The sequence below is a fragment of the Pleurodeles waltl genome, chromosome 4_1 (genome assembly GCF_031143425.1).
Source record: "Pleurodeles waltl isolate 20211129_DDA chromosome 4_1, aPleWal1.hap1.20221129, whole genome shotgun sequence".
In the NCBI taxonomy this organism is placed as follows: Eukaryota; Metazoa; Chordata; class Amphibia; order Caudata; family Salamandridae; genus Pleurodeles; species Pleurodeles waltl.
Window position 1 is genome coordinate 878,610,518 of NC_090442.1, and position 72,089 is coordinate 878,682,606.

A 72,089-nucleotide genomic window follows, 5' to 3' on the forward strand; every position below is an offset into this window, starting at 1 on the left:
CCTCTGCATTTACTTATTTTAAAGTGGCAGGTCTTAAGTCCAGTGCAGAGGCGAAGGAAAAAGCGGTCGAGCAGGTGGCAGCACCAATGACCATTCAGATAATGTTCCAGGAGTATCTGGATGACCCGAAAGAGGTGTATGTGGATCAAAACCCATTGGTGTGTTGGGATGGGAAGATGCGCCAATGGACAGAGCTTAGCAAGCTGGCAATAACGTTTCTAGCTTGTCCTGTAGCCAGCGTGTCTGCTGGTGCAGTTGTTACAGTGAGAAGATCCAGTCTCTTGCCGCAAAGCATGGAGAGATTGCCATGATCAAAATGAACCATCATTTTATACCACCTGGCTACACCATTCCCAAAACACCATAGGAGGAAGAAGAGGATTATTGGTCAGGATCAAGCGTGTTAGCTGACCAACATCTGGGAGAACCATCAGAGGTTGAGGATGAACTCTACCTCCTAGATTGAGTATGCCAGTGCCACTATAGAACTTTTTAATTGTTTCTCATTAAGCGTCTTTTTCTCTTTCTTTCTGTGCAAAATAATAATTAAAAAAATGCTTCTAAAAAATTATATTTGTGTTGGATTTGTACTGCCCCACCATTGATTTTAGAGTCACGTATAAGACAAGATTAGAGTTGAACCCATGCGCAGTGAATAAGCCCCCACATACCTTTCAGGATGTTGGAAATGATGCCTCCCTCCCTCACATGCCATTCCCTATCCTATTTTTACATCACATAGTAGGGCTGCAATATATGATCATTGATTAAAAGACTGCCAGTGCCAATGCCTGATTCCAAAGTGTGGATGCCATCAAAGCGAAGGTAGTTTGTTCAACCGCCGTGCTTGGATTGGAAGAGGTAACTAAGTAACTATTGTACCAATGAGTGATGGTATATTGATCGATTGTGATTGTGAGTTTGTGAGTGATGACTGATGTAAGTGTTGACTGACAGTGATAGAGGGAGTTCAACAAATTTGTAAACTTGTTTCTGATGAATTGCAATGTTTGGTGGCTGATGGGTGATCATTTTTTTCCTAAAAGTGATTGGTCTTTCAAAAGTAGTGACATTTACCTGCAGGGTGCACTTCCTCATAGGAAACCAGCCACTTTAGTTACCAAACACAAACCTGCACACAGAAATACTCCAGTTCTCTTTCTCTCTTTGTTCTTCAACAGCAGTGCACTTCCCAGGTCTAACTTGCTCGGTTTGGGACCGGAACAGAGTTAGTATTAATCTGGAGGAAGAAGATGGCGAACACACTGAGGCCTGCTACTCAGCTCTGTTAACTGGAGAGAGGTGCAATGATTTAGAAATGCTGCGAAGTATGTATTTGCTGCATTGCGAGCTCCAATGTGAAACTCCTCTTATGTTCTTCTCCTGCCTCTGAGTCTTCTTGGTACACTTTTGACTCCTCATAAAGCTTACCTGGCTTTTTCGTCCTTTTCCTTTACTCTATTATACAGCTCCTGTTTGTTCAATACACAGGCCTTCCACTAGTCCTCTGCTGCACAGACAAAACTTGGAAAGCTCACAACTCCAGCTTACATTCCGAACAGGTTCAGACAGGCACCAGAGTGATGGACATTCCAAGAAGAATGGAGATGCATCACCCAATTTGGCAATACAGTATAATTTTCCTTTTAACAATTAACATTTTTAGAACTAGATGGGTTACATTCAATATTCCATATTTCAAAGCTAGAAGACATAACTATCCGGGGTCTATCTGGGGCAGAAGGACTGTTTCAAATGAATTTACTGAACTATGTCTTACTTATCCCTTTGTTTCCTTTCACAGCTAATTGATGATGGTGTGCTGCTTAGAGCCCCAACAAATATTGCCATGTTTTCTTTTGTGTAGTGTTTGTCTTTGTCATATCTCTCCCAAAATCCCCTTTCCCATCCATTCATTGAGCCCCTAACCCACTTTCCCTGGGATGTGTGATTTATTGAGGTGTGACCTAATTTTACACAATAATGATTTACACACTCGCTGGGGCGGATGTGGTGAAAGCAAAATAAACTCACCGTATGAGCTTCTAACTTCTATTACCTGAGCAATATTCCACACCGGCCCCATCAATATCTTCATTCATGCCTTGTGTGTGTTCCATAAACACTTCAACTGGTCCAAACACTCTTGAGACTGAGCCCATGATTTATTATCCTAAGTTTAGTTTTAAATTAAAACCATTGCTCAAAAGAAATTGATATTGCAAAATTGTATTAAAATATCAGGTCTTCTTTGCTGTGTGTCAAATACTGTCATTGTGGTAGTCTGCTCTCAGTCTTCCTAAACTTATGATAATATGATGATGACCCACTACCTCTCTGTTTTCTTTCAATCAAGTTGACAGTGATGGATAACCCTTTGATTTATCCTATAGTTGTAGTTTGCATAGATGGAAGTGGCACTTTCTGCGATTTTCTGTCTTCCCTTAGCATGCTAGCCTGCTACTACTACTACCTACCTACCACCCCTGTAAGATTCCATCTTGGAAAAATCCCTGCAGTAAAAGGACTCCCTCACTTCATCCATTCAGGCAAGAGAAGAACTATGGATTGAGGTGAACTTGTTTAGTTAGTAATTAACTCCTACGCAAGAAGAAATTGTCTGTGTGCACTGGGTTTTTGTGAGAAAAATAGGCAAGGGCAATCATCCCCTTGTGGTCAATAAAAGTTACAGAGGGCAATAGAGCAAGAGTCTAAGTAAATGACATGCACTTTTTTTTAGCATATTAAAAAGTAAAAAAGGCAGCAGTGCAAACTAAAAGTCTAAAACACCAAAGTAAAATTTGAGACGCAAATGAAGTAAAAAAGTATCCCCTTTATTATTTACAAATAGAAAACACTCCCTCTCCACCCACAACAGTCCCACCCATCTCCCCAATCAAATAACCCATCCCCAAAAAGTCCAACAAAAAGTCCCTCTCACCAATTTTTTTTTAAAAAGGGCACTGTCAATATGGGTCCAAAGCTGGTCAAGACTCTGCTCAATGCTGGTGAGCTGGCTCTCCATCCGGTCCATTCGCTGCAGGATGCATTGTAGCAATGCCCTGGTGGACTGGGAGGGTGCAGCAGCAGGTGCAGTCAGGTACCCTGACTGCTGCTGGTGGCGGTGTCAGTGATATACTGGCCGGGAAGCTAGGGGCTGTTGTACTGCTCTGCTGTGTTGTGGGCCCAAGGCAGCTGTTTTAGCCTCTTCCTCCTCCAGGATCACCAGGAACTGATACTCAGCCTGAGTATTCCCCAGCCTCTGCTGCTGCAGAAGAGCCACTTTCTCCTGCCTGGTTGATGGCGGTCATCGGGCAGTAGTAGCTATCTCAAGAAAAAGAAAAAGAAAAAAAAAATTGTAAACCATGCTCTGAACAGACACTTCTTCAAATGATAGACAGTAAGTGACACATTAGCACTACTTTGCTGGTCACCTAGGGATGTTAGAAGTAGATGTTATTAGTTATCATTAGGAGAGTCACAGGACCAATATTGTATTTGTTTACCTACACATGCTTCACATAAGAATCACTAACTGTTTGTTAGAAAAGAATTAAGGCTGAATAAGACCAGATTAAAAAAAAAACTGTGATTTCCTTTTTTTCTTTTAAAGGCTTTTCTATTAACTAAACAGACACATTTAGTGGTAAGATAAAAATGAATTACCTCTCATTATGATGAGTAAGGCATTATGCACTATGGAGTACAAGTTGTTGTGGCAAATAATTGTAGGCATGGCAGATAGTGCTTCAAGTATGTTGCTATTGTCTACAGCTCGGGCAGCTGTAGCTGACAAACATCTATCTTGAATTCCAATGACCCTGCTCTTCTCCACGTGTCTTTCACTTAGTTTAGTTTCTACCCTGACTTCAAAGAGGCAGATGAATAAACAAGATATGCCAAACATGTCATGTATAACATGAAGATATATTTATCCTGTCTGCCGTAAGTTGACAGACCGGGAAAACGATGCACTACTGAGAAAGGGATGGGCTATATAAATTTTATTTGACACGTTCATCACAGAGTATCCCCTACGCCAAACTTGAAATTAAATTGGGCAACTACTAGTCCCACTTTATTTACTGGTTTCCCCCATCGTCACAAATTATTTCCAACAAATTGATTCACTAGGCAGTATGGAAAGTAAAAAAACAACTTAATCTACTGCAAAGTAAGACAGATGGCTAAGGCAGGTAGGTAGAGCTTTTGCTATAGAAAACAGAGGGGCATCACTGATCTCACTACAGAAGAAGAGCTCCTGTCTTTATTCATCCAAGCAATTATTCAATTGTCCTTTCATTCTCCCCCTATATATACAGCGAACCACCATGATTTAAGCTTTACTTTCTCTCATCTAGTCTTTCACACAAATTCACAATCCTTTGTCCATCCATTCAGTACCCACACTACCCACCCTTTCTTACAAGCATCCTTTCACCCATTCATCTACTCACCCAAAACCAATATTCAAGCACGCATCTTTTTCTTTCACTCTTTTTGCCCATCCTTTCTTTTAACCTTCTGTTCTTCCACGTTTCCATTGAGCCATCATTTTTAGCGTACATTATGTGTGCTTTTGCTGAGTTGCAGATAGAAGAGGCTATAAATAACCCAGTCACTGTGTAGCTGTAATGCTCGGGGTTCATGAATCTCTTTACAACAATGCTCTTGTAGCTAGTGAGTAAGAGTATTTGGCAATAAGCAGTCAATTTGACATATCAGCATCCGTCCCTGCCATCTTTTCTCCCCCTGCCCCATCTGTTCCTGGAGCAGTCATACTTGAGCAGGCTCCACTGATTGGTGTGGCTATAAAAAAACAGTATACAGAGTTTAGATGACAGGTACACCTCCCATTCTTAATCTTTTAAATCAAAAAATTACATTGCAAGCGTTAAAGTTTGGTTAGCACTTAAGTATATTCTGTCAAAAATATCACTCTGGGAATTTTGCTGGAAATTTAGAAAAAGCTAGGTAGTCAAGACAACCAAAAGCTTTGCGTAATAGAAGGACAGAGCTTTAGCCTATGACTGACGATGATTCCAAAATATTGAAGAGCAGTGAAGGGGTAGAATACAAATGGTCAAGAAAGACAGAAAAAAAGATAATGCAGGGTTAACAGGAATTAAACAAAACTTGGATAGGGGAGTTCGAAAAAAAGTTGGAGGTCAGCACCTCATCAGCGCTGCATACACGCATCACTGTGAAATTGCTTGGGACTGTACGAGTCATAGCGAGTGCCAGCTCACTGATATCACTAATTCACCTTGGAGACAGGAGAACAGAGGAGTCTGCTTTGCAATGGCTTCTTAAATATTCAGCTTATGGGCACAATGATGTAGCACCGAGCCCCTGGCTAGCTCTAACTGAATCAAGTAATGAATAATATTCTTAACATAAAATAAACATATCTTACCTCTGAGTGGAAGGTGCATGCTATTTGGAAATTTTTTTAGCAGTGTAGAACACAATACAATACTCACCAAGCCCCGGGATCTCAACACCTAGCAAAACGAGCAGGTCATGCTCGCGGTTGATAATATATGCCTAGTTGTGTATCAACTGCTGGGTGGTGTGCTGGACCTGGGTGACATCTCTGACCAACCGGCGCACGCTAGCCCAGCGTTGCCAAAGCTCCTGCAAGCGGTAACTGCTTCCAAGCCTGCAGCCAACATGGAGGGAAGGTGGGGTTGCACATAAAAAGCCAGCGCTTCCACCTCCTCTTCACTGAAGATCAGCTGAGGCTGCATCCCTTGATGGCAGTTTTGCCCACAAGGCAGGCGGCCGCTGCTGCCCTGCTATGTCATGGTGCTCTGTGGGGTAGGGAGAAGAAGAAAAGAAAAGAAACAAGAGGAAAAGGATGGAAGGAATAAGGAAAAATACAAAAAGTCACAAAAAAAACAAAAAAATAAGCAAAACAATGTAAATATAGTGAGACACAAAAAGGCACACTTATACAATAAATACAAAACAGGGGTAGATCAAGTGTAGGGTGGAGGGTTACAAAGATTGGGGTTGGATTGAAATTGAAGGGCCAGCACCATAAACAGAATGAAAAACAAGAAGGATGCGCCCATGCGAACCATGTGGATTGGCAAGTGTAGCTCTTGGTAAGAAGATTGTCCCATTTAGCAGAATGGACAGTGTAGAGAATACCCTAGTGTCCCTGGGTAATCAGGTGATGGTGCAGATAACTTACACGTCTAGTAGTACAGGAATACAGGAAAGGGGCCACCATCAATGGTCAAAGGGTGAAGGTTCTGAGATACACTGGAGCCAGCATGACAACTGTCAGGTATCATCTGGGGACCTCAGAGCAGGTAGTCCTTAATGCATTCTACCATGTTGTTGAAGCTGACAACCAAGGGGGTTAGTGTTCAGTGGCTCTGATTCCCTTTGAGTGGGGAGGGTCATCTCAGGTACCTTGAGGGTAGCTCTGAGTCCACCCATCCCTATGGGTTGTCTGCTTAGCAATGACCTGGAGCACACTATCTGAAAGGAGGTTGTTAGGGTTGCCTGAATGGGTTTGCCTGACCATACAGTCTGCGGCCACCCGAGAGGATAGTTATGAAGACCTGGTGCCTGTGAGAATCAGGCACTGGAAACCCTCCCCTGAAACTCCCATTGTCTGGGAGGAGGCTGCACCTGAGAGGGACATCCCAGAGCCTACAGGAGAGGATGTTGCCTCCTTCAGGAAGGCGCAGATGGAGTGACCTACTTTTAGGGGACTACGGCATCAAGCTGAGGCCCGAACAGCTGGCAGCACCGCTGGTAATAACCTACTTTTATTGAAAAATTGTCTCCTGTATAGGGAGCTTAAGGTTCCTGAGCCTGGTGCAGCCCTTGTGTTTGTAGTTCCCCATTGCAACAGGTCCCTCCTACTGGAGCTAGCTCACGATGTACCCCTAGCAGGTCATTTAGGGCGGAGAGAGAACTTTGACAGGCTTGTCACCCACTTTTATTGGCCTCAAAGGAGAGTGCTTAAAATGCCATTTACAGGTCCTGTTCTACCTGCCAGGCCAGTGGCAAGTCAGGAGGGAAGTACAAGGCTCTCCTGCAACCTCCTGCAACCTTTTCCTGCCATTGGCACCCCCTTTTAAATGATGGGAATCAACATTGCTGGTCCTTTGAACTCCAAGTCAGCCATGGGCCACATGTTCAACCTGGTCTTGGTGGACAATGCCACCCAGTATCCGGAGGCTATCATTCTGATAACAGTGATTGCAAATGCAGTAGCCGGGACACTGATGGAGATCTTGACGCATGTGGGGTTCCCTAAGGCGCTGGTGTCAGAATGTGGTGCTAGCTTCATGTTGGGGTACATGAAGGCCATGTGGAAGGAGTGTGGAGTAGCCTACGAGTTCTCCACTCTTTACCACCCTCAAAATAATGGGATTGTTGAGAAATTCAGCAGAACCCTGAAAGGCATGGTAATGGGCCTGTCAGAGCCCATGAGGAGGAAGTGGGACGTCCTCCTACCATGTCTTTTATTTGTCTACAAGAAGGTACCGAAGAAGGGGGTTGGCTTTAGCCCCTTTGAACTTCTGTACAGGCACCCTGTGAAAGAACCTCTCAGTTTCCCAAACTCAAATCCACCGCTTTGCAGTGGTGCAAGATGGCAGAATAGGTTTTCAAAACAATGAGGGACTTATGTTTCCAGGAGCTAAAAACAGGATGTCTAAGAATTAAGTCATTCTTAATTTCTCATATTTTAGTAAAAATTAATTTGGTGTAGTCAGATAAACCTATATACAGAGTACGTACAAATGTGGAAATATGCAAACATAATAACCCGGTATTAATCAAACAATGTGGATTATTCATATCAGAATATCCATGTTAGGTAATTTGTATCACAGTCAACTCATATCCAGCATGCACCTTCCTTCAAATCTCTGTAATCTGGCATCCATATCACCTGCTCCTTTGTGAGGTTGAGTCTTAGCAATGAAAGTCCAGGATTGTTTTTGTTCAGGAAAGAGCCCCTTCCTGCACAAAAACAATCCTGCCTACAATGAAGACACCCTTGCACCATGGTGCAAGTGTGCCAGCGCTGGTGCTAGGCTGCCGAAACCTTAGCCAGTGCAGGGGGAAAGGAGAGGAATGCACCATATGCCATAGATACAGTCCATTCCTGTCCCGTGCCAAACCCCCATAAATATGGGCCTTCGATTCCTCTGTTTCATCTATGACTTCTTCAATAAATAGCTTGACCAATTAATTTAGCAATTTCTCCTTTATTGATGGTGGGACACGGTTTACATTGTGCACTATAGATCATGAACTCTTCTTCAGGATTATTTTGTTTAATACAACTCTAACAGACCCAATTTGTTATAAGTACTTGGGAAATAATACCTCTCAATTAGCTTTACCACCAACTCTAGATGTTGGCATAATTACATCTTCACATCTAAAAACTTGTTTGTGATGATTGAAATCAGACTTCATCATAAGAACTCTCTGTTGTGTCCAGCCCAAAAGACACAAGCCTCCATGCCAGAATATATGCTGGCCCTAATGCTTTTGTTCCTGAGCCCCATATTTGTTTCAAAATAGCCCAAAACATCTATAGGTGTATTGCATACAAGTTTAAATTGAATGTCAGCCCCAAATATATCCTACTTATTATATCCTCTTAACATTTACCCTACTCCTGAATACCTGTATATCAGTGTTTTAAAAGAAAGGAACATCTGGCAACTACCAATCTACTTCCTTCACACTCCATCTACTAGCAGTCCACATTCTAACTGCTGGATGCTACACAGGAATAAACAAGCAATATCATGGATGAAAGTGCCATTAGTCCCCACAATGAAAATGGAATGGAAGGTTGGCCTTTCACACCTCCTTTAAACTTTGAATAGGTGAGGATGATCAGTCAATACTTACTTCAGCGAAAGTGATGAAAGAATCGTCCAGGTACAGTACAACCAAGTTATCACAATTGCAATAAATAAGTGAGAGCCCAGCAAGGATGAGCATTTTTGTAAACATGCAGCACTTTAGTAATTTCTTAACATATTTACATTTATTCACAGACACAAATGGGACTCAAATAGTAGAAATGAGGATTAAATAGTAAAAAGCAAACAAAACACAATAAAAATAATTATGCAAAATAATGTGGTGATAAACTTGAGCCCCAAGTAAAAACACTTCTTACAGTTCATGATCAATGGATGAAGACAATAGATGGAGCACTCCCGAAAACATTACAAAACCAAAATAACACAGTACCAATGCAGTTAGTGTAGCAATGAAAAGATTCAACAAACATACCATTGGTGATCTTGTTCAGAACACCAACACAGCAGAGTGCAGGACCATCCCACCATTGGTTTGTAAACCTTTGCACTTCATGAGACTAAAGATGGATAACACTTGAAAGCATGTGAAATAGAGAGAAAGACTTTGATATTTGATATAAATTGTAACTGTGGGCTTCACATTTTTTAAGGGGGCCTTATTTTAGTGTTCAGGTAAGTGTTACCATATGACAGATGCACCACTAGAGATTGTAAACTATTCTCCAAGTGCCCGCTTTCCAATATATGTGAACATTATTGCAATACTGTTGAACTTGATCCCACCTGTAGGGTCACCCCCAGACCTTTTGCCTTTACCCTGCTATTTTTGCTCAACTTGTTTTCATTGGCCTTAGGACTCTGTGCATTTCACGACTGCTAATCAATGATAAAGTGATTTTGCTCAAACCCTAAAACATGGTAAAATTGGATTACACCTGATTGACATATTTAACTTACTTACAAATCCCTAGTAAAGTGTTATATCATATACCCAGGGCCTGTAAATTAAATGCTACTAGTATGCCTGCAGCACTTATTGTGACACTTACTTAAGTAGCACTTTAATCATGTCTTAGGCCTGCCTTTGCAGTGTGTGCAGTTTTTTAACTGATATTTTAACCGGGCAAAAAAAACATTTTGACAGGTCCAAACCTTTTTTTTAATAGCTACAAGGGTAGCCCCTTGACAGCCCAGAGGGCAGGGTGCAATGTATTTAAAAAGTAGGACATGCACTTTTAAGGTTCACATGTCCTGGTATTGAAAAACTCTTAAATTCATTTTTCACTACTGCAAGGCCTATCTCCCCCATAGGGTAACAGAACAGCAGGGTTACCTAGTTACATCGTATAAGTGTATTATCCAAATGGGAATAGATAACCAGCTCATGTTTTGTGTCTCTGGATTTGGAATTTAAAACCCTAATTTATGATGAATTTGGATTATAAATTACAATTTAGAGGCCCTGGGCACAGGTAGTGGCACTTTACTAGGGACTTAAACTAAATATGCCAATTGGATGTAAGCTAAACTAATATTTTTTAAGTGGAGAGCACAAACATTTTAGCAGCAGTACAATGTACAGAGTCCTAAGGCCTACAAAAACAAATTCAGCAAAAAGTTCAGGGCAAAGGCAAAAGGTTTGAGGATGACTCAGCAGAATTGGTCAAGTCCAACAACGTCCCTGCCCTGCCATTGCAGCTTGAATGCAGTTTCAAACTGCCAATTTACTTGGCAATATAACCCCTTTGCCAAGCATTAAACATGTTTTTTACTTTATATATCTCACCCCTAAGGTAGCCTATAGGTAAACCATAGGGCAGGGTGCATTGTAATTAAAAGGTTGGGGATGTACTTGGAGGTTTTACATGTCCCACCAGAGTGACTCCAAGAGCTATTTGGTTGGCATCCTGATCGGAGCCTCAGGGGCAGAAAAGACTCCAACCATCTTGGACCCTCACCTGGACCCAGCCTTAGTGAGTCATGAACCCCCAAGTTGTGTCCCTCCAGCCGTGGACCCTTAGTTGTGGTGCTAAAGGTGCCCAGATAGCCAAAATCCAAACTTGGTTCTTGAAAATGTTTTGGCTAAAACTGCTCTGAGAACTGAGAGAAGATTGTGACAAACCTTCTTGCCTTCTGCCCAAGGTGCATGACCAGACAGCCTGACTTTGTGGCAGCTCCAGCTACGTTCTTCTCCTAGCAGAAAATCCAGTCCAGTGGTCGAGTCTGAGCATAGAAACCTTTACTGCAACGTCATTCAGCTGCTCCCTGACAATGATGCCTCCTCCTCCTCAGACACTGCCTGTTGAGTTTCCTCAATAAACTTTACCTTCTCAGAACATTTTTCTTCAAAATGTCTTTTAACCTCCGAAGGTAAGCCTGGGCTAGGCCCAATCTATATTTTGTATCTGACTCATACTCCACACTTTTTTACTTTAACCAGGTCTCACTCGCCTGGCTAGACTTGGTTGGTGCTTTTATCTTGTAGGCACTATTGTTTTTACCTTAAACTTGAAAAAAAAAAAAAAAACAGTTCTACTGATTGGATTGTTGTTGTTTTTGTGTCAATTAATTTATAAAATATTTTCTCCATTGTTCCAAATTATATAGGACTTTTTATTGTGTTTTCACATTATTATTACTTGTGCGCTGCATAAAAACTTTACACATTGCCTCTAAGTTAAGCCTAACTGCTTCCAGAAGGTTAGGCATTAGTTAACTTATTGACTGTTTGTTGTTCACCTTGACAGTGGTTGTTGGTTGAACAAGGGTCACCATCCCTTCAACCTACACCTCCATTTCCCACACATACCTATACACATAATATTCACACACATTTCACACAAAAGTTATAAACACAACTGAATCTCCATCTCCCCCATTGTACTGAATTTAATTTACATGGAGGGCCCTGTAGACATTACCTCTGGCTGAAGCTGCTGCAGCCCAAAAGCTGGAGATGCTGCCACTTGCCAGGACTTGAACAGAAGACATCATGGGGGAGCTTCCCCCTTGAGAATAAAGAGTATCCTTATCGCGGGGAACGTGAAAGAGTGTTCTAAAGGAGAATCAGATTAGCAGGTTGATGGGTCCCTTGTGATTATGGCCCCACGAAGTATTAAAAAAATGGGGCACAAAAAAATATCAGCAACTGCAAAAGAAAGAATATAGCCGAATAGCCAGCTACAAGTATAGGTTTCTGCAGCAGCTTTATAGAATGGAAAGGAAAAAACACAGGCCCAGATTTAAGAGGGCTACTGCCTCCGTGTGCCACATTAGTGTCATTTTTTATATGTTAATGTGGTCCAATGAGGCCAAACCCACCTCACCAGCTTTACAAAGTCGCACAATGCATACATTGGGCCACTTTGTAACCCCTGGCACCATATTATGCCTGAGCCAGGCATAATGTTTGCAAGGGGACAGTCCCCCATTAGGGATTTCTATGTGCCATTTGTTTCAGCATTTTTAACATCTGCTCAGAGCAGGCATTAAAAAGGGGCATGCCATTGGTTACAATGGACCGTTCTGTGCTGTTAAGAGTTAGTGCCAAACTTTTGGCGCTAACCTTGAACAGTACATCAATAGCATAAAATATAATGACTCCTATGCCCTCTACCCTGTGCCATGGTGAGGTGTATTTTAAATACGGTGCACACATGGTGGCGGTAGGGGGCGCTAAGGGGTGCAAGGAAAGTGGTGCTGCACTGGACGCAGCACCACTTTTCTTAAATATGACCCACAGTTCGCTCTTTGTCCTTCCCACCTCTGTAAATGATGCCAGGGCTTCATTATGACAAAAGGAGCTCTAACTATCTTAAAGACGGAACTAGACGTATTTTTCTAACACCCAGTTCCCTGGAGGAATGAATTATATAGGAGTGGACTTTATGTGGAGACATCAAGAAGTTCAGATTTCCACAGGATAATATGTTGTTCTGTAATCACACGTAAATATGAACACATTTAAATAATACTCATGAGAGAGGGAGAGTGAGAGGTGTAGAGAGACAAAAAGAGTGAAAGGAAGGAAGCGGGTGAGACAAGAAGTGGCAAGGATGAAGGAGACTTTAATATCTAAGCAGATTATTATTTAATTTTACTTTAACAGGACAAATGGGCAATCTGGCTCTTTTTAAAATATCACAAATATGTTCTACTCATATTATCTTTCATTTTTAAAGTGAATTTGAAAGCATTTGGAAAACACGCCAACATCATAAACTGCCAATGTGCCAATGTTCCTGTTCTGTATCTACTAAATCTAATGCGAGTTTTCACGAGTCACAACATAACGGGGATCTACCAAAGCAACAGAATTGCTATAACTTTGGCAACATCGAGCCCAGCTCTCTAAGAGCAGCTTTGACCTTTTGCAGCATACCTCTGCAGGGAATAAAACAGCTCTAAACATACAAGTCAGCAGCGTTAACAAAAATGTAAACTGTCGGCATAAATTCAAGTTGTTGAGTCAGAAAAGCTGGAGAAAGTCATTAACATTGGAGAGCCAAATGGTATTAGGCCGAGATCTGGAAATGTGTAAGAAGCACACAACTCAGCCTTCTCCAGCCAGCCACTAACATCTAAGTCAGTAAGTTGTACAGAAAACAAGCCAGAGGAATCAAATGTTCATGTTTAACAAATAGTAGATGTGTATGAAGGAGGATCACCTTATAACTGTCAATGGTCTATAGTATTTAGTAATATATGTGAGGGTCCCAATAAGGATCTAATTTACAATCAAACATACTGAATCAAGAGTACAGTAATTGGATCTGGGGGTACAGTAAATGATTAAATAATGACCCGTAAATCCATGAAACCCTGTTTTGCAAATATAGGGCCTGATTTAGAACTCGGCCGACTAGTTACTCCATCACAACACTGATGGATATCCCGTCCTCCAAAATCTAAATCCCATCACGTTCGGAGTAATCGGTCTGCTAGTTCTGCATTAGCCCGTTGAGATTAGATACTACTGTATACGCTCAGAGTAACAATGTATTCATTATTTTAAGCATACAACAAAGCTGCAGATGGTGGACCCAAACGTGCAATGATGAAAGACAACAGGCAACCAGAAGAGAATGTGCACATCCAATACAACATTCATGAAAATACATCTATTAAATCAACTATGATACCTTGGTAAGGACTAGAAAGAGACCCGAGTATATGAGACTAGCACGGATCTGCAATATTAAATTTTCAAAATGTTGCTATTGTTAGACAATTAATAAATGATTGCAATAAAACCCCATTAGATGTTATCTTATTGGGGGTTTGTTACGATAACTGATGTTTATTAATTATGCAATGTTTTCACCAGAGACAGCTCCTAAAAATGCTGTGTAAATGAAAGAACATCTGTCATAAAAATCAAAATCTAAGCCTCTAGGTATGTAGTGTCACTTAATGTCAAGGCTTCACAGCACATAAATATACACAAAACACTAATCACTGATATTTATTTGTATTTATTTATGCTATTTACAATGGTATACAGCTTTCCAACACCGGAAAATCTATTACAACATTTGACACTAGAAAAACCAAATGCAGTATCACACTCATACATAATAACATCATACACATTGTTACACAGTACTGAGTACTAAGACTCATGAGGAAAATGTTAGGATGTAAAAAATAGGGATTGTGTTATAGGATAACAGAGAGCTTGGGTTTAGGAATAAGGGAGTTAGAAAGGGTTCACAGATGCACATACAGCGCTCTTAGCACCGTATTTATAGGCCCCTAGCGCCACAGGAGCGTCACATTTTTGATGCTCCTCTGTCGCTATGCACTGCGCCGTATTTACAAGGTGGCGTTAAGCCACTTTTTGTGGCTTAACGCCACCTAGTAAATACAGCCCCTTCCCACGCAGCACTGTGCGTGGAAGGGGCGTGCGATGGGTGTTGCTGTGGGCATGCCACAGCAACATCCATTGCATTTTGACACTGCCTCAGATTTATGAAATTTCGAATATGATATTTTGTAAGCTTGTGCTGCTTTTGGGTCCAAAAATGACGTTAAGGTGGCGATAACTTTTCATAAATCAGGCCCTTTGTCCTTAAATGAACAGAAAGTGAGTTCCAGGCCGTGGTTGTGGCTCTTCTGAAAGACATATTACGAGCTTGCGCTGGTCTCAAACCGGGACTTTTCAGGTACAGGGAATTCCTTCTCTGAGTCCTCTTAGTTCTCTGTTTATACTGTTTAGATGAGAGCTATATATTTATTTAGGTACATGGTTTAAATGTTAGGCTGCCAATTTTAATTGTGATTACTTGTTCTGATGGGGAGCAAAATGTACAGTATGCAGGCGTGATCAACTGTCTTGATCAAAATAAGAGGTTGGCCCAGGAGTGTAACATAGGGCGCCACAGCCCGTGTGGTGCCAGGGGGCCCCCAGGCTTTGTCATCCAAAGTGGGGGAGCTCAACAGCTGTCATTTTTCCAAAGAGCTGAAATAAAGAAAACATGAGCCATTTTAGCTTAATATTGCTATCGTGCGGTCTCCCATGGGCATGACAAACCCTCAGGAAAGGGGTCCAAAGGATTCACTGGTCATCTGTATCAGGTTTGTAACACAGACCCCTACAGCCCTAGTGCCACGGAGAGGGTAATCCCTTTCCTGGGATCCCCATTCACCTCAAGGTCAATGACCATTCTTGAGATATTGGAAACAAATAGGTTCCTCATCATATACTACAATGGGCCCCATCATTTTGCGTTACGCCACTGAGTTGGCCATGGAATGTAGAATAGTCTTGAGTGTGATGAGAGAGGGTTGGGGCATTCGGGCTATGATGGTTATACTAAAATGTAATTGAGAGTTCTTTAATCATAGGCTACACTTCTCAAATAAGCAGGCATAAGAGAAAATGTAATGCCTTTGATAGAGGAATATAGATATTTGTTTTTTATAATTCAAAAATAAGTGTCTGGTGTAAATTATAAGGATTTTACTCCTGGATATGGAGTTGTATTTTACTTTCATTTCATTTAAAAAACCTTGGGTTGTATTTGGTCTTACGTTTAGGTGTCAACAAAAGGAACTCAGTTTTATGGAGATTGGGAAATAAAAATTTAGCTGTTGTCCATGTTTGAATTTTAGAAAGAGCTATACATAAGGTGAAAATATCCTTAATTTGTTTTTAAGTAACGTTAAGGGTCTTTGGCATCTTGAGTTATAATGATTCCTGATCCCTTGAATCCTGACTCTTGACCCCTGACCTGAGAAATACCAAATAAAAGTTGAAACAGGGTTAACCTGGAACATGGTTCATATAATTGTAACTATACCTGAAGTATGGTTTCCAGTCTTCAGTTGAAAAGACTGGTTAAACAAGAAGGAAAAAAAGCAGTTCAGGACTTAATGACAATTGTAGAAATCAGCCAGTGGTTACCTGCTGCATCAAAAGCCACCAAGTTGTTAAAATTAGAAGACAAGCATACCTATCATCCAATATATCTCCTACGTTTTTTAGAGTGGCCGTTTTTTAACTGAAGCTAGTCTGGAAATCTGATTAGAGGTAGGTTATGATTTGATTATATATATATATATATATATATATATATATATATATATATATATATATATAGTTAACAAGCCAATGGAGTGTGGAAATACATCTAAAATCGGAGAGGAGATTATTGTTGAGAGTGGATTTTTTTCCAGGATTAGGGCAATTTGGCAAACTTTTAATAGGTTGGGGAAGTGTCTTTAGGTAACAGAAACTTGGCTAATGACATTCTATGTTGATGCAAACAGAAGGCAAGTGGCTTTATCAATGCTTGTGTGGAGCAGGTCAAGATAATAGTATGTATGTTTAACGTGGCTGATGATGGCATTAAGCACCTCATTGTTGATCCACATTTTTGTTATAGCAGGAGGTTTTCCATTACAGATTAAGTTGGCTTTGTATCCGGCAGAAATTAATTTGTACTGGAAAGAGAAAGATATTTTATAGTCTCCAGTTGAAGCTCAATACACGGGTCTGGAGAGGGTATAATTGATACAGTGAATGTAATGAAAAAATATTTAGCAGTTTTAGAGTCCAGTACATTTGGGAAAAGATGGATGTGACATATTCAGATTGCTTACTTAAAATAACTATAAAAAATATTAACTTCATATATATATTGACATTATGCGCACTTGAATCCTCATGGTTCTGGGCAGATTCTGAAGCAGGAAGAACATGAGGTGCAGGGAGGTGTTAAAGCATGGTTAAGGGTAAGTATGATGTAGTGGACAGTTTATGAGTGTATCCTGAAGAGTAAAGTAATGTTTAACTGCAGCTCCCATGTGGCATAATTCACATGCATGCTCCCGGGCTGGGGAAGATGCTGCAGCTGGTAACGAGTAGGGAACACGTTCCCAAAAAGACAAGACTGCTCTCCCTGAGAGTTTGCAACAATGTGGAACACTTATTGTGCATGCCACGTGTGCCCAGAATCAAAATAGAGTGGTGTGCTACTAGCCCATGTGGAGTCAAAGTTCTCTCTAGCCCATACACAGCCAAAGAAAAGATCGAAGGGCCTGCAGAAGAGCACATTCAAAACGTCTGTCAACACCGTCAATGAAGTGGTTGACAAAGATGCTGTGCCATGCACCAAATATAGAATGATTATTCAGATGAAGCAAGAAATAATGATCAAGTCAGCAAGGTATGAAAAACAGAAAACTTACTTTCTATTAAGGGCAATTAAAGCACACGGCTGCACATGCTCCGGCAGTGACCTCTGTTTGCAGGAGTGGTCGGTGTCTCCCTATAAGGAGAAATCTGTCTGAACAGCATATGCTCTCAGTGGAGGCAGAAAGAAGTGTGAAATACAATGTAACTGTGTTCTTGAAGCCAGAACTGCCTATCAACACTTCTAAAAAGCAAAACATTTGGTGTCAGGTGGGCTGCATGGATCGAAACATTTGATGACTTTGTAGTTGCACTAGAGGAAGACGATAACAAGAAGATCATCATATATTTAAAAAACCTTGCAAGCAATGGAGTGAAAGAAGTGCTAAAGATAATCTCACAGAGTAATGCAAAATTGTACCAAAAGGTAGAAGAAGCATCAGAGGCCAAGTTTGATCCAATGCTGAATGTCGACAGTGAAAGGTATATCCCTAACCAAGAGTCACAACAGGTTGGTGAAACAATGGATGTGTTTGTTGTAATACTTGATGCACCCATTAAACATTGCAGGTTCTGTGACCTCACTGACGAACAAGCCATGCGCCTCAGAAACATTGAAGGGTGCCTTTCAGATTTCTTAGGTGCATGCTAAGAGAAATGCACAGTTTTGAGAGAATGCTAATGACTTTGAGAGCCGAAGAACAAGTAGATCGACAAGCTGCTGACATGGAAGCAGGAACGGCACACCCTGACTCAGCATTGACCATGTAACACAAGCACAAGCATACACAAGATACACGTAGGTCAACCTCTTCAAAGAAGACAAAACTATGCTTCCAATGTTGATTCTTTTGTCTCCCAATGAAGGTAGATGTCCAGCTGTAGGTCAAGTTTGCAAAGGTTCTGGGAAAGAGAACAATTTTCATAACTGTGTGCCGAGCCAAAGAAAACTCAAATGCATCACGAAGGCAAGAGACAATGGCCACAGGAATGTCCCAGAACCACTTGCACCACCACACCCCTAAAACCAAAAAGCAACATCAGCTACGACAAGAAAAAAACAGGCAACATCAGTCCTTGTCAAGCTCTTCATACAAAGGTTTCTCAACACCACTATTGAGTGCAGTGATGATGTCTGTCATAAGGTAGAGTGCACTTGTGTGTTGGCTACCTATAAATAAGATCACAATTAAAAGAAAGCTCACCAAACAGAGCATCAAATATAAGTTTGATACCGTCTCAAAATCAAGTTGAAAGTGAACGACTATCTAATAACTTTCATAATAGACAGTAAGGCATTGATTAACATCATGCTAGTAGAAAAATTAACAGCTTCAACCTATCAGGCATGAAGGTGTATACCTGGGCTGCTTCTGAGCCATTGCAAAGCCAAGGGGCATTGGTAGGGACAATGCAACACAAAATGACATCAGTGCAATCCACCAGTCATGCTCTACAAGGGAGTTCAACAAGTGCTCACTCACTTTTGCCACTCCTGCTGACATGGGATTGATATTCCTCAACCACAACCTCTGTGATCAGTCTTGAGATCACAAGACGATTCCTGTGGTTGTTTCATGGTCTGGGAAAACTCAGGAAAATAAAAGTACAGCTTCATATCAATGAAGACACTCAACGTTCACCCTGTTGCTCAGCGACACTACAGAGTTATTTTTATCTACAAAAAGCTGTAGCGAAAGAGTTGGAAGCCCTCTGAAAACATGACATAATTGAGCGGTCCACAGGTCCCACATCATAGGATTCACCCATAGTTGTAGTAACAAAAAAGAACAGTAGCGGAGCAGTGTGCATTTGTGTTGATATGCACCAGGCAACCAATCCATTAGGAGGGAGAGACACTTTGGTCCGCACATAGCAGACATGATCATGCAATTGAATGGAGTCAAAGTGTTTTCCTGCCTTGACCTGAATAACCAATGCTATATACTTGAGGTAGAGGAGAACTACAGGTACATTACCACCTTTTCAACCCATGTTGGTTTGTTCAGATCTAAGAGACTGACATTTGGAATATCGTTGGCTGCTGAACTATTTGATGATGTTATTAGCTGAGTGATTCAACCTGTTACACTCGCTTTCAATTACAGTGATGACATACTGGTTTTGGGAGAACACAAAAAAACAAGACAAAGACCTTACCCAAGTGTGCCAGCTACTCACTGATGAACATCTCACTCTGAATGCTGCAAAGTGTCAGTTTCACTAAACCAAACTCAATTTGTTTGGGTGTATATTCTCTGATGGGGGAATGACTCCAGACCTAGGCAAGCTGCAAGCACTTTCATCCTCTTGCCCTCCCCAAATAGTTACCAAGTTGCAATCCTTTTTAGGCATGGCCAGTTTTTGCTCAAGATACATTTGCAATTTTGCCACCTTGAGTGCCCTTTTGGAGACTTGACAAAGTGAAATGTATCATCGTGGCCTATGCCAGTCAAAGCCTGTCTGACACAGAATGTGCTTACTCTCCCTCAGAGAAAGAGAGTATGGCTGCGGTATGGGCCTGCTAACATTTTTATGTTTTCTCCAATGGAAAATGATTCAACATTATCACGGATCACCAGGCGTTGCTTACAATTTTTGGAAACCCGAAGGCTAAGATGCTCCCTTACATTAAGAGGTGGGGGTAAAGACTACAAAAATATGACTTTGAGTTTTATGCACAAACCGACGAAGGGTCAAAACCCAGCAGATTAGTTTTCATGAGTACCACTGCATCATCACATTTCGACATACAAGACAGCTAAAGCATATCTCACCTTCATAATGAAATCTAGCACACCAGCAACTCAAATCCTTGCTGCCACTATTGCAGATAAAGACATGAAAATAATCTAAGAACTGAATACAATACAATCATGGAAGATAAATACCCGCCCCCTTGCTGATGATGTAGTATTCCAAAAGTTTAAAAATATACAGGATAAGTTAGTAATCACTCAAGAAGGTGTAATACTCTGAGGCTCTAGAAGTGTCATACCTAGAAGCTTAAGATAGTGGGTCATCGAGCTGGCCCATCAAGGACACCCTTGTGTTGTAGCCATTAATAGATTGAGTGTGGTTCCCTTGGTTAGATGAGTCGACAAGGAGATGAAGGCATGCCACATTTGCAATTGTTTGCCTCCCAATGTGATGCAGCACCCTGTGACAATGTTTTATCTTCCTGCCCACCTCTTGGCGAGAGTTTCGGTTAACTTTTTTTGGGCATTTAGGAAATGGACACCATCCCATGGTAGTCATAGATGAATATTCACGTCTTCCTTTGGTGAAAGACCTATCTGCAACAACCCATGAAAAAGTCTCAGAATGGCTCGATGACATCTTTGCAATGTGGGGCATCCCCAAAATCCTCAAATCTGGAAAAGGCTGGTCATTTAACAGCAAAGAATTCAAAGAATTTCTTATCTGACTTAACGTCAAACACCAAAAGAATCCGGGGAGACTGCAACAGATATTTACTCCTATAGGCCATTATCCCTCCTGAACACAAAATATAAAATAAGAGCAAAAATATTAGTGCAAAGGCTACTTAACTTTATAAGCAACCTGATACACACAGATCAATGTGGATTTGTGCCATCTCGCAATACTTCCTTAAATATACGCCGGCTTTATCATATGATAGACTATGCCAGAGAGAGATACCCCCAAGCGGGCTGTCTCTCATTAGATCTACACCAAGCATTTGACTCCTTAAACTGGGACTATATGTTCGAAGTGCTGAAACGATTTGGGTTTCCCCATGAATACATACATTGGGTCCGATTGCTTTATGCTGCTCCGACGGCAAGAGCACGCAGAGGGCAGAACATTTCAAACTCCTATCATATTCATAGAGGTACTAGACAGGGATGCCCATTGTCTCCCCTGCTGTTTATCTTGGCGGTGGTAACCTTGGCACACCAATTGAGAAAAGATGGTGAGTCCAGGGTAATCGGAGTGGGGAGAGTAATGCACTCGATATCACTGTATGCCGATGACATTGTCCTATATGTGAGAAACCTTAGTCATAACCCAGGCACTACTGTGCAAATATTTCATGATTTTGCACCATTGTCAGGGCTGGTTATCAATTATGACAAATCCGTAGCATTCTCCTTCTGTGAAGTGGATATAAGAGACACAGTTGACTTTGGTGATAAGCAGCTGCAAGTAGTCACAGATACCTTTCGATACCTATGTATATAGATTTACCGAACCCCACTAGACTTACTGGAAGGCAATTTACGGAGAGCGATGACCTCACTCAAGCCACAGATTCAGTTCTGGATAACATGACCAATATCCATCGCAGGTCGACTAGCATTGGCCAAAATGGTGATGCTACCCTGTGTCTTAAATTACTTTATGAATCTACCAGTGAAAGTGCCCGATATCTATTTTAAAGCACGCCGCGCTATGCTGCTTGAACTTATTTTGGGGTGAGAAAGGCGCTGAATCAGTTTGGCAAAACTATAAATGCCGGTGGACCGGGAGGGCATGGGCGTACCTGATTTTAAGGCCTGATGTGTGGCAAGCCAACTACAATGGCCTGCATACTGGCTAGCCGGACGAAATTAGCAATAAATAGAGTTCCCTCAGGCAATGTTCTATAAGGGACGTCTCCACTCCCTGATCTGTCCTGGGTCACCCAACCCGGAGAACATACCACTTTTGCCACGAGTGGCTTTGCAATATTGGAAACTTGTGTTAAAATATACAGCTAGTACGGTTCCCTATGCCCCTAATATCCCGCTGCTGGGACTCCCTGTTGGTACCGGAACATTATCCCAAAGATGAATACTCAAATGGACACAAGAAGGAGTAGACACGATTGGGATGCTATTCAAAGATCATCACTTACTTACGCATATGGATTTCGCACATGAACCTACCAACCTCGCTATTCTTACTACATGCAAATATAATACATTACGTAAAAAAACACTGGACCCCAGATGGCATAGAACCCTCCTACGCATGACCTCACACATATTGTGTATACCATAGGACACGGGAAACACTTAATAAAATGGCTATATCGGGGACTTAGAATACATTTACTACAACCCCTGACAGTGCTAAAAATTAAATGGGAGACGGACGTGGGTTGAGAACTATCGGACACCCTGGAATACCTTAACCAGGTGTCCCGTAACACTAGATTTAAGTTTATACAATATGCTATAGTGCATAGAGCTTACCTCACACCACGTAAACTATATATATTATATACCCCACATTATCATCAACATGTCCCAGATGTGGGATGGAGGAGGCAGAACTGCTACACATGCTTTGGAGCTGTCCTAATATCTCCCAGTATTGGCACCGAGTGGTTACTGTTTTGGAAAAGGTGACAGGGAGCAATGTGTGGCGGTCGGCAGAGGTATGTCTACTTGGGCTGTTTCCCCACACAAAAAAAGGAAGAGTGCCCTCTTGGTTTGCAGACTTGGCACTTTTATTGGCAAAACGCCTATTGACTAGGTGCTGGAAGGCCACATTGGCACCCTCTGTAGCGCAATGGAGTATGGAAGTGCTGGAATCGGGAAGAGCTGAGAGTGCAGCCATAAGAAGAGAGGAGAGTAGAGAACTGAGAAGGTTACCAATGGCTCTAAACTGGGATGAGATGCTAGATGATTTTAAAGCAGCTTGTGAGGAAGAAGGGGCCCAGTTACAAATGTAGTATTGTCCATGCTAAGCTACTATGTGGGGTAAGGCCCAACTGCCGCTGCTGATAATTTGCAAGTAGCAAAATTGTGCCATTATAAAGATGCCACCAGACACAGATGTACAATGAGTTCACTCCCTTGCTATAACTGAGTAATGGCCATGAGATAACGACAAATGACTAAAATGATAACATGCCACTGCTCAGTTTCCCCCATGAGAGAAAGATGTCAAAACAGAAGGTGGAGGGAAGGGAGAACTGTTTAATGTTACACGTTTTAAAGTATTAAATAGAACACAAATTCATTTTATATGACATACTATGACAAATAAGTACTATATACCTAAATGGTAGTAAGCAATAAACACTGACATAATACTTAGAAACAAGTTTGTAGACTAAAATGCATAATGTTATTCCGATATATCACAATAAAATTGTTATGTATTATATACTATATGCCATGTCATTCTAAATTATACTGTTTAAGCTACTGTATGACTTATACTAAAATCAAGAAAAATGTGTTTTAAAAAAAAACACCAAAAGACTACTTCCGGCTGGCCCTAAGCCAATTGTGTAGTTGAACAATTCAAGAAGTTCATTGAACGAGAGTCCATGGGCAAAATCAATCTGAACCAAGCACTGTGTCAGGCTCTCTGGGCCTATCAATCAACTCCTCACTCCCAAATTTGTGAGAGTTCACCCACCTTGCTATTTGGGAGAGCCATCAGAACCAAACTACTTTAATGGAGCCCGGATCAATCGGTGGATACTGACAACATACGAGAAACCGACACAGTTCGGAAAAGGAAAAGGAAAATATACTCAGTTCAGCATTGCAATGCCTAGAAGACAGTTTTTGAAAAAGTAGATTGGGTGTTGGTTAAGCACAAATGCATATGGAAAAATGGACACTCCTTTCGCCCCTGATCTGTTACAGGTTGTGGCGTCTAAAGGACATATGGTGACAACACATTGTCCTGGACAATCCATAACTCAGGACACATCACATTTTAAACACCTACTGCGACACATGTCAAGTTCTAAAACCATGCAGGAGGAGACTCCCCCACGGGCAGGATTTGCTCAAGTGTCTAAGCCTATGTTGCCATTGCCCGATCAGGGCGGATCTCGTTCATCTTAGATCACCCAAGACGGCAGACAAGCAAGAGCGCCCAGTCAAGGAAATGTGATTTTGGTGATGTTTGACACCTTTTTATTTAACAAAGGGGGAGGTGTAGCATATTGATGGTATGTGCACTAGAATCCTTGTGGTTCTGGGTGGAATCTGATACAGGAAGTACGTGTTGTGCAAGCAGGTGTAGGAGTTAGGTTAACAGAAAGTATGATGTAATGGATAGTTTATGAGTGTATGCTGAAGAATAAAGTAATGTTTAATTGCAGCTCCCATGTGGTGTAATTCATCTGCATGCTCCAGGGCTGGGGAAGACACTACAATATGTAGATATGTAAAGTAGATTGAGCTACACAGTGCATCATGTAAATTATTTAAACTAATCATATGCTTTTAATCCAAGGGCTGAACAATCACTGGAGCTGTAATGGTTTGGTCAAAATCTTTTTTGTTTGTGTCAACTGACAAGCGCAATATTCTTAGACATTTTAATGAGAATCAACAAAATACCTATTTTGTATGCATTTTGTGTCTGGTCAGTCTTGAGGGTGTAGCGTTGTAATCACATGAAAAAAGAGGACTCATCAATATGGTGTTTGTTAAAAACGGAATGTACAGTTGGCTTGGGAAAACAGACATTAAGAACAATAACCAGATTCCAGTTATTAAATTATATTTTATAAATATCTTAAGTCTATTGTTAATATGATGAATTTGTGGATCCAGTACCTTCTCTTCAACTTGAAGCCCCACATATTCTTGCAACTGTAGAGTCGGATGTAAGACCTTCAGTAAATGACCACCTCAAATATTTTTCAGTGTGCTTGGATTCCTGGTAATGTTGTATCAAGGGGGCACTCAATGTTTGTTATTTTATTTTTGAACATATATATTTTTTCATTTCTTGGACTATCATACCCACTTATACCAGATCACATGAACAAAGGATGTCATAGAAACCGTTACTGCATCATATCCACATATCTCATATCACACAGACAAGTAATGTAAATGGTATTGAGTCATATCCAAGTATACCAGATCAAATTATGTCATAGAAAACGTTACTGGAGCTACGTTTTGAAAGAGGAGAAATGCACAAAGAATTGTGTGCTTTCAGTCTAAGCATAGACTGTGTACTTTACACAACTAAAGTAGCCAATACAAAGGCGAAGTCTCAAGCTGATGTTATAGTGTTTGTAGTTCATTGGTGTTGGTAAGACCAACCTAATGGTGCCTGGGATTTTAATAACAAAGAAAAGGGAACACCACAATTCCCAAAATGAATTGTCCTTGTTCTAGATGTTCAACATATCCAAGGATGATCCATATCCAAGCTGAAGAAAAAGTTATTTTTTTAAATCATCATTAAACGGAAGCCATACTTTAGAATCAAAAATCGAACTTATTGGCAACAAAATGCAGCCCAGCCTACATGTTTCATCCTATTAGGATTTAATCAGGGCTGAAAATTAAAATACATGCAAAAATATATGTTTTTAAGAAAAATAATGCAATAGCATCAAGTTAAACATTAACCCCTTAGGTGTGTGTGTCGGCCAATGGCCGACACACGCATACCCTCCCTGGTGCAGGCCATGTCCACTGGCTGACACCAGGGAGAGCTTTAAAAATGTTTTTTTAAATACCCTCGGGAGATGTGGAATAGATTCCTTGTCCCCCCGCCACCCACCCCACCCATCTGTGACATCAGCGCACCGTGAGGCACACTGACTTCACAGTTTTTCCCCACTGGAGGATCAAGAAGCAGGTGAGCATCCCCTCCTCACTCCTGTGGGGAAAAAAAGGCCAAAACAGCCTCTCCAGATGCCAGGGAGGCATTGATGGAAAGGGGAGAGTCCCCCCTTTCTATAGATGCCTTCCGGGCACTGATTACTGGCCGTGGATCACAGCACAACCGTTATCCATGGACAAGAAAAGACAGTAGGCCACCAGGGAATCTTTATGGGGAGGTCGGCCCTCGTGTAAGTGGGCTGCCCCACCCCATGGGTATATTTTGTAGTTAAGAGGAATTCCCCACTGGGGGGTGATGGCCGCAACCCATGGGCTAAACGAAATTGAAATTATGAAAAATAATACAAATGGTGGGTCTGCCCTTCTGACATGGGCTGGCCACTTGTTTTATAACTGTGCGGTATTCCTTGGGGCAGCAATCGGCCCACAGTGAACCCACACATATATATATGAAAAAGTGATACAGAGCAAGAGAGTCTCTCTCTCATCCTCTCTCTCTCTCTCTCTCTGTACATATATATGTATGTAGAGAGGAGTATTTTTATAAGATATATATATAAAGCTTTGCTGCTTTCCAACTAGTTTTTCCAGCACTTTTGTCTGAAGGACAACTTGTTTTTGTTTGTATATATATATATATATATATATATATATATATATATATATATATATATATATATATATATATATTTATTTCAGGCAGCAATAAAAATATACAAATGTCAAAATAACTCTTGTGATTATGTTCCTGCTAGCGAAAGAGATTGGTCTTTTGTCTAGATGCAGTTTTGACACCATAAAGTAGTGCAGAATGTTTATATGCCTGCTGTCAAGAACAGATCTGTATTTTATGTGAATAGCTGAGTGGATTAGTAAAGCCAGCCGTTACCTGCACTTTAAAGCATATGAAATGTATGTGCGAGGGGACTATTGAGAGATGAATGGCACTTTTGCTGAGTGGTAGTGAGGGAATGCAAGGAGGAGGTCATGGGATGGGAGTGCCAAAAATGATTGTCGTACTGGGCGCCACTAGCATTAAAGGCTGTGATGATGGATATGTGGCAAGGTAAAGTAATAGTGTGTCTTTTTTTTTGTTTTTTTCAGTGTCTTTTGACAACCTGCTGATTGAAGGACACATCACACACACACACACCAGCAACTTTGCTGACAACTTATCTGCCTTCGACGTAGGTTAGTGTTTTAGAGGGACAGTTTAGCCAGTAGCAGAGATGGCGTCTCATTGGATGATTGCTGCTGAAGCTGTAACTTTAGTTATGGTGGACAGCTCTGAGGCAGGATCAGAGACTGAGATAACAGATATTGAGACAGCATCTGAGGGCGAGGACAATGGAGCAGAATCTGAGAGTGATTTTCCAGTCAGCGGAGTCCCATCCAATGGCACCTCTTCCAGTGATTCTAGGGAGACAATGAGGACAGTCGTGCTGTCCCTTCGCAAGCACAGTCTGTGCAGCGGAACAACAGCGGGTTAGCCCAACCCAGAGAGTAGGAGCATGCAGCTGCAAGCACAGACAGAGTGCACTCTTGGCACCCCCAATTTAGTTCAGCCCGAAATTCCACCTTTTACTGGTGATGCTGGATGTAAAGTCGACATGACCAACTTTTTGCAAATTGACTATGGCCCTCTCATTTTGGATGTTGACTTCCTTCAGCAAATTGTGCAGCAAACACATTTGCATGCAGAACAATTTCTGAGGGAGTATGGAGGAACTCTAGGGCCCTATTCTAGGGCACACCAGTGGACTCCCACTTCGCTGGCAGAGTTGATAATATTTTGGGCCTTATGCTCAAAATGGGGTCAGAGCAGAAACCCACCTTGCAGTCCTACTGGACATTGCATGGTTTGTGTAACCCCCAGCTTCACACCGTACATGAGCAGAGATCCATTTTTTTTACTGCAGTGCATGCTGTATTTCAATGACAATTCTGCTTGCATTGCCCAGGACCATCCAGACCATGACAGGTTGTTCAAATCTCAGCCTTTCGTGGAACATTTGTCTGCCAGGTTTCCAGAGATCTACGCTCCTTGAAACAATATAGCAGTTGAAGAGTCCTTGATCCTGTACAAAGGGCGGCTGTTGTCCAGGCAGTACATTGCGAGCAAAAGAACTTGCTATGCCTTCAAGCAGTACATGCTGTGTGAGAGCTCTTCTGGCTATGTTTACAGCTTGAGAGAATATACAGTGAATGACTCCACGCTAAACCTTGTAGGTTGCCCTCCCATGTTAGGGGTCACAGGGAAGATTGTATGGGAGCTTGTCCAGCCACTTCTTCACAAAGGTTATAACCTTTATGTGGAGTATTTCTATACAGGAGAAGAGCTTTTCAGGTAGTTCTGGCAAGGTGGCCTGTGGGACAGTTTGTTGTAAGGACAAAGGATTACCACACAAAATTGTTTGCAAGAAGCTCCAGAAATTCCAACAAACTGCTTGCAGTCAAGTTCTCGGATTGGCGTGATGTATATGTGCTGACTTTATAATTCATGATGAGACCATTTCCCCATCACATTTTGGGGTCGGATGGCCGAAGTCCACAAGTCCTCCTGTATACTTGATCACTATAAGTGCATGAATGTGTGTCATAAAACTTGCATTTGGTACAAGAAACTGTTTACCCACCTGATCGAGAGGCCAACATACAATGTGTCAGACAACCACAGGAAGACTCATGTCTTTCCATGACTTCCAGTTGTCTGTGATTGAAAGCCTTACTGCTGCTACAGAAGCAGCAGCCTCCACTTTATATGTTCTGTAGGATGTGGCAAGGCTGCAGAACAACACCGCTGATCACATTCCTAAAACACGCAAAAAGGATTAGGGAACTCATATATGCAACACAAGGATAACCCTGATTGCCATTGAGAACCAGAATAAGCGTAATAAGTCAAACAAATGCCCTGCGGAACATATTCACCAACAGTTCTACTTGTTTGCAAACTCACTTTGTAGCTTCACTTACAAAGCGAAAGTAAAAGTGTTGGTGAATGAGCCCACAGGATATTTGTTTGACTTTTTACTTTCGAGACCATAGGTAGTACTCACCATAATGTCTGCCTTAGTTTCAACAGTAGATATGCTCACTCAGTACGAGGAATAGGCCTGCAAGGCAGACTCGGACACCCCCAACTTGCATCCACAAACTGGAAGGAGTTGGAGTTAGCCCAGTAAGTGCGCTGATGCCGCTTGGAACAAATGTTTTCTTGAGCTTCAAGTAGCTAATGGCAGAAGGCATTAGTATAGGTTCACTTGGCAATTTTACAGGATTAGTCAGACTCTGATGAGGACAGAGACAGGAATGGGTAAGAAACGTTTACAGTAGGTGTGCTTTTCCAGGGATGTTGCATAGGTAGAAGGCAGGTATTAAAGGTAGTACAGATGCACATCAACTACAGCTATGGATTCAAACCCATTGGTGCCACGCTGGCACTGAAGGATAATGACATGTATGGGGCAGTGTTTGACATGCTTGTGATGTTCATCCTCTGTCAAAACTTAGTAGATGTTCAATTTGCTGTATGATAAGTGCATTACAGTCACAGCACTGCACATAATGGTAGCTGGGACATATGCTATGTTCTCACAGACTACACTGTGTGCCAAACACTACCCTTCTTCATAGTTTGTCTTTTTTTTAAGGAACTTCATGAACATTCCCCAGCATGTCTGCCTTAGTTTTAGATATGCTCGCTCAGTTCGAGGCATAGGCCTCACAGGGCACACTCAGAAACCCCCAACTTGCATCCTCAAACTGGAAGGAGGTGGATTTAGCACAGTGAATGAGCTAAAGGCGCATGAAAAAATATGTCTTCCTGAGCCTCATGTGGCTTTTCATGGGAGTCATTAGTAAAGGTTCCTTACGCATGCCTTTGGCAATGTTCAGAAAGAAGGAGGCGGTTACTTGACAGGTGGTAAAATGTAGTCAAACGTATTCAGTCTTGTGGCATATGAATGTGATGGGCCCTTGTCTGCTGGCGGTAAGTTGTTGTGAGCTCAGTGATTGGTTGGATTGGGCCCATGGCCGGCAGTATGAAAGTGGTGTGTGTTGTGCTTGAATGGCTTGTGATTGGACCATAAAGTGGTTGGTGCCGTGGAATGACTTTATGGCTCACCTTCAGAAGGCTTGGTGTCAATATTCAGATACTTTGATAGGTATTCATACTTTGAAACCGTAATATCTGGAGATGCTAAACCCAACCAGTATGAGTGGTGGATTAACTTCAACATACTAGTACCAGGGGAGTCCGAGGTTGCAGGGCTTGCGTGGCTTCCACCAGTTTTTCTTCACCCAGAATCCCCCTGAAATCACAAACCTTGCTTAGAAACACATTTTCCTTTCATTTCCATGAGGTACAGTCCTGGAATCTGCAGGCAACCACACATTTCTACAATCCAGTGTCTCTCCACTTGTCCTGATAAAAACACAACCCCACTTGTGTGCTTGTGCCTAGCACCTGCGTCAGGAATGGATCACTCCAGGGTCAACAGTAGCCCTCATGCAAGAACTACCACTGGCCCTTGAGCGTTTCATTCCTATCAGGGAAAGTAGGCCAAGGCACACCAGTGGGGTAGCGTTTTTAACAGGACAAGATGGGGAATGCTATGTGATAAGATGTTTGTAGATCCATGTATATTCTTGTAGTTTACTTCACAGAAATCCAAGGAAAAATTGTGTTTTTATTCAACGTTTCACCTTTGCAGGGTAGTCTGGGTAAAACAAACTATAGGGAATCCAACAAGTCGCACCTCCGTGGACTGCCCTGGGTGTCTATTTTTTAGAAATGTCTGGGTTTGGTAGGTTTCCCTAATTTGCTCCAGATCCCAGGACTAATTAGTAAACTCACCTTAGTTATCATTATCCCCACATTAAGTTTTGGGCCCTTCTCTGCTGCAGACACATGACCTACCCACACAAGTGAGGTACCATTTTCATTGGGAGACTTAGGAAAATACTGAGTAGAAGGAAGTTTGTATCTCCCCTCATAATCCAGAATTTTGCATTGCTGAAATGTGAGGAGCATTTGTTTTTTGGACAATTTCTGAGGTTTGGAAAGGATTCTGGATAACAGAACATGGCGGGCCCCCACAAGTCACCCCATTCTAGATTCCCCTAGGAATCTAGGTTAAAAAAATGGATAGGTTTGCTAGGTTTTTCCCTAGGTGCTGGCTGAGCTAGAGGCCAAAACTCACAGCTAGGCACTTTTCAAAAAACACATCCATTTGCATTGGAAAAATGTGATGTGCCCACTTTATGTTGTGGTGTGTTTCCTGTCGAGGGCACTAGGCGTACCCACACAAGTGAGGTACCATTTCTATTAGGAGACTTGCTGGGTGGAAGGAGGTTTGTGGCTCTCCTGAGATTCCAGAACTTTGTATCACTGAAATATGTGGAAATTAGTTTTTTGAACACATTTTGAGGTTTGCAAAGGATTCTGGGTGACAGAACCTGGTGAGAGCCCCAGAAGTCACCCCAAAGTGGATATCTCTAGATGTCTAGTTTTAAAAAATGTATAGGTTTGCTAGATTGCCCTAGGTGCCAGCTGAGCTAGAGGCCAAACTCCACAGCTAGGCACTTTGCAAAAAAATGGTGACGGTTTTCATTGGAAAAATGTGATGTGCCCATGTTGTGTTTTGGGGTGTTTCCTGTCGCGGGCACCAGGCCTAACCACACAAGTGAGGTACCATCTTTATCAGGAGACTTGGGGGAATACTGGGTGGAAGGATGTTTGTGGCACCCCTCAGATTCCAGAATTATGCATCGCTGAAATGTGAGGAAAATGTGTTTTTTTAACAAATTTTGAGGTTTGTAAAGGATTCTGGGTGACAGAACTTGGTGAGAGCCCCACGTCACCCCAGTCTGGATTTTTTCTACATGTCTAGTTTTAAAACATGTATAGGTTTGCAAGGGTTACTTGGGTGCCTGCTGAGCTAGACGCCAAAATCCACAGCCAGGGACTTTGTAAAAAAATAGCCCGTTTTCAGTGGAAAATTGCAATGTGTCTATGTTGCATTTTGGAGTTTGGAGCGTTTCCTTTTGCAGGCACTAGAACCGACCACACAAGTGAGGTATCATTTTTATCAGGATACTTGTAGGAACACAGAATAGAAGAACTAGTGTTATTGCCTATTGTCTTTCTCACCTTTGTGCCTTCCAAATGTAAGACAGCGTGTAAGAAAGAAGTCATTTTGAGAAATGCCCTGTAATTCACATGCTAGTATGGATACCCCCTAATTTAGAGACTGCTTCTAAACTCCATAACTTTTGGCCATTATTAGAAATTCATAGGTTTCCTTGATACCTATCATTCACTCTTTATATTTCAAAAAAATACTTGCTGTATACCCAGTATACAATGAAAACCCATTGCAAGGTGCAGCTTATTTATTGACTCTGAATACCTTGGGTTCTTGATGAATCTACAAACCCTATATGTATCCCTGAAACCAGAAGGTTCCAGCAGATGTAATGGTATATTGCTTTCAAAAATCTGCTATAGCTGGAAAAAGTTACAGAAGAAAAAGTAGACAGAAATGGCTGTTTTTCAAACTGAATTTCAATATTATTTTTACTTCAACTGTAACCTTCTATAGGAAAACCTTGAAAGATCTACACAAATGACCCCTTGCTAAATTCAAAATGGTGTCTACTTTTCAGAAATGTTTAGCTGTCTGGGATCCACCATTGGTTTCACACCCATTTCTGTCACTAACAGGAAGGAGGCTAAAAGCACAAAATATAGTAAAAATGGGGTATGTCCCAGTAAGAAGCCAAACTGTGTTGAAAAGTTTGGTTTTCTGATTCAAGTCTGCCTGTTCCTGAAACCTGGGATGATGGTGATTTTAGCACCAAAGCCCCTTCAATGATATCATTCGCAATAAAAAAAAACAGATGCTTTCTTCTGCAGCACTTTTTACCATTTTGCTAAAAAAAACAAATTTTAGCTGTATTTTGGCTACTTCCTTGGTCTCCTCCAGGGGAACCCATAAACTTTGGGTACCTTTAGAATACATAGGATGTTGGAAAAAAGGATGTAAATTTGGTGTGGATAACTTATGTGGAAAAAACGTTATGGGGGCCTAAGCGCAAAGTACCTCAAATAGCCAAAGAAGGGCTCAGTACGCCCAATTTCCTTACACATAAATCATCAGAACATACTTTGTCCCAAAATAATTACACATCTTCCAATAACTAGTTCAAGTATTGTTTTTATAACTCTATTTTGTTGAGTTTATAATATAAATATAATATAGAACAACAAAAAGATAAAAACCTTGCAGTGCATATCATTGTGAGATACCACAGTATCTGCTTATCCTCTAAGTGGAAGATGACATTTACAGACAGAAACATGGAGCAAATCCAATCATTGCAATAGTTGATACCCTGTTCCTCCCCTACCCAAGGACCTCCCATGTAACCAATTCATTCATATACAATGGTTACCAGAGTTACAACATCACCACAGTTGGTTGTCACCTTTTATGAATACCATAACATTCCATTTGTCAACAATGCTCATCAGTACTCCAGTCAGAGCTGGACTCCTTTACCCCTGTGAAGAGTTCTAATAGTGCACCCCAAGCCATAATGCCTGTCAGTGCCCCCTCCTCCCTATTTGTCGTCCTCATATATTTCTCTTCAGCAACACCCCTTTCTAGTACATCACGGACACAGTAAGGAATGGATGGGCTATGTGTGCTCATCCAGCCTATAGTCACCCTACGCTTGGCCAGCACCAGAGCGAGCTGTGCAAATCTATATGGGACGCACCTTCTCCGTGCTCTCCGCAGTACACCTAATAGACAAGTCAAAGACATTGCTTCAAGACCCAAACCGGTGACCCCATCTATCTTTCGAACCTCCACCCACCAAAATCGCTGCTCCTCCCTGCAGGACCAAGGCAAGTATCTCCCCACATCTCCCAGTATCTCCCCACATCTAGGACACCCGGTCTCTCTTGTCGGGTCAATCTTCTTAAGATGAGCAGGTGTCAGATATACATGATGAACAAAATTAAAATGCATCAGCTTAAATCTGTTGTTACAGGAAACCATGCGCACCAGCGACAGCGCCATATCCCAGTCCACATCCTCTAGGGGATCCTCCAAATCTCCATCTCAGGCCCTGCACGCTACACACTCCACCCCCACCTGATCCCCCTTGGCGCTTTATAAAACAGAGTAATTAAGTGGGACTCCCCACCCCAATTTATCAAACCATTCAACACCTTTGATGTAGGGGGGCCACCGGACATCCAGACCAGACTTCTCGAACCACACTCTCCAGCTTGGCATACTGCAAGAACTGACCAGTACTCAATCCAAACGTATTCTGCGCCTCCTGAAAGGAGATAAACTCTCCATTGAGGTATAAGTCACCCACCAATAGGCAGCCTCCCACTCTCCAAGCCTCCATTGACATTAAAGTATCCCTATTCCTAAAGGGGGCTAAACTCCAAATCCCTATTAAATGGGGCACATTGAAGTACTTTCTTAACAGCTTGCTCCCAGATCCCTGCAGTGGTTTGACAAGATAGGGGACAGCAGTCTCCGACCAACCGCCCGTCATTAATATATGCACCAACTCCTCTCCTCCCAACATGCCCGCAAACTGTCGCTTCTCCCAGTTATCCGACTGAGTCATCCACTTTGCAGCGTGTTGTAAGTGTGCTGCATAATAATAGAGTCAAACATTATGGATTGCCAAGCCTCCGTATTCCATGCCCCTCTGCAGCGTGGATAACGCCTTCCTGCTACGATGCCCAGCCCAGACCAATGAAATCAACAAACTGTCCAGACAACTGAAAAGCCGAGCTGCCAACGGAAACAAAGAATTCTACACAAGATAAAGACACCGCGGCACGAACACTATCTTGGCCACCGCTGCCCTCCCCATCACTGAGAGAGGCAGCTTATTCCAGAACAAAACAAAGCGCTCCAGACCAGTCACCACCCACTCAACACTGTGCATCAAATGCGCCGCCACCGTATGAGTGACCCATATATCCAGGTATCTAAAACTTTCGAGCTCCCACCTGAGCCCCACCTCCGGCAAATCCTTCAACGGGGCACTACATAATGACCCTAAAGGAAACAGGAGCGACTTCTTCCTAATCACTTGAAGACCTGATATAGCCCCAAATTCTTCCAGCAACCATAACAACAAAGGCACCAAAACACCTGGCTTTCAAAGGTATATCAACGCATCATCAGCGTATAGGGAGACAATATGAGTAACATGTCCTACCTGGATGCCCCAGGACACCAATTCCTCACAAAGCCAGACCGCCAGTGGTTCCACCACTAAAGGAAAAAGAAGCGGTGACAGTGGGCTTCCCTGCCTGGTCCCCCTGCCAATCGCCCAAGATTCTGAAAGCTCTCTGCTTACCCAAACTCGTGCGGTGGGAGCAGAGTACAGCAAAGGAACCCAAGCACAAAAATTGGGGCCAAATCCCAGTCCCTCCAACACTGCCAGTAAGTAGTCCCACTCCACTGTATCAAAAGCCTTCTCTAGGTCCAGTGACACCAAAACCAATTTGTCCTCTGCCTCCATGGTTTAATGCAAAACGTGTGCCACACGACGAAAGTTGTAAGTCGTACTACGACCAGGAATAAAAGCACATTCAGATCACCACAGCACTTACATCAACACTGGTGCATGATTAGACAAAAACCTCCCCAAATGCTTGATATCCATCACCTGTGAACAAGTCAGTCCACCCAGAAGGAAAAGGTCCAGTCGACTATATGTATTATGCATCTTAGAATGACAGGTGTACCCCCCTACTCTCCAGATGCAGTTCCCATAATCCATCCCAGAGCCATAAATTGTGCATAACCTCTGTGAGGGATCTTGTCATTAATAGTGTACTGCCCAATTTAGATGGATAACGATCCTTCTCACCATCCAATATGCAATTGTAATCTCCGGCCCATATTAGAGCAACCTCCTCCCCCAGCACCTCAGGTATATTATCATAAAAGGAATGATCATCTATGTTAGGTACATATGTAATGAGAATAGTAAGGGACAGTCAATCCAATGTACCCTGTAGAAGTATATATCTCCCCTCCCCATCTGCTTCACTGTAGATATGTGTAAAAGGGACCCCAGGCGCAATCCATATCGTCACTCCCATTGCATAGGAGAAGAAGGACGATGAGAACACCTGACCCCCGCCACTTCTTAGCCAATTTTTGCAATTCATCCTCTGTCATGTGCGTTTCCAGGAGACACGCTATATGAACCTTATGTCGCCTCAGAAAGGAGTGCACCCTATAGCGCACAATATAGCTCTTCAGCCCAATGACATTCAACGTCAGTTTGTTAATCTGTCGACCCATGTTAAGGGTTCATATCTACCCACCCCCCTGCGCCTCCTCCCCTCAACTCCCACCCATGAGGAAAAGACAAGACAAGTTCTTACCACCCATCCCTCAAGCCACCATGCACTGCCGTACATCAAACACATGCAAACATGTACGAACTAGAAAACCCCAAATCCCTATGCCCACTGCGGATAAATAGTAAAACAGAAACAGCAAAACATACTGTAGATCCATATGTGTGTATGCTGCCAGGACAACAGCCTAAACCCCAAATCCCAAAAGCACTACCACCACAGTGGGAGTGACCACCCCCGCCCTGAAGACAGAATAGGCTGTGGCTACGACCCCAACCAATCATAGGCGGTCATTACAACATTTGCGGTAAAAGCCGCATACCGCCGTGAAGAAGACCGCCAACACACCGTGCGGCCGCGGAAAACCGCCACAGCCATTATGACCCACAGCACAGAATCTGCCAAAATTCAGACACCCACACAAGTCCGCCACACCAAAGGTCAGTGATAAACTGGCGAAAACAAAACCTCCACCGTCACGCCAACAGAAATACGCTGACACTATCACGACACACGAATCCACGCGGCGGTCTTTCAACCGCGGTATTCCATTGGCGGTACACACCGCTGCGCTCAAAATACACACACATTTACAAAACACAGCCACATTGGACAATTCGAAATACACATACACACACCACTCCCACACACCCTATACAATATATAACACACACCCACATCACCCACAAACTCCTACGACCAAAAATCACGAACGAAGGCCAGAGAGAGACACCACCATCAACAAAACTAGCATCCACAGGCACACAACACCATCACCCACATAACTTCCACACACCTCACACTACACACCACTACATATCAGCACACTTATCACCCCACACACCACCCCACACATCACCTACACCACCCCATGGCACGGCAAAGACACCCCAGGTTCTTGGAGGAGGAGCTCAGGGTCATGGTGGAGGAAATCGTCCAGGTAGAACCACAGCTATTCGGATCACAGGTGCAGCACACCTCAATTGCAAGGAAGATGGAGCTATGGCGAAGAGTAGTGGACAGGGTCAACGCAGTGGCACAGCACCCAAGAAATCGGGAGGACATCAGGAAGAGGTGGAACGACCTACAGGGGAAGGTGCGTTCCGTGGTCTCAAGACACCACCTGGCGGTTCAGCGGACTGGCGGCGGACCCCCACCTCCTCCCCCACAACTAACAACATGGGATGAGCAGGTCTTGGCGATTCTGCATCCTGAGGGCCTCGCAGGAGTAGGTGGAGGAATGGACTCTGGTAAGTCAAATCTTAACTATTACATCCCCCACCGTACCTGCATGCCAGCACATACCCCCACCCTCACCCTCACCCTCACCCCCATCACCCCAACTCCTCACAAATGTCCCAACATCACAAACCACACATCCTAACCCCAAGCCCTGCATGCAACAACAAAGTGTGGACACCCATCACTAAAGCATGCCCACTGCACATACCCATATACCCCCCTAAACCATCATCACACAAGGTCCCACACAGGAATGCAAGCACTGGGGTACACGGTCACCCACCCATTGCACACCATGCCACACACAGATGTAATAAACATCCTTTTATACCCCTGCAGGACCCCTACCCAATGTCACCTGACAGGAGGGTCCACACATGTCCACACCACCAACCGAAGAGGCCCACAGTGATGACAGCACCTCTGTCCAACTGGATCTAGATATCCAGCCCGGCCCTCGGGACAGTCGGTTCCCCACACCCAGTCACAGGCCACCACAGAGCTTCCCCCCCTGGAAACACCAGCACAGCACCCACCCAGCGGGCCCATACCTCCGTCCCCAGGACACGTCAATCAGCAGTGTGTCCACCACTACAGGGAACCCAGGCTAACCCACCACCCCAACAACAACAGGGACCTGGGGGCAGTGGTAGTGGGCACACAGTCAAGAGGACGGAGGCCCAGGAACACAGGGGAACTGGGAGGGCTGCTGTGCGACAGGGGGCGGGCAGGCCCAGGGAACCCACTCTCCACGAGGCCCTCTCCTCCATCATGGGAGCCTACCACCACTCCCAGGAGACGATGGCAATGGTACTGACCAAGTTTCAGGAGACCCAGCGCCTGCAGGAGGAACAGTATATGGGCTTCAGGGAGGAACTCAGAACCATCAATTCCACCCTGGGCACCATCGTAGGGGTGCTGAAGGAAGTACTCAACACCAGGAGGGACACTGTGGCACTACAAGGGGCCCCTGACACTAGCCTGGACGATGAACTGCCCACCACCTCCACCGGCGCTAGTGGACAGGAGGCACCGCCACGGGACCACCACACGAGCACCCCACCCCCTGCAGAGGGAGAACCACCTTGCAAATGGTCCCTGAGATCCAGGAACAAGACAGAGAACGATGCCAAGACCCCCGCCAAGAAATGAGACCACCCTAATTGTCATCCTACTGTCCCACTTTGTCACCCTGTCCATCCTGAAACTGCCCCAGCTCCACTTCCTATGCCCATTTGGTCAATGCACCTGTGAGACTAATAGACTGGACTCTGCCATGGACATTCCTCCGCCATCACCCATCACCATTTTGCTACCCCCTCCAATTTTGAGCACTAAAATAAACACCCTTAAAGCACAAAACAATCTGGAGTCAGTCTGTGATTTCAGAATACTGTATTAGCAATTACTGTGGCAAAAAGCTCTTTCATTTGTAATGTCAACATACCTATGTCACACAGCTCTAGTCCATGACGAATCAAAGCAGATGTCACACTGTGGGACCCAGATCTGTGAAATCGTAAGGGAAAGTGACAACTCAGTGACCATACACTGGGTGAAAATGACAGACAGTAGAGAGGTAGTAGTGTTTAAGTACATGTAGTAAGCAGGTTTGTATTCTTGCCTGTGTTTCACTGGAAATATTGCTGGATCACTGAGTCGCTGTTGTCCATGTCTTCTTCCTCAAATTCCTCGTCTTCACTGTCCACAGGCTCCACAGCTGCAACAACACCACCATCTGGACCATCCTCCTGCAGAAAAGGCACCTGTCATCGCAAAGCCTAAATGTGAATCATACAGCAGGCCACGATGATCTGGCACACCTTCTTTGGTGAGTAGAATAGGGAACCACCTGTCATATGGAGGCACCTGAACCTGGCCTTCAGGAGGCCAAAGGTCCGCTCGATCACCCTCCTAGTTCGCCCATGGGCCTCATTGTAGCGTTCCTCTGCCCTTGTCCTGGGATTCCTCACTGGGGTCAGTAGCCATGACAGGTTGGGGTAACCAGAGTCACCTGCAAATGGCGAGGGACAACTGTTAGACACACACTAACCTGGAGAGATATCCCCAGACCCAGACAACCATTTTCCCACTGACTAGCTTCCAGGTGCTCACCTAATAGCCACACACGGTGCCTCTGGAGTTGACCCATCACATAAGGGATGCTGCTATTCCGCAGGATGTAGGCGTCATGCACTGAGCCAGGGAACTTGGCATTCACATGGGAGATGTACTGGTCAGCCAAACATACCATCTGTACATTCATCGAATGATAACTCTTCCGGTTTCTGTACACCTGTTCACTCCTGTGGGGGGGTACCAAAGCCACATGTGTCCCATCAATGGCACCTAAGATGTTGGGGATATGTCCCAGGGCAAAGAAGTCACCTTTCACTGTAGGCAAATCCTCCACCTGAGAGAAAACGATGTAGCTCTGCATGTGTTTCAGCAGGGCAGACAACACTCTGGACAACACGTTGGAAAACATGGGCTCGGATATCCCTGATGCTATGGCCACTGTTGTTTGAAATGACCCACTTGCAAGGAAATGGAGTACTGACAGCACCTGCACTTGAGGGGGGATTTCTGTGGGATGGCGGATGGCTGACATCAGGTCTGGCTCCAACTGGGACCACAGTTCCTGGATTGTGGCACGGTCAAGCCTGTATGTGATTATCACATGTCTTTCCTCCATTGTCGACAGTACCACCAACGGTCGGTACACCGGAGGATGCCGCCATCTCCTCACATGTCCCAGCGGACGGTGCCTATGAAGGACAACAGCGAGCACAGAGTCAAACAACTCAGAGGTACGTACCCACAGCTTACACAGAACACCAATCATAAACTAAAAAGTGGCCTGTATGTGTGTTAAGTCTAGGCCTAGGTATGTGTGATGCAGTTGAAAATGAAGCGATGTGGGCCCCTGAAATGGCGGCTGCCTGACCTGTAAAGTGGGACAATGGGATGTGAGGTAACTGCGCTAGCATTGTACACCGTCGCGGTAGGCAGTCGAAGACCGCAGCGCAATGCTGCATTGGTTAACATTGGACCCTATGGGTCCCAGGAGCCAATGACGATGTACGCCGGCGGTGACAGTACGCACCACCACGGACATGACCGCCATTTTCTATCTGTTCAATCACTCGATACCTGATCTTCGACAGGAGAGGACCTACACTGCAAGTGCTGCTGTGACCTCAGTCTGGAAGAGACAATGGCTTGAGTGTCTGGGGAAAGGGCCCCTGCCTTCACATTGGAGGAGTTGGAGAAACTCGTGGATGGGGTCCAACCACAGTACACGCTACTCTACAGTCCTCCAGACAAGCAAGTAAGTACACTGGGAGCATGCTGTATGGGCTATGCCTGTGTGGAGAGGGGTGGATGTAAGAAGGAAGGGGGGAGAGTGCGGCGTGCATGAAACGACGGTGAGTGCATGTGCCACATGGCAAGGGTAGGGATGGGGGCCAATCACCTTGACGGTGCAGTTGGTAATAAGTTTCTCTTTCCCCTGCACAACTCATGTAGGTCAGCGCCCACCAGAAAAAATATATTTGGCGTGCCATCGCCAAGGACGTCCGGACCCTGGGGGTCTACCACAGACGGAGCACCCACTGCCGCAAAAGATTGGAGGACATTCGCCGCTGGAGCAAGAAGACAGCGGAGGCACAGCTGGTAATGGCCTCCCAACGTGGGAGGAGTGCCCGTTGCACCATGACCCCCCTGATGTTCAGGATCATGGCGGCGGCGTACCCGGAGTTGGATGGGCGCTTGAGGGCATCACAGCAGCCACAAGGTGGTGAGTACACTCTCATTCTGCTGATTTAGCACGCAGTGGAGGGGTCTGGGTGGGGGAGGTGGGCTGTGGCTTTCCCTAGGCCAGGGCGAGTTCCGGTGGCAAGGTCCCTCTGTAAGGCAGGCCATGTGGCACCCCACCGCAACTCTGTAGAGTGCCAACTACACCTAGTCATGCCCCTGTGTCATCCATGTGTGCAGATGTCGTCCATAGCCTAGTAGGCCATTTCCCAGGAAATGAACATAGGAGCCCAAGAGCGCGGCGTAGTGCAGGGGGCTTCTGTGTCTGTCGTGTCTGCCAATGGTAGCGGCAATGCATGCACTCAACATGTCTTTCTTCTGTCATCCCCCCCTTTTTGTGGTCTCCCTGCTCTTGTGTGCATTAGCATCATCAGGCGGAGGAGCAGTAGCACTGGAGCACGAGGGGGCTGCATCCCACTTGGCCATGGAGGGCCACACTACGGAATCAGACTTCACCAGTGGGACGGAGGGCAAGGGGAGCTCCACGGTGGGAACAGGAGCTGAGACCAGTGACACAGACTCGTCCTCTGATGGGAGCTCCCTTGTGGTGGCGGCAACATCTATGCCACCCCCATCTACAGGTACAGCCGCCACCCCTCCTTCCAGCACCGGCCTCCCAGCAGCCCCTCAGCCTTTGCCCGTGCCCGCTCACCCAGGAGGGTGGGCATCACCTTCGCCCCAGGCACCTCAGGCCCTGCCCCAGTCACCCCTGCTGCCCTCAGTGAGGAGGCCATTGACCTCCTCAGGTCCCTCACTGTTGGGCAGTCTACCATTTTGAATGCCATCCAGGGTGTAGAATGGCAGTTGCAACAAACCAATGCAAGGAGGGCATTCATTCTGGTCAGGCAACCCTTCAGCGTGCTTTTCAGACTCTGGCCTCAGCACTGATGGCAGCCATTGTACCTGTCTCTAGCCTCCCCCTCCAACCTCCTCCACCCAGACCCAATCCCCTGTACCCCAGCCTATCCCAAGCACACCTCTAGACCAGCATGCACACACCTCAACACACAAGGGAAGCTCAGGCAAACATAAGCACCACACATCCCACAGGCACTCACGCAAGCATCATACCCATGCAGACACACCAACATCCACTGCCTCTACTGTGTCCCCCTCCTCCTCGTCTCCCTCCTCCCTCCCAGTCTCATCTACACTCACACCTGCATGCACGACATCTACAGCCACTACTGCCATCACCATCACACCCACCACCACACCCCGCTCACGTGCAGTCACCACCCCCACTACCATTCACATGTCCCCTGTGTCCTCTCCCAGTTTGTCTGTGATGCTCCCTCCCAAGATACACAAACGCAGGCACAAACCCACGCAACAGCCATCCATCTCACGACAGCCTCCAGCGCATGCACCTTCACCCAAAGTCAGCAAACACCTCCTACAACCACAACCTCTTCCTCCACTCCCAAACCCCCTCCAGCTACCCGTCCCAGTGTCTCCAAAAAACTTTTCCTGTCCAACCTTTACCTCTTTCCCACACCTCCCCCACCCCATCCGTGTCCTAGGTCCCGAACTAGCACCTCAGTCACAACATCTCCGGGACCAGTGGTGCCTGTAGTCACCGGAATCTGGAGTGCACCAGCCACCAGGGCAGCCAGTGTGGCACGGAGCCACAGCACAGACATTGCCCCACCTGTCAAGCATCAGAAGTTGGCCAGTGCCCGGCGGGAGAGGGGGAAGACTCCAGCCACCCAAGCCGCTACCAGGGGTACAGGTGGGAATGTGGAGTCAGCTGCGACACCTTCCAAGGTGGGGAAGGGGCACAAGAAACTCTCCAAGTCTGGGAAGAGCAGCACGGTGTAGAAGACCGCGATCATCCCCGCTGCCCAGGAGGCCACCGCCACCAGGTCTGCTGCCCAGGAGGCCACTGCCAGCACCAGCCCAGCTGCCCAGGAGGCCACCGCCAGCACCAGCCCTGCTGCTCAGGAGGCCAGCACCAGCACTGCTGCCTAGGAGGCCACCGCCTGCACCAGCCCAGCTGCCCAGGAGGCCACCGCCAGCACCAGCCCTGCTGCCCAGGAGGCCACAGCCGTCATCCCCGCTGGGACAAAGAGGACTGCCAGCACAAGCCCCGCTGGGCTAGAGAGGACAGCCAGCACAAGCCCTGCTGGGACAGAGAGGACCGCCAGCACAAGCCCCGCTGGGCTAGAGAGGACCGCCAACACAAGTCCCGCTGGGACAGAGAGGACCGCCAGCACAAGCCCCGCTGGGAAGGGAAGACCGCCAGCACAAGCCCCGCTGGGCTAGAGAGGACCGCCAGCACAAGCCCCTCTGGGCCATGAAGGACCGCCAGCAGTTGAGTCACTGCAAAGGAGCCCGCCGCTTCAAGCACCGCTGAACAGGGCACCGCCGTCTCAAGCACAGCAGAACAGGGCACCGCCGTCTCAAGCACCGCTGGCCAATGAGCGCCAAGGGCACTGACGCTACTAAGTCCGTCACGGGCAGAATGAAACACTCTGGGCACCATGCCCCATCCAGAAACAGTGGAGAGATCCATCCACTACCTCTGTCCTTAGCAGAATGAAGCACTCTGGGCACCATGCCCCCTCCAGAACCAGTGGAGAGATCCATCCACTACCTCTGTCCCTAGCAGGATGAAGCACTCTGGGCACAAGGCCCCCTCCAGAACCAGTGGAGACTGTCATACACTTGAGAGACTGTGGCTTTGCACTCCCCAGGATGGAACGGTGGGCAACCCACACACTGTAGAGACTTGAGAGACTGTGGCTTTGCACTCCCCAGGATATGGCAGTGGGCAACCCACCCACTGGAAAGACTTGAGAGACTGTGGCTTTGCACTCCCCAGGATATGGCAGTAGGCAGACCACCCACTTGTGAGACTTGAGAGACTGTGGCTTTGCACTCCCCAGGATTGAACAGTTGTCATGTGGCCCTCTCGTGGATTTGGCGTTGTGCACTCAAGTGGCTGAGGTGCCCCCCTTTCCCTCCCCCTGAGGTACCTGTTTTTTGCTCTCTGATGCCCCTGCAGTGTTCTCTCCGTCATGGTCGGGGATCTTGTGTGGGCCTCGCCCATACCGTGTGGGCCCAGTGTTCCACGGACTTAATTGTGCCTGGGCTACTATGCTTGGTGTATATTTTGTTCATGTTGTATATACAGATATTTTTGCCTACTTGATTTTAATATATTACAATGGTTACACTCATTTTCAATTGTCTTTGCATTCTTCCGGGGGGAATGGGGGGTGTAACTGTGATGTATCAATTTGTATTAGTGTGTGTGTTGTCGTGGGTGAGGGTGGGGGTGTTGCGTGTTGCGTGTTGCGTGTCCCTGTTTTTTCCCTCCCCCCTCCCCTGTGTCGTAGGTGCAGTACTCACTGTGTTCTTCGCCGCCGGCGTTCGTGCTCCTGGTAGAGGAGCATGAAGACTATTGCAGGGAGAATTTGGAGTTCCAGGTCCATAGTGTCCTAGTTCCTCATGGAGTGTGTATAGGTGAGCGTTTTCCCTTCGGAATCCTGTTTCTGCAGTGTTTTTATCCATGGTGAATCCACCCCAGAAAAGGTGGCGGATTGGTAGGTTGTGATACTGTGGGCGGTACATTGTCCTACCCCTGTCTGTTGGCGGTGACCACTGCGCTGTTTGTTTGTACCGCCGTGGTGGTCGGAGTGTTAAAGTGGCTGTCTTTGTTGGCGGTTTCCACCACGGTCGTAATTGCAAATTTTTTACCGCTGGCCTGTTGGCGGTCTTACCGCCGCTTTAACACCGACCGCCAGGGTTGTAATGACCACCATAGTCTAGGAAAAGCACTTTCTCCCCACCTTTCGTATAAGACAGATTCATGAAGTGCCCCTCCAAACCCAAATCCATAGTATTCCCAGTGACCCCACCATGCGATGGCATGCGCCTCAGGCCTCAGAACAGGACCCCCTGTGAGTCCGCAAGAGCAGCATCCGCCAAAGATCCACAAGATCAAGAGTCAACAGAGAGCATTTCCACTCCGCCATCTGATGGTTCAGTAAGTTTGATGGCCTGCTCAGGATCCACCACAGCCATAGTACCATCCTGTTAAATTTAAATTCTGCTGCAGAGTTATCACCCCACTGTGCGAAGGCCTGCTTATGGCCCTCCCCACGCCTCCTACAGTCTGTTCCATCCACACCAGAAGTATGAGCCGTGCCAAAACCAGGCCAACTTTGTAATATAACTTGAACCATCTCCAGACCTCCTCAGGATGGTCAAAAAAAATTGAAATGCCTCCGGAGATCACCTTCAAACGTTCTGGGTACAATAACATGTATCTGATGTTCATGGCAAGAAGCTTGGCCTTCACTTCCATAAACCCCTTTCCAGAGGTCTGGACTTTGCTCGTATAGTCTGGGTAAATGGAGATTTTGCAATTCTCAAATACAGCCCTACCGATCTCACGAGCGGTCCCCAGGATACAGACCCTATCTTTATGGTTCAAGAGGCGTGCAATGATGGTCCTTGGAGGTGCCCCAGGACTAGGAGGGGCAACCAGTGCCCTGTGTGCACGCTCCACCACAATCTCTTTGGATAACCCCTAAGGTTGCAATACATCTCTGATCCATCGCTCAACGAAACCTTCCGCCATAGAGCCCTTTGCCCATTCCGGAAACCCAAGGAGGCGCATGTTGTTCTGTCAGGATATGCCCTCTGAGTCCTCGAATTTCACCTCCAACATCCCGACCGTGGAAGTAACCTGTGCCATTTATTTGCGCAAGGCGCCTACCTCCGTCTGCCAGCCCACAATAGACCCCCCCGCCACCTTGACCTTATCAGAGACTTTGCAGAGGTCCATTCGAAGAAGGTTCACCTCCACAGCCACCATTTCTATCTACCCCTGTAGGGCCACTCTAGCACCCTGTATAGCAGCTAAAGGTTCAGCACGTGAGGGATCCTATGCAGTAGCTGTTGCTCCCAATGCCTCTCCAGGCCCTCCCATATGAGTCTGGCACTGTAGCAATGGGGTAGGCGTAGTATATTGTTTGATAGTGTTCCCTTGTGATAGCGTGGTCTGCCGATGCCACCCAATTTCACCATCAACTTATAAATATTAGGATATATCACCACCGTACCTGACTCCGATGGGCAGAGATGAAGCTCTGTTGAGCTGCAACAGCCTTCAAATAATGCAGATCAATTGTCTGGCCCCAAATATCCGCATCAAGGGGTGGCTTTAATGTCCACGGAGCCGTGCCGCCAATCCAAGCCTCGCACGGGTCTGATGAGCTTAATGCATGCAGTGTTGTTGGTCCCAAACACCTCTACACATCAATGTTGCTCCAAGGCCACAGAAGAAACCCCACTGACACAGAGCAGACACATACCAATTCCCCAAATGGCCACCTCCGACGTCTCACCGCAGGAAAGCGCTGCAGTTCGTTGGGCTATCCCAGGCCACTCCACTGCTGCCCAGAATAAGCTATATGCTGCCGTGCACCCTGGCCCTCGCTCCTCACCATCCATGAATATTGCTCCCAAGCCCCAGTCCCGGGCCGATCACTTATGCAGGAGGCGATATGGTGGGCCCCTGCCAAAATCATGCAGCGGGGCGTGCCGGGACTCCACGGCCACCCGACTCTCAGCACCAGGCCCACGCATGCCGGGGGCGAACGGGCACATGAGTCCCCCCCCGGGAGAACCGGGGGCCAGCACAAAGTCCGGTCAGGGAGGAGAGCCCATCCGAGATGGCCGAGGCAAGGTCCGCCTTGGACTGCGCACAGCCGAGCTCCTCGCGGATCAGGCCCAACCTCGGTATGCCATCCGATATGGGGCCCGACGGTTTCCAGAATCATGGTGCGGACCCACCATGTAGGTTGGGACAGTCCCACTAGCTGTTGGGTAGTGCTGCACCAGTCAGGCACCCCAGGATGCTTTCAGGATCAATCCGGGATGGCGGAGCTCACTAGAGATGCATCCCGCCGGCCATTTTGCTTGGCCCTGTCCCCACTAGTTCAAGCATTAAATAATATATTTCATAATCATATCCCTTTAGCACAAGCCAATCTAATAAGGATAAGAATAGTCTATTTCAAACTGAATGCAAATTGTGTAACTATTCCATATAACTATTGACAAAAAGTATGTTCTAGACAAATCATAACAAAAATTGTATGTCCTAAACAGTAAAAAAAACACTTCTTTTATCCAGGAGTATTTATATGTAAATAGGTTCAAAACATTCCCTCAAGTCATGGGTCCTGAAAGATCATAACACTCCCCAGTGGGATCTGAGCACAAACATGCAGCGGTACGATAAATAAATTCTATATAGCATTCCACCATAAAATCAAAGAGTGTCATCCCTACAACAAGAACCAAACATTCCTGATATTCAAAATGTCACTACTATATCCAGGGACATAAAAATATTAATACCTAAGCTCACCGAAAATGCACACTCATGGGCCACATCGCGCCCTAATCAAAACATACAGCACCAAATGTTCCTGACTCACCCTTAAACACTTGCAGCCACTGGATGACACTGCATCTGAATAGTGAAAAGCTTTGTGAACTGAAACATCCATCTCTTCTTCATTTAACCAGAAATGTAACCAATTATCAACCTCCATACATCGTAGAGTGATATCAGATTATTGGACAGTAGGGCCAATTGCAGGTTTAGTTTGATAAATTACATTAATCCAGCGCTACAATAAGACCACTAAAGGAATGAAATTTACAAGCTGTACCGTCAAAGGCATCAATCCATATTGGATAGTACTTTACCTAGTCACAACAGAAGAGTATGAAAGGGGAACTAAAATTCTGCGCTGAAGAGGATCAGCTTCAAACTCCTTGTGCATGCCTACAGAGCCCTCCACGACAGGGGACCTAGCTACCTCAACCACCGCATCACCTGGTACCCCCCTTCCAGACCTCTCCGCTCATCCCAGCGGTCACTCATCAACATACCCCGCATAAAGAAGTCTTCGACTGGAGGCAGATCTTTCACTTACCTAGCAGCAAATGCTTGGGACACCTTACCTCTTCATCTCAGACAGTCGCCATTGCTGCATCAGTCCAGGAAGGACCTCAAGACCTGGCCCTTCAACTGATCGCTGAGCACACACCTCAGCGCCTTCAGACCCTATGGGTGAGTAGTGTGCTTTAAAAACACCTGATTGATTGATTGATTTCAAACCAACTGGAGCAATGAAGTCAATTGCTCAAATATTCAAGGCACCAATCCATATAGATAATACATAAAACAATCAAAGAACTGGTTGGGGGGAGGGGCACCAATCAAGCACTACTGATTTTAGGCCCACCGGAGCAGTAAGCTTAAGTGTTCCTTTTTCCCCAAGTATTTAAGGCACCAATCTGTATTGTATGGTACATAAACCAATCACAGAACTTGTTTGGAGTAGAGGCAACAATCAAACGCTACCAATTTCAAGCCCACTGGAGCAGCAAAGTTAAGTGTTTCTTTTTGCTTAAGTATCATAGTACCAATCCGTATTGGATGGTACATAAACCAATCAGAGGTTTGAGGAAGGGTATCAATCAAGCGCTACCAATTTCAAGCCCACTGGGGCAGCAAGCTCAAAAGTTCCTACATGATTTGTCATAGTATTAGTAAACTCTAATCAATCACAATCTTAGACATGAAAGCAGCCCTCATATAGCTGCACTTGCAAGTCAAATATGCATATGCTCTCTGTCTAACATGTGTTGGTGACTGGTTTATCCATGATAGGCATAATTGATTTACCAGTAAGTTCTTAGTAAAGTGCACCATAGGTGCCCAGGGCCTGTAAATCAAATGTTACCAGTGGGCCTGCAGCACTGATTGTGCCACCCACTTGAGTAGCCATATAAGCATGTCTCAGACCTGTCACTGCAGTGTCTGTGTAGACCATTTGGAACTGCCAGTGGGTAGACTTGCCAGGTCCAAACCTTGCCTTTTACTATATGTAAGTCACCCCTAAGGTAGGCCCTAGGCAGCCCCATGGGCAGGGTACAGTGTATACAAAAGGTAAGGAATGTACTGGTGTGTTTTATATATGCTGATAGTGAAAGACTGCTATATTTGCTTTTCACTATTGCAAGGTCTTTTCTCCCCATAGGTGAACATGGAGATTGCCTTGAAATATATTTTAAGTGCAATTTCCCTTTGGGAGCAGATAGAGATATGGAGTGTGGGGTGTCTGAACCCACAATTTAAAAATAAATATTTTGGTAAAATTGGTTTTTAGATTGCAAGTTTGAAAATGCAATTTTTAGAAAGTGGGCATTTTCTTGCTTAACCATTCTGTGCCTCTGCCTGGCTGTGGCATGCACGTCTGTGTCAGGATGACAGTTGGGCTGGTTGTGAATTCACTCTAGACAGTCAAACAAAGGGAGTGAGGTCTGTTCCACATATCCTGATGGGCTTTCTGGACTAGAGTGGTAGGAGGAGCTGACACCTGCACTTGATTAGGGGTGTGTATGTTCTCACACAATGGAGTCTCCAACCCTTTAGAGTGTGTCTGAGATGAGGGCAGGAAAGGCAGGGTCTTGTGCACTGCAAAGATTTCCTTTGATGTTTGCCTACTGCAAAGGCAGAAGTGAGTTTAAGTATTGGACCCCAAAACCCCAAACTTTCAGGACACTTCTGGGTCAAGATGAGACTCTGCAGAGGAGAAGAGAACAGCTGAAGATCTGTGGGGAGGAGTACTGCCCTTTTGCTTGGTGTGCTTTGCTGGGTTGGCCTGCAATTGCTGCTTCTGCTTTGGAGAGGACAAAGACTGGAATTTTCTCTTTACCCTGCTTGTGAAGTTTCTACAATGGCTCGGACTGCGGTTACCTCCTGTTAAGAAGTCTCAGGGACATCAAAGACTTCATCTGACAGCCTCTGGGTTCTCTTGTTGAGGACTCTGACTCGCCAGCTGGGGCTGACTCCAGTTCCTGGGCCCTTGGGAGTGAAAGTTGGCCTAAAACAAGTAGATCCAGGAAAATCTACTCCGGACCACTCCAGAACCAGCACTGCTGCCTGTCTCCACACCACTGCCTGAACCTAAAGCCGTGGTTCCTGCTAAAGTGCAACACCGTGACCGATGCTGCAGGCTGGGTGCCACTGGCCCAAAGCGGCTGCGCCACCTCTGATGTCCCATGACATCGTGAGTCCTGAATGCAGTGTCACCGACGTCCATGACACCTGACTTTGCCACAGTGCCTGTGGCCCTGTGGTATGACTGTGACACTGCAAAACCGCCTTCTTGTTTGTGGACCCGCTGGACTCATCAAACCCGCCAGATTGTAAGGAACCAACGCCACACCACCAATGCCTCATCACCTCCCCTGCAACTGTAAGGAACCAACACCCCCCCTCCCCGGTAGCATAAGGAACTCTATGCAACATCTTTGTTTCCTCGTTTCTAAGGTACTGTACCTGGGATCCATGCAACTCCGTGACCCTCACCGTACATCCTTGCGAGTCGTGTCAGACTGTTGGGAACGACTCCATCAATGATGTTGTGATAGCCCCAGTTGGAGCTATTGTGTTTCTAAGCACATTATTAGGATTTGATTTTTTTAAATTCATATCTTTGCTTGTGTATGTTGGATTTTTGTTGTTTTGGTCTTGTTTTACTTAGATAAACATTAGCTATTTTTCTAAACTGGTGTGGGGTCCATTTGTAGTGTTTTCATTGGGTTACTGTGTGTGTGAGCACAAATACTTAACACATTGCTGCTGAGATTAAGCGTCACTGCTCGTGCCAGGCTACCAAGGGGGTGAGCAGGGGTTATCATAGGTGTGTGACTCCATTAACCTGACTAGAGCGAGGGTCCCTACTTTGACAGGGTGCAAACTGACTACCGACTACAGACCCCATCTGTACAACATTCATTCACTGTTGCACTTAGCCATGAATCGGAATAAGGAAACAAAGTTGATGCCAACCCATTTGTTGGCATCTGAAGCTCTCTCATTTCTGACAGTGGAAAACATATATGTGTGCATACATATATATATATATATATATATATATATATATATATATATATACACACACACTCATATACAGATGAGATCACCTGCAAATACGTGGGTTTGGGATGTGCACAAAAATCTCATATTTGAATTCATAACTTATAATGTTGTTCTAAGCATAATAGACATCCAGATCACACATATGGTACATATGAAATCTGATTTGCCTGTTTTTTCACTGATTGTATTCTCATACAAGTGGGGTGAGGAATGTTTCTCAATTCATATTGAAAAAACTCAAATTTTTACTAAATATCTCTCAATGCAGATTACAGTTTGGGGCTGTGTTACTCACAGAGTGCACTTTCCCTGTTTGTGCCACAGTACACCTTTCAAACGGTGTGTTGGGCACAAACAGGGAAAGTGCATGCTATCATGGTGAATGCACTGCCCTCGTGCAAACTTGAAATGCCCTGGGGCCAGTGCATTCAAGTGAAATATGGAACAGCTGTTTACAAGCTGCTTCATGTTTCACTGTGCAGGTAGCAATCTGCCTGCATTTTCAAGAGAGGAGAGAGATCCCTTTGCAGACAGGTACAGTGAGCGATTGTATCCGTCCTGTAGGAGAGTGTCTGGGGGGCTCATGGGACCTCCTTTCCTCCCCTCCAGAAGGCTACAATCAGGGACTTCACTAACAGTTCACCTCCTCACAGCTTCTTTGCCCTTGTGCCCATGTCCATAATATACCTCAGGAGAGGCAAAGAGATTCCTTCTTGAGAAAAATATGTACCAGCACTATCAGTATTACAGAAGGGGCCACACGAGGGTCTGTGACTCCTTTTGAAATACCAAAGTGCTTTGGGAGCAAACAAATAGGGTGCACACACCTGTGTTACCCCCAGGGCACTTTATAATAAGGTCCCTGATAAGGAGAATCGCTACAGCGTGTTACAGAAATACACTTTTAGGAATTTTAGAGACTCCTCATCTTAGACTAACATGATGTTTATTGCACGATTCTCATGCCAAATATTTTCAAGGCTCTGGTGGTTCACAGCTCTTAGAGCCAGAGCCATCCCTTGAAGTTTAAACAACCTCATACAGAGATCCTGCAACATCTGCTGTCAGTCTATTAAATTAAATTAAATGCTCATTAACATCATAGATCAATGGAACTATTTACAAAACAAATCAAAATTACAATACTCATGCTACCAGAAGAAAAAAGTTTAACTCTCGAACAAATTCAGTTGACAGCATAGACTACACCATTAAAATCCAGTTTACACTTTGTAACAAATGCTTTTTAGTTCTCTGCATGCATTCATATGCAAACTATACAAAGTAAAGCAATTTGAATTTCACCGATCATGGCCTATTTGTGAGCTATGGTATGTTTGGAACAGAAATAAAGCATAATGAACAGTAATTAACTTCTGTGTTATATTATCCTTCACCAGATGGCAACAGTTTTAGCCCTGGAAGCTCATGGGTATGTTTGAGTTAGAGGAATCACAGTTTTTAGAATTCATGGGATATATTAATAATATGCAGTTTCTACACTTTGGCTCAATCTGCGCAATAAAGTAAAAAGAATCTGCTTGGAAAGGTGTGAATTCTCAAATATGTCACTGTGGAGGTGTTCTCGGTCTTGAGTTCCTGAAATGTCACGCACGTGGTTCATGTGCCTTTGAAAATGTATTCTCCAAAGACATATTTTCCGTTCAAATGAGTGAAACAGTGTTAAACCTATTTCATTTCCACTTTAAAAAGATAGCTATCAGCGTTCTTGACTGGTAGACAGTCCACAGGAAATGTACAAAATTATCTGACCAACACAAATTATTTAAAACCTGCCTTAAGTTTAGCTGTGAGTTGCTTGATGCCTTGAAATCTTTTACAGAGTAAACAGTCTGAAAACAGCCAGATGTTCTAAAAGACTAGTCGTGTATTTTAATTTTGCGATATGACCTATTTATTATTAAGCCAAGCTTCTTAATACTGGTTCGCACGGAATTTCTCAATGACACGCCTAATGAGTATTAGGCATGTGGCTCATTGCAATCCCCTACACACATAAAGTTGGTGGCCTACAGAAATGAGAACTGAGATTTTAAATTTTATGTATTTATGAGACTAACTTAAGTTTCAGCTCACGTGGCTAGCGTTGGACTGATCTATGGGGCAAACAGACAGTGCCTGAAGGGCTGGTCTGATAAGTCGTTCAGTGTATGTCCTTTTTTTGGCTGCTTGTTGGCCTGTTTATGGACTGTTGGCTAGTTGGCTAGTTTCAGTGCCTAATGTGACTGGGTCAATGCAGGTGTGACACACCTGTACTAATTTTGGGCATATTCAGTCCTCCCAGCACCTGCACTCCAACCCTATAATCCCACGCCCTCTCCACTCACTTCCCTTACTGCAGCTTGCAAAAATGGCATCTGCTTTCGCGAAAATGTCTTCTCTTCTTCTTACCTATACCTTTGGGTAACTGGATTCAAGCCGGATGCTACACAACTCTGTAGTTCAGACAAAATCCCACCCAAGAGTACGTTTACCAAATGTACCTACAACAAATTGCTAGCATCAGAATACCATAATACACTTCTGTTTTCTGCAGAGGTGGCTCCTCTGCTATGGCAAAGGAGTGTGCTCCTCCGCCACCAGCAGCAGCTGCAAAACTTTAAAAATAAAATGATAATAAATTATGTTTATTATCGTTCTATTTTTAAAGGGGTGGGGCCATGAGGATGACGAGCATGGAGGGGGGAGTGGTGTGCACTCCCCTCAGTGCACATGTGTATTTGCCTGCTGTCTCAGGACGGCCAAACACACATGCACACAGAGCTCACTCCAACCCAGCACTGTTTTGCCGGGTTGGAGATTGCAGGCAAAGGCTCCCAGACTACCTGGGAGTGCTAAGTCAGGGTGCAGTGGCGAATCCTAACACTGATCTCATGCTGCCATCAGCATGAGAGCAGCGTTAGAACTGGATGCAGGGCAGGCTGCGAGCCTGTGCCTGCAATCAGCCTGAAGACTGATCGATTTCTGTGCAATGAATGTAAAAAAGGTAATGTAATCCATGTCAACGAATTGTTTCCTGCTTAGATTAGCTATTTCCAGGATTTTGAGTTTCTGTTTTTTACCTGTACCATATTATTGTTGTATGTGCATACTTTCAACTGAGTGAGGGCCACGATTGAGAGTACGGGGGTTGAAGATTAAGGCAAATTATCTTCAGTACCTGTCAGTCGGTCAAAAAGTTGTACAGAATACATGGTCATCCAATCCTTGGCCTTCCCTGTAGAGCGCACAGAGGTCTAGTTTTCCTGTTGGGATTGTGATTCTATACAAGTATGTGTGAAGGAGTTACACAGTTATCAAAATATTGGGCACTGCGAAAGTAAAAGAAAATGCAGTGCTTACAGGTGAACGGGTGTGCTGTGCGTTTGGGTGTGGTGAAGTAAAGGAGAAGAGGAAGTGCATTCAGGAGAGAGTGAAATGTTGGTGCTGAAGAGGAAAGAGATGAGGTCTAAGATAATCAGAGGAGATGTGGAGAGAAAAAGGGAGTACATGTATAACAAAGTGAACATATCAGAAGTGATTGAGAATCACCGAAGACTACTACGACTTCCACAGGCCGACTTAGAGGGTCATCCTGACCCGGGCGGGCGGCAGTCACCGCCCGCCTGGCGGGAACCGCCAAATGGCCGCCCCGCGGTCAAAAGACTGCGGGGGCCATTCTGACTTTCCCGCTGGGCCGGCGGGCGCCCGCCAAGGGAGCGCCCGCCGGCCCAGCGGGAAAGGGCCTGCAACACAGAAGCCGGCTCCGAATGGAGCCGGCGGTGTTGCAGGTGTGCGACGGGTGCAGTAGCACCCATCGCGATTTTCACTGTCTGCTATGCAGACAGTGAAAATCATGCTGGGGCCCTGTTAGGGGGCCCCTGCAATGACCATGCCAGTGGCATATCTTAATCCTTCTTATTGTAATTCTACAGTTAGATGATACCTCATTTCATAGCCCGCAACCTCTCCTCTTTAAAATCCGACCCATGGGATGTTACATTACCTAACCTCACCCTACCTATCTATCTCACTAACCATTCACCTGAACCCACAAAGCCCGGCTAATAATCACACCTAGCAGGTATTTTTATAAGATATCACAAAGTAAGTCAATAAAATGCATGCCATTTTTTCTTGACAGCACATGACTAATTGAAATAACCAACAATAACCATTAGATTAACCAATAACCATGGGTTCCGGAGTATTGTGCTATTCATTGTAAATAGCTTCAATGCTTTGTCAGGTGGTAATAAGCTCTTTATAAATACAGTTACAATTACAATTACAATCCCTGTGTCCAAATTCCCAAAAAGGAAACTTTTCTAAAGCTCCCCATTTTTTGTAAAGGAACTGGAGCTGTGTTGTTCAAAGGAACTGGTGCTGCTTTGAAGAAAACAATTGCCTTTTGGAAAGACATCACAGGAAGAATGAAGTGGTTCCCAAGACTACTGTTGCTGCACACGAGGCCACCTGACAAGATTTCCAAAAGATTTCCAAAAGGCAAGCTGTCCAATGGGGACAACCTTCCCTTTGTAAATCTGTTACCACCAGGAGTCTGTAACATTTCACTGATTTGTCAGCACAAATGCAGTTGCAAACCATTGAGACTTTCATACAATATCACAATTAGAAGTGGATGTCGCTTCCATACCTCATCCTCATTGCAACTCGGAATGAGACATAAAACATATTTCATGATTCAGAAAGACTTTTCCAAATTATAGAAGGTGCCTAGTAAGTACTAGAAATTAACTGTACCTATGTAAACACTATTATTCTCAAAATCAAGAGGTTTTACTTATGCAAAATCACATTTAATGCTTAAGTACATTGGGCCCTTGGTTCTCTGGGAGTAAGAACAATGCTGCTTTAAGAGTTCTAGAAGGATAGGTGTGAAACTAGCCCTCACTCAATGTCTTCATTGGAGCAACTGGGCATACACTTTCTTGCTAAACTTTTATCTTACGGGATAAAAAGATAGCAATTTATTTTCACTCCTCTTTCATCTGGAACATTGACAGATACAGATATAAAGGAGATGTTGGTTTCAATTACGAGTGCATTATAATTTTGTGATCCATGCACAAAAAAAAAGTTTGGAAAGGAGCCACAATTCCTAGATGTGGAGAGATGATCACACCCAGTAAATACTGGGTAAGGTAAAGTCTGAAACCCTGCTATTTTCCCCATGTAGCTATTGGATGTTGTAACTTGGAATGGGTGATAATTATCACACCTGTTAAATTTTGAACCCTGGGATATCAAATTTTGAAATGTGCAAAACTGTGTAAATGTGGACACATGTCCTCATAATCAAGGCCATAAAGAGATAACCACATGGACAGGGAGTGAGTGGCATGCCATAGTCTTGGACGACACACACCAGAGGTGAGAATATACTGACACTGGCACACCTCAGGAAACCAAGAATTACAAATCAAATAGATTGTTAATTTCTAGGAGGCACCAATGACTTCTCTTTTCTAGGTTTTTGGGAGAGTTGGCACACATGTCATCTCTTCCTTGTTCATCAGGGTAGGCCCCTTATGAATGGGAACACAAGCAATCTTAGACTTGTTTGGTCTATTTGGGCTTCGTCAATAGGGGGCAGACTGAGTTCTATGGCAAAGTAAACATGGGACCAACATCTGGGCCTACCTGTTACAGCTTGAACATCACACTGAGAGCAACAAAACTTAGAGGATTGCTTGTATTAATCACAGCCACTGGTAATCACTTTGATACGCGATCCAGTCCATTGTGTTTTTGGTCCTTCATGCCACCTCAGACAGGATTCAGCCATATGCAAATCATCTATAATCCTGTTCCAATAAGAACAGTGCACCCCAGACTGCCAGACCGTGTCCCTTCAGAACGGAAAAGGAAGTAACCCCATCTATTTGCTCTATTTGGTCATTGCCAGTAGGTTGAAGCTTTGGTCCTATAGCACAGTGACCAGAGGATGTATTTATAGCCATAGTCGTCATACTGAGGACAACAAAAAAGTAATGGGGAGATTGCTTTAACTAATGTTATTCACTGGTACTTAAACTAGAATGAAATCTGGATCATCTTTTTCTACCCACCATACCACCTCCGATAGGAACCAGCCATACACAACTCTATCTTGGTGCTGTGTCAATAGGCTAAGTTCAGTCAGCACTACCTGGCAAGGCCCCCTCTATATGAAAATATAAGCCACCCCAGGCTGGCTTTGGTCTACTTGTGCCTCTTGAGTAGGGAGGAATGTGCGTTCTATGGCACAGTGTCCACACAACCCAGGTCTGGTCATACTCATCCCATCTGGAGAGGACTTGACCCAAACAATTCTAATATGAAGAGTACCAAGACTTGCATATGGCATATCTCTGTCTAGAATGCCAGAGCAGGTGAAAAAAACATGGCCTGGAATGTGGCCTTACGTGATTCCTTCTATTATCTTGTCACATGTTGCAATAATTAACGAGCTGCATTTTCCTATGACAGTATAATGAACCAGTTAATGCTCTTTCTTAACAGTTTCACCTTATCTTTTTTTTTAAACCTTTCATTTCACTCAGTTGAATAAAGAACATTTTGTAATCATGCAGGTGTTGGTGGACTAATTCATGTCAAGTACAGCAAATAGTAATTATGTATAAAAAAAAAAAGAGGCCCGCAGACACTCATGATTCCATTGGCCATAGATAGAAGAAGGTGAAACATTTTGTGACTACACACATATCTCCTTGCAATGGGTAGAACATGTCGGTGTCTTTTTCATCCCAACGTAGACCAGTCAGCTGCACCCACAGTAGGTCAGTAGGCTCTTGAAGATCCAGAGACCAAGGCTTGACAACAGAGAGCCACTCAGCTGCATCTCAAAAAGATTGAGACAATGAAGACAGCTTCCCATTGCTTGGAGGAATTAGGGAAGGAGGAGAATGAGGAAGAGGATGAGGAGTAGGAGGAAGAGGAGAGGAGGAGGAAAAGGCAGTGCTTGTAGTAACTTCAACCAATTTCCAACTGGCAAGTCATCAAAGCCACAGTTATTATGGGCAGCCTAGCCACAGTCCCATCCCCACACAGCAGACAACTACATCCCTCCTTACCCCATCGCTACTGCAAACCTTCTCCATAAGGTCCCGGAGAGCTTGAAGACCCAAGTTAAGGGTTATGTTGGAAAATAAACAAGATTGTACTCTGTGGTGGGGTGTGTTTGTTAAGGAGAGGTTGGTATTTTGAAGTTGATGTGGGCGTTATTTGTTGGGAAATTGTAGTTTAGTTTTTTGTTTTACTGATCGAATATAGTTTTTATGCTGGTGGTGAGGGAATACTGTTTTAATAAGTGTGTTGTGTTATAAATATTGGTCTACTCATTCATTAGTTTATTGGTTTGCTTTTCAGTTTGTAAATCAACAGCATCCATGCTAAAATTACAAAGGATCCATACTAAATGATAGAGACCTAAACTTGGGCAATCGCACCTCCCAGAACTAAAATGTTTCATTAATCTCTCCAATTGCTGCTACATGAGTTCACTTGCCAGGTGCTACCAATGCGTGCATCACCCTCATGTTGCCATAATGGGAAATCTGACTGGACCAGTCCCTCCTTTGTGACCTGTCACTTGACTCTCCCTTTCGTTAGCAATAGCTATCTACTGTTGTCCCCTATGAAGTCACCAATAGCTAGGAGTGCTCATTGAATAGATACCGCCTTATACCTCCGTCCCCTTAACTCAAGGTTTGCCTTTCTCCTGACTTCTGCAGTGTTGATGGACAACTCACTCAATACATGTGAATAGTCAGGGAGGCAGGGGTTTTTACCCAAAGGACTACCTGACTGCTCAAACATGCCAAAAACTAGAAGGAAACACAGAAAATAAAGTTTATTTTTTTGGGTGGAGGAGGTGAACCAGCAAAAGGATTCTGCAACATGAAAAAAGCAGAGTTAGTGGCATACCCAAGGCTAGTATAAGTTAACACATCTCTCCAAAGACTGAATCATTGACTAAATATTTGATTTATCTTATGCAAAAGTGGTCCAACAACGAACTATGGATTATTATACTCATGTGTTAGTCATGAATTGTTTGGCAATTGGATTCCAAATGAGGAGTAGGTATAAGAAGAAAAGCACTACTATGTAGACTGCCACTGATACTTACTAGTACCAGGATATGCCTTGAGCAAGGTAAGGGCTTTGAGTTGAGTGGCTTTGTACTTTCTGACCCTCCCAAAGTTATTTAACACTCCTTACAATTGTTCTCCCCTACTAAGTATCAGATCTGTTTATGGTGAAAATAGTTTAAAGCACACAAAGTACAATGCATCTCAAAGTTGTGGATAGAGGATTGGGGAATCAATCAATGAATGCCCGGTGGAATTGGGATTAGGTAAAAGTAAAAAGAGGCATGGCATTTTGTCACTCTCAGGGCGTGACAGATTGGTTGTGGGAGGAAGGTAGTAGTAAAATTCAAACAATGAAAGTCTTTAGGACCCCCGGATTCCAAAGATAGTCCTCTAAGATGGAATTTAGAATAGGGAGGACAGACACAGATCAAAACAAATCAATAATAAGCACAATATATACATCATAAATGTGGTGTACCTATATTCTGGCATTGTTCATTTTGGGAGCAGAGTTGACTCAAAGCAAAACCCTTTTGACTGTTCTTTGCATAAGTGATCACCCTTAGAATGAGAAAAGAAAAGGACAATATTTGAGAGTCAAGGTAAAAGGTAAGCACAAAGTCTGAGAGTCAGGAATGTGCACTGGTGTAAGAACCATTAGCTTAAAGACCATCTTGTCCCATTCTAAGACATTTAGCTGCAGGTACCCTAAATGACTGCTCCCCTAAATATTAAAAAAGCAAGTTTAGCTATGTCCATTTGTACTGCCATTTGATAAATTTTGTTTTGACCAATGACTTTGTGTTTCACCACTGCGCATATTAGTTGCTCAATGTTCACCAGTAGCACATGGTATGTTTTGTTCAGTTTAGCCGCCTATGGGCTTTGACATTGCATTAGCCATTACTTTCTGTATTCAGTTGAGCCGCCTATGGGCTTTGACATTGCATTAGCCATTACATTCTGTATTCTGCCTATTGGCTTTGACATGCTGTATCCAGTCTAGCCGCCTATTGGCTTTGACATTGCATTCCTATTGGCTTTGACATGATGTATTCAATTTAGCTGCCTATTGACTTTGACATGCTATTAGATATTCTGCCTATGGGCTTTGACATGATATTATATATTGCATTTTGTATTCCTATTGGCTTTGACATGATATTATACATTGCATTTTGTATTCAGCTCAGCTGCCTATTGGCTTTGACATGGCACTAGACATTGCATTTGATATTTAGGTTAGCTGCCTATTGCCTTTAACATGACATTGCATTTGATATCTAGGTTAGCTGCCCATTGCCTTTAACGTGGAGTTAGACATTGCAGTTGAGAATCCAAGCTGTATTTTTCCAAGCTGTGTTTTTGCACCAGAGAACCAAGATGTTTTTCTCACAGTAGACTAGACATGATAAGAGAGAGTACATGGGTGTTGTTTTCTTCGCTTGAGCTTGGGAACAGGAGTAGTCTTGGAGACCTGGCCAGTCTCCAAAAGGCTTGCTCAGTTTCCCGGGTCTGAGAGGAGGGGGCAGACCTTTGTAACGAATGTAACAGGCTGCAGAGGGTCAGATTCTAATCTGCCGGACCTCGTGCTGGAGCTTGGCGCAGGCTGCCAGCAATCCCGTGTGGGTAGATGAATCTCTCTTTCTCGCGGCTGACAGGGGTCATCAGCTTGCAGACCTTAGAAAGATGAAGCTGTAGATAGTTCCCACACGGTGAAGTATTTGTTTTGCTTTGCATTCAATATCTTATAAATATAACCTGCTGTGTATATTGCAAACTGATATATTTTGTTTGATTAACGCGGACTTGAAAGCTACTAATTCGTCATTCATAAATATTGTGGTTGGGGAAGAATTAACAACAATAAAAGTCTTCTTTGACCTCACAAGTGCATTTCTGTTGTGTTATGTTAGTGCTTAGAAACTAAATAAGAGGAAAGCACTACACCATTGTGTGTGCTATATTAATCACTTTGCATTTGCCACACAAGCCACTAGTCAACATTTTTTTTTAAAGCAACTGGTTCTAGTCCATAGGGATGTGCCTGTTTTTGCCAGAGATGGGTCCTTCTTTTGTTATTTGTCCATGGAACATGTATTTGTTTTTCTCCTCATAAGAAACAGACAATGAGAACTAGAAATGTGACAGAATTGAGGCTTAGAGTTGAGACCTCAGATGGACCAAGAAATTCTGCATTGCACTTAGCTAAAGAACAGTCAGATATCACTCCCAGAAACTTGCAGCCAGAATCAACCCAAAAGATTAAGGCCCTCTTTTTGACTTTGGTGGTCAATTTCCCTGACTTCCAAAGCCATACCCGCCACCAGACCGCCAGTGCTGGCGGTCTGCAGACTGCCATATTATAAGTGCTGGCAGCAGACCGGCATCTTTGTGGTGGAAAGTCGCAGCATTTGTGCTGGCAGTCTACGGTGCAGAGGTGGGTGCATCACCAGCACCGCCATGGCAGCAGGACTCTGCGTGCCATATTACAAGCCGTAATGTGGCTTGGCGGAGTCCTGCTGGTGTGGTGGTGCTGGCGATGCAAGACTGCCAGGACCCATCACCTCCCAGACATCCTCTCCAATGGAGAAGGTAAGTGGGTGTCTGAAAGGGGGGGAGTGTGCCCATGTGTGTGTATGTGTGTGTGCGTGTCTGCAGAGGGGGTGGTGAATGTGTGCATGTATGCTAGTGAATGTGTGTGTGCGTGTGCGTGTTTGTGCGCATGTAAGGCGTGTCTTTGTGGATGAATGTGAGTGAGTGAGTGGGGGTGTTCGTGTTGATGAATGTGAGTGAGTGGGGGTGTCTGAGTGCATGTATGTGTATGCTGAATGGATGTGTATGCATGCGTGCGTGAAGGGGGGGTGTTTGTGAGTGTGCGGATGGGTGGGAGGGATGTGTGCATGTGTGGGGATATGTTTGCATGTGTGTGCCGGCAACAAGAATGGAGATTCCTGTTACGGGGTGGGTTACCACCAGAGTTTTAGGGGTGGGGTGACCGCAAAAGAAAGCCTGGTGGTTTGTAGCTTTGTAATCCAGCTGGCAGGCTGAGGCCTGCCGCAAGGTTGGAGGTGCTCCCCGCTGGCCCCAGCGGTGTGAGCACACCAGCTGGCCAGGCGGGGTTGTGGAGGCTTGGCGTCTACCAAGCCCCACAACTCTTAATGTGCCGATCCATAAGACCGGCTCTCCAGTGATAGGGCCACGACAGCGAGGCTGGCTGTCTCATGACCTCCAGCCTCGTAATGAGGCCCTCAATAACCAAAGCTTAACTAAGCCCCTTCCAAAATCCATGTGTGAAATTTACAGCTCAATAATTGTTCCACATCACCATTTTCTAAAGTAGTGTATAATCTATTCATCCCTTCTTCCTTGGAAGCCACACATAAGCAGTGTAGTCCTCTCATTCTTCGATGACCACTAAGCAGCGATAAGAAAGGGTTAGCATAAGTGACGTCAGGAAATGACAAGGCCCATTGAAGAATAGAAGGTCTATCTGCATTCCAAAGACCTTGTTGATTGTAGGGCTAAAGGGATTTGTGTTTGACATCAGGCCAAAATGGTGATGGCCTTATCTGTATGTTCCCTGTCCTCTAGTTCTCTTTTATATCTCTTGGCACACCAAATATAATTACAAATGAGTTCAATTGCATTTTTACAGCATACATTGTATTGGTACATTTTAGTCCAGTATGTACAGTTCATCTTCATATTTAGTGACTTCTTCAGGATTAGTTGCCATCCGTGTTATGTTTGAGAAACTTCCCTCATCCACTGTTGTGTCTTCTGGAGCCTGATCACTTTTACTATGAAATAATTATTCATTTACATCATTGTGAATTTCTCCACATTTTGAGGAGGCAGGTTACCACAACTGCACTGCAAACCCACTCAGAGGATACATTGATACAGTACATGCAAGATTTGTATTGCCAGACTAATGAGTTCTGCCCATTGGTTCTTATTACTATGCTATTAAATTAATGAGTCCTGATCTATTGGGGATTTTGTTTGGTCTTGCAAGAGGTTCTATGGACTTCAATAGTCCGAATTGACACTTGCAGCTTCTCAGTTTCCTGCATCTGTGCACTTGATATATGTATTCATGTATTTAATTGAAGTTTTTATAATGCTCCTTGTTACTATACAGTTATTAAGGCACTTTACATAGAACAAAACATTTTACACAAGTATGTCCTGGAACACCAAAATGTGAGGGGAATGGGAAGAGCCTGGGGGTGGGGAACGTGTCAATAGGTTTGAACAAGGTAAGGGGAACAACATTAAACATATGAATATAAGTCATGTACTCTATTCAAGTATTACAGTAAGAAAATACGTGCAGGAAGTGTTGAAGATGATGCCCCGTTTTGGCTGCGAGAAGCTTGTTTAATCACTATTGGAGGTAAGATTTGAAGAGGTAAGCTTGAGGTCTTTCCTAATATCCAGAATGGTGTGGATGCTGTTTCAGGAAAGAATAGTTTCAGTGCTAAAGGAGACTTGAATTTAGGTATTTCTAAAGTTAAGGAGGTCTTCTTTGTGGATAGTCATATTCCTCCGGACAGCATGAGGATTTTAGAACAGTGCTTGGGCTCAGTTTAGTTTTGGCCATTGATGGATTAAGTTAATTGAAGGCAGACTGCCATAATAAGAAACTTATGAAGAATGTGGAGAGGTATAGTGGCACTTTAATTGATGGGAGCTGGGAGGTATGGGAGGGTATCACACCTTCTTCTACATATTAAATGCCTGAGAGGCAGAGACACAAACATAGTATGGTGATTAAAAAGGATTGGGCACTGGCCTTGGGGCCAGGAATAAATACCTTAAGGTTAACAAATGCAACATTTTTCTTTAATAAAGAAACTTGACTTACCACTCACCTCTGTAGCCACTTCCTGACCCCCCTTGTTCCCCAGCTGACTATCCTCCTCCTGGGTTGGTCTTAGAGAAAACTCAATTCGTTTAGTAAACTGCAGTTACTACACATGTCTAAAAAGCCCTAATACATAACACATTTAAAATTATTTATAAACAAAGTATCATTTTGAAAGGTTTACTTCTACATTTTCAAAATCAAAAATTCTACACATGCCAAATGTGAGAAATTAGGGAAAATGACTAGAAAACAATGAAGAAATATATGAAAAAGAAAAGGACAAAGGGAGAATTAAGAGCAGAAAACTAAAAGAAGGGTAGGAGAGATGTTGATACAGAAAAAAAGGATCAAATAACAAAGGAGAAAGGATGATCTAGGGTGAGGAAAAAAAGGAATTTGAAAGAAAACGAAGAGTTAACAGGCACCAAAGCAGATAAGAAGGGAAGAAAAATCAATAAACAAGAAAAATACAAAAAAGAAAATACAGAAGGTCAGGCTCTATAAGAAAGAGTTGAGAATCATTTTTGTAAAATAAGTAAATAGGTATAATTTACTAACAGCAGGCATGCAAGTCCCAGAGTTCTGTAATGGCTGCAGCAGCATTTTCCTGAGATGCTGCTACCGGTCAACAACATTGCAAGGTACCACATTGCCATTCCAGGTACTGCAATATCCAATTGGCTAACAGGAGAAAAGGCTACCAAGGCCAATGGAATTTGAGTTTTTTCTAATGTTCTGTTCCTTGGCAGACTCACTGGGAGTCAGGCTGCAAATTATATTCTAGTTATCACTAACTTGTCTAGGAGACTAACACCTTCATGGCCATCCCGAGTACTTATTTAAACCCACATTTCTCAAAAACTATTTTACACCAAATGAAAAACAAGCTTTCCGAATTTCATTGGATAACTGTATTTTACATTATACAATGACAACAAACCCAATTATTAAGATGTAATATAACATGTTGCCAGCCTGGGCAATCTATAATACGAATAATTGCCCTTGCCAGTCAGTGGTATCAAAAAGGGCTTATAACTATTTCCTCTAGTATTTAACTTTTATCTTATATTTATAACATAGTCCTAGTGATTGTACAGTCAATTTTAAACTAGTGTGCTTCTTTCAATATTATTGGCCTTCATACCTACCAAAACTGATATATGGTGTGCATTTGCAAAACCCATTCTTTACAGAGAAAATGATATTAATTTGAATCCTTAATTTTCTTCAACGTCAATAGCAGCTTGTCTGCCATTTGACATATTGAATAATATAGAGTCACAATCTTCATGGTAGTTCATTATATTTCTTTTTGTCTGTACCATAAAATTGAGGCAAGCTTGGCTGTCTGATTCCATAGTGGTGGTAGACAGCTTTGTTCCAGAAGGCCTGAATGCATGCCACACTTTCTAGACAGGTACATAAATAGATTTGCATACATCGACTGAGTGGATGTCGTTCCATAATCATTTTGATTAACCTGAAAATATTGCATGGATTCAACCATCATGGACTAATGATGACAACTCTTGACTTAAATAATAGTCTGTGTTGTCGACTCCTGCTTTCCTGCAAATGTAATTTTGAAAGAAGTAAGTCATGAAATAACTACACATGGTGTTAGGTTTGTGCGACCTAACAAGATATAGGCCCTGATTACAACCCTGGCGGTAAATTCCGCTTACCGCTGTGCTGACGGGTGCCAACAAGTCTGCCACACCAAAGGTTAGTGATAAACTGGCGGTACCAAAACCCACACCGTTACGCCAACAGGAATACACCCACAGTATCACGTCCTACGAATCAACGCGGCGGTCTTTCAACCGCGGTAAACCATTGGCGGTACACACCGCCGCACTCAAAATACACACACACTTACAAAACCACAGCACATTGGACAATTCAAACTAAACACACCTGACACACACCACACCCTCACACTCATATCACTATAAAACACACACCCACATTACCCACAACCCCTTACAATGAAAAAAAAGAGAGCAAGCACAGAGGGACAAGCAAAGAGCACACACTCACTCAGAGGCACAGAACACCATCACACAAATACCATCCACGCACATCAAAGAATACACCCCAACACATCACCCCACACATCACCTCACACATATCACTCACAGCACATCCATGGCACCTCAAATACACCCCAGATTTTCTGAGGAGGAGTTAAGGGTCATGGTGGAGGAAATCATCTGGGTAGAAACACAGCAATTCAGATCACAGATGCAGCAGACGTCCATTGCAAGGAAGATGGAGTTATGGCAGAGAATTGTTGACAGGGTCAACGCCCCTCACCCTCACTCCCATCACTCCATCACCTCACATCTACCCCACCATCACAACCCACACATCCCAATACCAAGCCCTGCATGCAACACCAATGCATGGACACCCATCACCCCAGCATGCCCAGTAGAGAGACTCACCCAGCCCACACAATCAGCAATCACACAAGGCCAATGCAACAGGGAAAATACTATTATATGAGAGAAACACACCCATCACAAAAGATGGCACACACAGGTACAATAACAATGCATTTGCTTCCCAACAGGACCCGTAGCCAACGTCACTCGAGAGGAGGTGCCAGCTACATCTAGTGCCCCCACAGTAAAGGCCCACAGTGAACACAGCAGCTCTGCACACCTGTATCACGATGACCAACCAGGCCCATCAGGGACCTCTGGACAGTCGGTTTACCTGCCACAGTCCCATACCACCACAGAGCCTCCCCCCTCAGGAAACACCAGCACAGCACCCACCCAGCGGGCCCATGCCACTGCCCCAAGGACATGTCAATCAGCAGTGTGTCCACCACTACAAGGACCCCAGGCAACCCCACAAACCCAGGAAGATCAGGGACCTGGGGTCAGTGGCACATGGTTCACGGGACAAAGGCACAGAACAACAGGGAAGCTGGGAGGACTGCTGTGCGACAGGGGGAGGACAGGCCAAGGGAACCAACACTCCATGAGGCACTCTCAAACATCATGGGAGCATACCACCACCCCCAGGAGACCATGGGAACAATACTGGCCAAGTTGCAGGAGACCCAGTGGCTGCAGGAGGGACAGTACCTGGGATCAGGGATGACCTAAAAAACATCTACACCATCCTGGTCACCATAGCAGGGATGCTGGCTGACATGCGCAAGAGGGAGGCAGTGGCACAACAAAGGGCCCCTGACACTAGCAAAACCGAGGTACAGCCTTCCACCTCCGCCGGCGCTAGTGGACAGGAGGTCCTGCCACAGGACCAACAGGGCACCAACACCCCAGCCCCTGCAGAAGGAGAACCACCCCGCAAACGGTCCCTGCGATCCAGGCAGAAGACAGAGAACATTGCCAAGACCCCCGCCAGGAGATAAGACTCTCCTGATAGTCACCCTTCTGTCCCACTCTGTTCCCCTGTCCACCTTGAAATGCCATTACTCCCCTCCTATGCCCCATTGGACAATGCACCTGTGATACCAAGAGACTGGACTTTACCATGGACCTTCCTCCACCATCACTCCAGCCCCTTGCCCCTACCCCCATACTCTTTAGCACAAAATATAAACACCACTGAAATATAAACCATACTGGAGTCAGTGTAATGATTGGAATGATGTATTCTTACAACATTCTCAAAGCATTGCAACGCCCATGTTCATTGAATCATAGCAATGTATGAAAGTTGGTGGGCAGCAGTAAACATAACAGAAGCCAGATTGGGGTACACAGATCTGAAAAATGGAAACCCTAACGGAACAGTCAGTGGCCATACACAGAGAGTAAGAGCATGCCATGTACAATGTCCTAAAGTATACTGAAATGTGAAGAGGAGTTACAGTCTCTTACCTGTGTGTCACTGGAAGTACTGCTGGATAATTATTGTTCTGTTGTCCACATCTTCTTCATCTGCCTCCTCTTCCTCACTGTCCACAGGCTCCACCGCTGCCACAAGACCATCACCAGGCTCATCCTCCAGCAGGAAAGGCACCTGGCGTCTCAATGCCAGGTTGTGCCACATACAGCATGCCACGATTATCCGGCACCCCTTCTTGGATGAGTAGTACAAGGATCCACCTTTTAGATGGAGGCACCGGAACCTGGCCTTCAGGAGGCCGAATGTCGCCTCAATTACCCTTGTTCGCCCATGTGCCTCATTGTAACGTTCCTCTGCCCTTGTCCTGTTATTCCTCACTGGGGTCAGTGGCCATGACAGGTTGGGGTAACCAGAGTCACCTGTAAATATCGAGGGCAAATTGTGAGGCACACACTAACCCTTAGGGACAACCCTATACCCAGACACCAACATATACTGTGTGGGGACCTTGGCCTCACCTATTAGCTACGCCCAGTGTCTCTGGAGTTGTGCCATCACATAAGGGATGCCGCTATTTCTCAAGATATAAGTGTCATGCACAGAGTCAGGATATTTGGCATTCACATAGGAGAAGTGCTGGTCCGCCAAACACACCATTTGCACATTCATCGATTTATAGCCTTTTCTATTCCTGTAGACCTGTTCATTTCTGCGGGGAGGACAAAAGCCACATGTGTACCATCAATGGCACCAATGATGTTGAGGATATGTCCCAAGGCATAGAGTCACCTTTCACTGTGGCCAAATCCTGCACCTGGGGGAACACGATGTAGCTGCACATGTGTTTCAGCAGGGCTGACAACACTCTGATCAACACATTAGAGAACACTGGCTGAGACATTCCTGATGCCATTGCCACTGTAGTTTGAAAGGAGCCACTTACCAGGAAATGGAGGACTGACAGGACCTGCACCAGAGGGGGTATTCCAGTGGGGTGGTGGATAGCTGACATCAGGTCTGGCTCCAATTGGGCACACAGTTCTTGGATTGTGGCATGATCAAGTCTGTATGTGATTATAATGTGTCTGTCCTCCATTGTCGACAGGTGCACCAGGGGTCTGTATACCGGAGGATGCCGCCATTTCATCATCTGCCTCAGCGGTTGGAGCCTATGGAAGAGAACGGTAAGCAGAAGTTAATTTCCCACAGAGACAGCCCAATTGTATACTTTAATGTCACAGCAGCAGTGTGTGTGAAATAGAGTCAGTATATGTGCCAATATGTGCTGTGACGCAGTTAGGTGCCATGCCAGGTGCCCCCATGAAATGGCGTCTGCCTGACCTGTGAGGAGGGACAAGGGGAAATGTGGTAACTGCGCTGGTGTTGTGCAGCTTTGCGGTAGGCGGTCGAAGAGCGCCGCGCCACTCCGCATTGGTTATCATTGGGCCCTATGGGTTCCAGGAGCCAATGGTGATGTACGTCGGCGGTGACGATACGCACCGCCGTGGATGTCACCACCATTTTCTAGCTACTCATTCACTTGCTACCTGACCATCAACAGGAGAGGACCTACACTGCAAGTGCTGCTGTGACCTGAGTCAGGAAGGCACAATGGCTAGAGTGCATGGGGAAAGGGCCCCTGCCTTCACTGCGGAGGAGTTGGAGAAACTGGTGGATGGGGTCCTCTCCCAGTACACGTTACTCTACGGTCCTCCAGACAAACAGGTGAGTACACTGTGAGCATGATGCGTGGGCCATGAATGTAGGGAGTGCTGTGTACATAAGCCACATGTAGGGGAGGCTGAGGCGTCCTGGCCTGAATGTTGCATGAGAGCTGGTCAGTGTATGTGCGTCAGGGCATGGGTGGGAACTGGTGGGCAATGAGTATGACGGTTCGGATGGGTGAGTAAATACTTTTTCTGCTGTCTTTTCCCTCTAGGTCAGCACCCACCAGAAGAAGGGTATTTGGCGTGACATCGCCAAGGAGGTGCGGACACTGGGGGGGTCCATCACAGGCGGAGCACCCACTGCCGCAAGAGATGGGAGAACCTGCGCTGCTGGACCAAGAAGACGGCGGAGGCCCAGCTGGGGCTGGCCTCCCAACGTGGAACGGGTGCCTGTCACACCATGATCCTCCTGATGTTCCGCATCCTGGCGGTGGCATACCCAGAGCTGGATGGGCACCTGAGGGCATCACAGCAGCCACAAGGGGGTGAGTGTCGTTTCAGAAAGCTGACTTTGTGCGCTGTAGGAACTAGCTGGGTGGGGGGTGTGGGCTGTGGGTGCCCCTAGGCCAGGGCGACCATGTCAGGGTGAGTCCCTTGTCTGCAGGCTCTGAAGCACCTCTACCCCAATGGTACAAGTGGCCAACTACTACTGGGCAGGGTCCTGTGGGTGTCAGGTGTGCAGGTGTGCAGGTGCTGGCGTTAGGCATTATACTCCATGAGTTGGTGACTACTTTAGTGAGTGGTTGGGCATGGCCTAGTGCTTAGGGCAGCTCAGTGTGTGTTGTGTACGCCAACTGTAGTGGTGTTGCTGGCATTGACCATGTGTATTCTCTGTCTCTACCCCCCTTCTTGTTTTGTCACGCTGCCCCTGTGTGCATTAGCATCATCTGGCAGAGAAGCAGAGGCACTGGCGACAGAGGGAGATGCATCCCACATGGCCCAAGAGGGTGAACCCACTGAGGGTGAAAGCACCAGTGGGATGGAGGACGAGGGGAGCTCCACGACGGGGACAGGAGGTGATACCAGTGACAGCGACTCCTCCTCCGATGGAAGCTCCCTGGCGGTGGCGGACACCTCTGTGCCCACACCAACAACAGGTACAGCCGCCACCCCCCCTACCAGCACCGCCCTCCCAGCAGCCCTTCAGCGTGTTTCCTGTGCCCGCTCACCCAGAATGGTGGGCATCTCCTTCACCTCAGGCACCCTCAGACCCTGCCCCAGTGAGCCCTGCTGCCCTCAGTGAGGAGGCTATTGACCTCCTGCGATCCCTCACTCTTGGGCAGTCAACCATTCTGAATGCCATCCAGGGTGTTGAGAGGCATTTGCAACAAACAAATGCATACCTGGAGGGCATTCATTCTGGCGTGGCGGCCCAACAGAGAGCATTTCAGGCTCTGGCCTAAGCACTAATGGCAGCCATTGTCCCTGTGTCCAGCCTCCCCCCTCCAACTTCCACTACCCAGACCCAATTCCCTCTACCTCAGCCTATCCCAAGCACACCTTCAGACCAGCATGCACACACATCAACACACAAAAGTGGCTCAGGAAAACATAAGCACCACACATCATCACACAGGCATTCACACAAGCACCATACCCATGCACACATACCAACATCCACTTCCTCCACTGTGTCCCCTTCCTCTTCTTCATTCACCTCCCTCCCAGTAGCATCTGCACTCACACCTGCATGCACTACATCATCAGCCACTGCCTCCATCACCAGCACGCCCATCACAACGCACCTGTCACGAGCAATCACCACCCGCCCACAACCATGCACACGTCCCCTGTGTCCTCTCCCAGTGGGTCTGTGAGCCATCCTCCCAAAGTACACAACAGCCATCCACCTCACAACAGCCTCCAGCCCATGCACCTTCACCCAAACTCAGCAGACGTACACCTCCTACAACCACTACCTCTTCCTCCACTCCCACACCCCCTCCATCTTCCCGTCCCAGTGTGTCAAAGAAACTTTAACATTGACCTCTTCCCTACACCTCTACCCCCCCGTCCTTCCCCTAGGGCCAGAACGTCTAGATCACAGGCCAGCACCTCAGCCACCAAATCGGCAT